This window comes from Nuphar pumila, chromosome 7 (genome assembly GCF_984573655.1).
Source record: "Nuphar pumila chromosome 7, dmNupPumi1.hap1.1, whole genome shotgun sequence".
Taxonomy (NCBI): Eukaryota; Viridiplantae; Streptophyta; class Magnoliopsida; order Nymphaeales; family Nymphaeaceae; genus Nuphar; species Nuphar pumila.
The window spans coordinates 13,056,996-13,129,084 of record NC_143255.1 but is presented as its reverse complement, the minus strand read 5'-3'; the positions used below and the strand labels follow the sequence as shown (position 1 = coordinate 13,129,084).

The 72,089-nt window shown below is 38.4% G+C and overlaps 1 protein-coding gene and 1 long non-coding RNA gene across 2 annotated transcripts; one reads left to right on the top strand and one right to left on the bottom strand.

Annotated features, from left to right (window-relative positions):
* Positions 1–1,653: 1,653 nt before the first annotated feature.
* Positions 1,654–10,219, bottom strand: LOC149831189 (uncharacterized). The gene is made up of 2 exons (XR_016432995.1): positions 9,957–10,219; positions 1,654–2,022 (listed from the first exon to the last, which is right to left on the bottom strand). It is a non-coding gene; the product is annotated as an uncharacterized LOC149831189 (long non-coding RNA).
* A 40,486-nt stretch (positions 10,220–50,705) lies between these two features.
* LOC149831188 (uncharacterized) lies at positions 50,706–51,645 on the top strand. The gene is made up of 2 exons (XM_090011998.1): positions 50,706–50,764; positions 50,888–51,645. Exons 1-2 carry the CDS (start codon positions 50,741–50,743, stop codon positions 51,323–51,325), a joined length of 462 nt encoding a protein of 153 aa, XP_089868124.1. The 5' UTR covers positions 50,706–50,740; the 3' UTR covers positions 51,326–51,645.
* Positions 51,646–72,089: the final 20,444 nt, after the last annotated feature.

The following is a 72,089-nucleotide window of genomic DNA, read 5'->3' as shown; positions in this document are numbered from 1 at the left end:
GACGCTTAGTGTTACGGGCTTAGAAGCAAAAATGTGAAAACGTGCGTTCGGAACACTTAGGAGTTGCCCCTCAATTCTATAAATCAAAGATAAATATTTACTTACGATCACCCGTTAAGGGTAGCATGAGAAAAGTTGAAAAGACTTTCTGTAGATTGACAAGTTAACAGGGTTGGAGTGGGTGGACCATAGGTAGTAAGGTGGCAGCGGACCGGGGGAAAGCGGGGCCCCGCCCCGCCTCGCCCCGTTTGGACCGGGGATGAAGGGTATGAAACGGGGATGGAGGCAGGGACGAAGGTTAAAATCCATCCCCGTCCGGGGGTGGACGTGCACTTTTCCCCGCCCCAACCACTTTTCCCCGCAATACTCCCGCCCCATTCCCGCCCCGACCACTTTTCCCTGCAATATCCCCGCCCCGCCTCATCCCCGTTTGAACCGGGGATGGAGGACATGAAACGGGGATGAAGGCGGGGATGGAGGATAAAATCCATTCCCCGCCGGGGATGGAGGCGGGGGTGGAGGATAAAATCTTGAGGCGGGGCGGGGGTGGAGACCTGTCCCCCGCCCCGCCCCACTGCCATCCCTAATAGGTAGCCTAAAAAACAAAATAAAATTTGTGGGGGGCCACTCAGGGATCTATCATGGCTTTTTCATGTCACGCCTGATTTGAACTGCGTCCAAGAGAGACCACTGAAGAAATTCCAGAGAACCAGAATCGTGGCTAACATCAACTCATTTTCCAACCCCACCAAATCTGTTCAATCATCTTATTTTCTCATCCTTCCACACCTTCAATCTTCTGCGAGGAGCCTTCACTTGGCCTTTTGGATTTTGAATAGATCACATGGTTGAGGATACACATACCATCAATAATTTTGGAGAAGCTTTATATGTTGATATTAGCAGTGCATTTTGCTTCTTCTTCCTTTTCCCCTTAAAGTATGACTTATTTTAGTGTGATGCTTGTATTTCTTTCGGAAAACTTTATCCTCGGTTTGGCTAACCTTGTGATGATCATTTATTATTCTTATTTTTTTTAAATTTAAGATTTCCTATTTCATGGGAAACTTATAATGTTTAATATGGAAAATTAGGATTCAATTAGACCCTTGACTTCTTAGGTTGGATTTGGAGATACTAAAACTTTGAACACATTATAGTCAAGTCATTAAAATCATACATTTTGTTAGTGTTAAACTTAATCTTATCTGACCAACCGGGGCTCTGCCTGGTGGGTGCACGTCACCTTGTGTTGGGACGTTGCAGGTTCAAAACCCAATGGTAGGGTCCGCCTAACCACAGATTGCCTTTGAAAAAAAAAGAAAAACTTAATAACAATATTCTCAAAATAGTACTCTGTTAACATATATATCCTACAAATGCCGTACAAACCGAAATTTTCAGAGTTTTTTTTTTTTTTTTGAGATCTGACCATACAAATGTTTTTGCATGCTTGATTTTATAGGAATCGAATACTGAATCATATAATCAAGATACATGAATAGGTTCATGTAGGGCTTAAAAAAACAACTCGAAATATTTTATAAATATTGAAGCCCTACAAAATCATTTCCAATTGTTGAAAAAAAAACGATCCAGATGTCGATTCCTAACAAATCAACCATGCCAAGCACATTCGATGACGAGATCCGATTTGTGAAAAAAGAAAATGTCAGAAATATGCAGTTCTTAGGTAGTTTGTACGGTTTGTTGGTCCAGGTATCATGCGAGCGTAACCGGATCTGCACTTGTATCAGCCCCGCTGCCGGCAAAGTTGGCAATCGAAGGTGAAGCATTCAGGCAAGCAGGGCCATCACCAACAATCTCATGATCCTGGATGCGGCGGCCATGACTACTGAGGAAGAGCATAACCAGAGAGACAGCACCCCAAACCATTGAGATCGAAAGAACCAGCAGCATCGCCGCTGCGCTTGGGGCATCCTTGACCCATTCGAGTATATCAGTAGAGGTCGTAATCAAGAAGCCTGGTATGAAGACCAGGCTCATGGCAGAAAAGTAGGTCTGACAAAGGAAAGGGAGAATATATATAGTCAGATACTTGATCAAAGAGTGAAGTGGAGATCTACCTGTTGGACATTTTGGGTTTTACGGGTCCAACCCGCAGTCTGACCCGGTTTGACACAGCCATTAGTGGGTCATGTAACTGAAGTAATGGAGATAGTGGGTGGGAGTTACGTGAATGTGGAGAGACCACATTCACGTAACTGCCTAATCTCCCATTACAAATAAGGGGTTAGGGGCTACTGGGATGATGAGTGACTGGTAGCTGTTTCCCTACCCAAATTCTGCTCCGCATTCGGACGCAGCGGAAAGGGTCCGGCTCACCGTCGACATAAGGCCTGGGCTCATTGTGGGCGTCGACCGGCTGAGGAGAACGCCGAATCACCTACACGATCAATGGCGAATCAAGGTACGCTCCCTGTCTATTTGTTTTCACAGGGATTTCGTCCAACAATGGGTTATGGGCCCACAGTGCCGCGCATTCCTGCTGCGCGTGGCCATGTAGGCATTTTCGGCGATTTGGAATCGGTGGAGTCGCCGTGGGGCGACAACCACCGATTAGCAGCAGACTGTCGCCATGGGGCGACAGTCTTCACCGGCAAATGTCACCGGAAAAAGGCGACTTAATATTCCCGGTTCAGGCAAACAAAAAAAAAATCGTTTTATACCTGTGGTCGTTGGGCTGCAGAGAGGGTTTGCCATTGCCGGGTTTCATTTGCCGGAGATATTGCCGGGGTTGAACGCCGGATGGCCGGCGTCAGGGGCTTTTGCCGGAAAACAGCCAAACTGCCACTGCAGTCTTGCCGGCGCCCTGGTTTTCCCACCTCATTGCTGGAGTTACCTGTAAACCGGCGACAATAAAAAAAAAAAAATTATTGAAACCCTTACCTGTCGCCGGGGAGGGGGTGGGTTTTCGCCGGGGCTGTCGCCGGATTGGACCATCTCCGTAGGGCGATATGCCGGCTGAATCTTCCGCCGTTCGCCGGCGATCTTGCCGGCACTGTATTTCCGGTCGTGCCCTTCAGCCATCGATCGGCACCGCCGCAAATCGTCGCCGTGGGGCGACATCTTTTGTCGGGGTGGATGACGCCGGACCGGCGTCACTGTGGAGTGACGTAGGTCGCCGGCAGCTGCGCCGGTCGCCGTGACGGCGACGTGGGTCGCCGTGAAACCGAAAAAGGGGGAAACCGATAACCCCCTTTTCGGTTTCCCTAAAAACTGAAACAGAAACCATCGGGTTTCTGTTTAGGTTTTAAATTTGGACCGGATCGGGTCCGGCGAGGAAACCCGATGACAGACCCGATCCAAACCCTTTTGGGTGGATCGGGGTCTACTTTTTTCTTTTGGATCTGACCCGGACCCATAAAGGTACCGGGTCTGGGTCTGATCCGGAAAGGATCGGGTCCAATCCGGACCCATTTTAGATCGGGTCCGATCCGGACCCATTAAGAACCGGGTCATACCCGGGTCCATATAGGACCGGGTCATACTCGGGTCTATGTTGGACCGGGTCGAACCCGGTATTCGGTTTGAACCGGGTCGTACCCGGGTCCATGTTGGACCGGGTTGAACCCGGTATCCGGTCTGAACCGGGTCGTACCCGGGTCCATGATGGACCGGGTCGAACCTGGTATTCGGTTTGAACCGGGTCGTACCCGGGTCCATGTTGGACCGGGTCGAACCCGGTATCCATTTTGGACCGGGTCGACCCGGTATATGTTTTGGACCGGGTCCGACCCGGGCCTGTTTCGGACCGGGTCTAACCTGGGTTTTTGGTTCGGGCCGGGTCCGACCCGTATTAAGTATGGGTCGGGTCAGACCCGGATCCCATTTGAAACTGGGTTGGATCCATAAAAAACAGGATCCAAACACTATTGAGACTGAATCGGGTCAGGAACCTGATCCGACCCCTTCCGGAACCGGTTCGGAGCCATTTTTGACCGGTTCTTTCCAGTTTTTCACCGGTTCCGGAATGCTAAGACCCTGTTTTCATAAATATAAAGAAATACAGGGATTTTGGCATACGGTTATAGGGTTTTATGAACTTTTGTTCATATTATGTATCGGTTTATAAGATTCAAAACCGGTTCGGACCCTTAGATGACCGGTTCGGGGCGGTTTCAGACCGGTTCAGAGTGTTTTAAGATTGGTTCCTACATGAGGACCCTGGGTTTTACCCATATGAGCATGCTTTTATTATTTTTTATGCTTTATAAAGTATTTATTTTGAATAATACATGACTTATGCATGTTAATTCATGTATTTAGCGTTGGTTAAGTTATGCATGATGATTTTAAGCATGAATTATGACTAAATTTATGATAATTAGTTTATGCATTTTTGTTGTAGTATAAACTAATATTATGTCATGAATATACATGCATTAAAATGTGTGCATGGGTGTGCTCCATAATACGAATAAATTTTTCGGTAAAAGATTTTGATTAACCGATTCATGTAATCACCAAAGTGATCTGAGTCGTGTTAATTGAGGATTCTTTGAACCGTATTAAGATTTGTAATTATGATTGTGTGTGAATTTATGAAACATCGATTCTACCCAAAGGTAGGTCGTTGTGTTCCAAATTTACACAGGGTGTGATAGTAGATATGCATTCCAGCCCATGAAGCATGTTCGTACCCAAAGGTACAGTACTGAATTGCCTCTAGATTCATGATCTACTAGTTTCACCAACTGAAGTCAATTCCTTGGGAATTGAAGAGACGGAGCAATCATGAGTATTATCGTTTTCACTAAAGTGAAACGATAATGGCTCAACTATGCTTGTCTCAGAAAAGGTGAAAATAAAGGGTCTCACTTTTACCTTTTCAACACGAGTCTCGTTTGAGCAATAATAGTAACATCTTTCCGTTTTTCGTTCCTTTTATCAGGTTCCTTCCATATCGACTGTTCTAGTAGTATCCCTATCTTAGACGGATCAAATTTTTCTGATTGGAAAGAAATTGTGTTGTTCACTTTGGGCTATATGGATTTAGATCTGGCCCTTAGAATTGACGAACCTCTCACTCTTACAGAGCAGAGTACAGCTGATCAGAAGGCTGCCTCTGAGAAGTGGGAGCGCTCGAACAGACTTAGCCTGTTGCTTTTGCAATCTCGGGTGGCTAAGAACATTTGAGGCGCAATTCCTCACTGTAGGACTGTGAAGGAATTTCTGGGAGCCATTGAGGCTCAATTCGTCACTTCTAATAAGGCAAGGGCCAGTACCCTTATGTCCAAATTAGTGTCTATGAAATATGCTGGTGACAGTCACATCCGACAGCACATTTTGGAAATAAGGAATATTGCGACTCAACTGAATGACATGAAGTTCGCCATCTCTGACTCATTTTTAGTCCATTTGATCTTAACCTCGTTACCTTCTGAGTATGGACCCTTTAAAATCTCCTACAACACACATAATGATGAGTGGTCTTTTAATGACCTCTTGAGTAAGTGTGTTGAGGAAGAGGAGAGGTTGAAGGGTGAGAGGGTGCCAAGTGCACATATGGCCTCTCATAAGGATAAACAGAGGTCGAGGCCAAAGAAAAGCTCTTTCAAAAAGAAGAATCAGAAGAGAACCACTGGGGAGAGTTCAAACTCTCAGGCGAAAGCCAAATCCCAGTTAGGTGGCCCTTCTATAAAGTGTTTCTTCTGCAAAAAGAAAGGTCATAAGAAGGTGGACTGTTTGAAGTTCAAGAAGTGGCTCGAAAATAAAGGTAATAAGTCATTTGTTTCTCATGAGTGCAATTTAATTCATGTTCTATTGCATAGTTGGTGGATTGATTCTGGTGCCACAGTGCACATTGCCAACTCTTTGCAGGCATTTCTGAACAAAAGGGAACCAACAGAGCATGAAAGAAGCATCTTCTCAGGAAATAAGATGCGTTCGCATGTCAAGAGCGCTGGGACCTGCAGAATTGTGTTGGAGTCGGGATTCATGTTGGATTTGGTTGATACATTTTATGTTCCATCTTATAGTCGGAGCCTAATTTCAATTTCAAAAATTGATAAGTTTGATTTTGTGTTTAAATTTGAAAAATCTGAACTTATTATTATGAAAAATTCAATGAATATAGGTTCTGCATATATGTGTGATGGTTTGTATCGATTAAGAACCAAACTCCAAATTCAGGAATCTCACTTCATTGAGAACACAATGATTGGCAATAAACGTGGTCTAAAGGATGATCAATCCTATTTGCTTTGGCATCGGAGGTTAGGACATATCTCGAAAGAGAGAGTCCAAAGACTCGTAAAAGAGGGAATCCTTGGATCCCTTGATTTTACGAATATAGAGCCATGTGTTGACTGCATAAAGGCTAAGCAGTCTAACACATATAAGAAAGATGCCAAACGCAGCAATGGAAAGTTAGAAATAGTGCATACGGATGTCTGCGGCCCTTTTTCACCGTGTTATACGGGTGAAAAATATTTTGTCACCTTTATAGACGATTACTCACGGTATATGTATCTCTACTTATTATCTGAAAAATCAGAAGTCTTTCAGGTTTTTAAGGACTTCAAGAAAGAAGTAGAGAAACAAACCGGTGAAGTTATTAAGATTGTCAGGTCAGATAGAGGTGGCGAATATTATGGTCGTTTCACTGAGATGGGACAAAAGGAAGGTCCATTAGCGCAGTTTCTAAAAGAGGAAGGCATTGTACCTCAGTATACCATGCCTGGTAGTGCTTATCAGAATGGTGTAGCTAAGAGGAGAAACCGTACGCTTAAAGAAATGGTTCGAGCGATGTTGAATCACTCAAACCTTCCTTTAACCTTGTGTGGTGAAGCTCTTAGGACTGCAGTGCATATTTTGAATAAGGTTCCTACGAAAGCTGTTCAAAAGACTCCTTATGAGTTATGGACAGGTAGAAAACCTTCTTTGTCATATATGCACATATGGGGATGTCCAGCAGAAGCTAAATTGTATAACCCACATATAAAAGCTTTTGATCCTAGGACAACTAGTGGTTTCTTCATTGGTTATCCAGAAAGATCGAAAGGCTTTAGGTTTTATTGTCCATCTCATACACCACAGATAGTGGAAACAGATAAAGCAAGATTTCTTGAAAATGGTTCTGTTGGGATAGATGCATCTCAAAATATTAATTTTAAGGAAATGCAGGATTCAGGTTTCTCACCTGCTAAGGATAATGACCCGACTTTCTCTATCATTGTTCCTTCGAGTAATGTAAGAGAAAGTCCAGTCAATGAACATCAATCCCAACTAGATCCGGTTGTTGATGAGGATATACAACAACAACAGGATACAGAGGTTCATTTTGACCCACCTGTAGCACCTGTATGGAGGTCCACCAGAATTAGGAAATCTGCTATCCATCCGGACTATGTGGTGTATTTACAAGAGTCAAATGATTTCATAGACATTGATGAAGATCCCTTCACATTTGCAGAAGCCATTGAAAGTGAAAGATCAACACATTGGATTAATGCCATGAAAGAAGAGCTTGACTCTATGGCAAAGAACCAAGTGTGGGATCTTGTACCTCGACCTGATGGAGTTAGACCTGTTGGTTGTAAATGGGTTTACAAAACCAAAACAGACTCTAAAGGTCATGTGGAGAGGTACAAGGCTAGGCTTGTTGCAAAAGGTTTCACACAGATAGAGGGCATTGATTATAATGAGACTTTTTCTTTTGTCTCAACTAAAGATTCATTAAGAATAATCATGACCCTCGTAGCTCATTTTGATTTAGAGCTGCATCAGATGGATGTGAAAACCGCCTTCCTAAATGGGGATCTGGATGAGGAGGTATACATGCAACAACCTCCTGGTTTCAGTATAGATGACTCAAATAACTTAGTTTGCAAATTGAATAAGTCAATTTATGGACTTAAACAGGCCTCCCGCCAGTGGTATAAGAAGTTCAATCAGGTTATAATGAACTTTGGATTCACTGAAAACATTGTTGATCAGTGTATTTACATTAAGACTAGTGGGAGTAAGTTCATAATTTTGGTTTTATATGTTGACGACATTCTTCTTGCAACTGATGATTTGAGTCTTTTACATGAAACAAAAGATTTTCTTTCCTCTCATTTCGATATGAAAGACATGGGTGAAGCTACTTATGTCCTTGGAATTGAGATCCGTCGTAATAGAACTAAAGGTGTCCTTGGCCTATCTCAGAAATCCTATATCCTTAAGGTTCTTAAAAGATATGGGATGGAGAATTGTTCTCCTAGTTCGGCACCTATAGTGAAAGGGGATAAATTGAGCTTGAAGGACTGTCCTCAGGATGATATTGCGAAGGCTCAGATGGATGCTGTCCCATATGCTTCAGCAGTTGGGAGTTTACAGTATGCGCAGACCTGCACTCGACCTGATATAGCATTTGCTGTGGGAATGCTTGGTAGATATCAGTCAAATCCAGGCATTGCGCACTGGAAGGCAGCGAAGAAGGTCATGCGCTATTTACAAGGAACGAAAGACTATATGTTGATCTACATGAAAGTTGACCACCTAGAGGTCGTTGGATACTCTGATGCGGACTTAGGAGGATGTATTGACAGTAGAAAATCCACTACTGGATACATTTTCCTTCTAGCAGATGGTGTTGTCTCATGGAGAAGCGGAAAGCAGTCTACCACTGCTGCTCATACCATTGAGGCAGAATTTATTGCTCTATACGAGACTTCGTCACAGGCCATTTGGATAAGGAACTTCATTATGGGTCTTGGTATAGTGGACTCTATTGAGAGACCACTAAAGATCTTTTGTGATAATGAAGCAGCCGTGTCTTTTTCAAATAACAACAAGAGCTCAACATCATGTCGACACATGGAGTTAAAATATTTTGTTGTTAAGGAAAGGACTGAGAATCATCTGGTATGTATTGATACAATTGGGACGAAGGAAATGACTGCATATCCCCTTACTAAAGGGCTAGCACCGGGATTGTATTCCCAACATGTAAAGGGGATGGGTCTTTTTTATTCCTTCTGATGTATGACAATACATTATGTAATCACATTTGTGTTTATGTTTTGATTCTCTAAAGTTTTGTGTTATTGTTGATTTTGCATAAAGAATCTCTTATATGGGTTAGAGAGAATAGCAGAATAACAATATTAAAGGACCAATAGAATAGGTGAGAGACCAACCTATTCATAAAGATAATTTCTTTACATGCCTAAGCACTGAAGGTGAATTATAGTGTAGTACAAGAAAATATGACATTTCATAAAGGGGTGTTCATATCCTTGACTCATACGATTCATCCTTGTGATAAAGGGTGGCATGTGAACCCACATGAAGAATTAAATCGAGATAACGGTATACACCTCGATTTAGTACACTTTTGGTGTCAATGGGTCAAGAGATCTACCTGTTGGACATTTTGGGTTTTACGGGTCCAACCCGCAGTCTGACCCGGTTTGACACAGCCATTAGTGGGTCATGTAACTGGCCAAGTAATGGAGATAGTGGGTGGGAGTTACGTGAATGTGGAGAGACCACATTCACGTAACTGCCTAATCTCCCATTACAAATAAGGGGTTAGGGGCTACTGGGATGATGAGTGACTGGTAGTTGTTTCCCTGCCCAAATTCTGCTCCGCATTCGGACGCAGCGGAAAGGGTCCTGCTCACCGTCGACATAAGGCCTGGGCTCATTGTGGGCGTCGACCGGCTGAGGAGAACGCCGAATCACCTACACGATCAATGGCGAATCAAGGTACACTCCCTGTCTATTTGTTTTCACAGGGATTTCGTCCAACACTACCCACTTCCTCAAGGACCCTCCCCACCCCCCCCACACCCCCCAAAAAAAAAAACGATCAAATACAAGGAAATTAGGGCAGAAGTTGGATCCTAAGAAAGAGTTGAAGTATTCCAAAACCAAAAGCATACATATACAACAGAGAGAGAGAGAGAGAGAGAGAGAGAGAGAGAGAGAGAGAGAGAGGTCACCTTCATCTTCTCTTTGTTCGTGCCCTGTGAAGATGAATAAGCACGGCTAGTCGAGAAGTTTGATGGTAGCAAGGCAGCGTTGTTCTTGGCTGTTTTCCAGGTCAAGTAATAAAAAGCCAGTACAGCAAGAATAGGCAGTATCAAAAGGCAGTAAAAAAGCTCTGTTTCAGCCATGAGAGAGAAACAGAGGAGCAACGAAGGGGAAGAGGGAAAAGTTGGGACGCAGAAATGCTCTGCAACGCCGAATTTTTTACGAAGGAAAGATTTTCTGTGTAAAACTCGAACGCAGCGTTTTATAAAGATTGGACTGCGTTTTTTTTACGCATTGAAACTTCCTAGAAGTTAGTGTTGAATAAACAAAACATGGGGACCATTACAAAGTACGTTGATGACATGGAACGACATGGAATGTTAAAGAGTTTAAAGAAAGGATTAACTATTGTTCCAAACAACAAGGGAGCCAGATGACTTACACACGTGCCCACCTGTCGGGTCGGATCAGGTAATTGGCTCTTTACGGTCATATTCTTTTATAGTTCAATGATCTTTTTGCGTCATTTTTTAAAGGACGTTGAACTTTATTTGCACCCTACCTAAGGATAAGGATGAATCTTTTCTAATTGTTTTTATTATGTTCTATACATCTATTTGGTTGTTTGCATTTTGGTATAATGTAGAAATCGACATGTCTGCTTTTTGTTTATGTTTTGATTGATTGTTAATCATGTTTATCGTGTTGATATCTGCTGTGATTTCTATCATGATGTTGATTGTAAAATAATTTGCTCTAAAAAATGATCCAACAGTTAGGTCTTAGAATAATAAAAAATACCTTAAAAAAAAAAAGGGTTGATTTTAGCTAATCTTCAAGCTTGTGAGATACATCTAAAAGGTCAGCAATCCAACTATGGTGTTTGAGATGGCAGTCATCACATGGATGAACGGCATCAGAAGGATCCATAAATATATCTCTGACCTGATCCGCACACTATTCACATCTTCAGTACTCTCCATTGTTTTACCTGAATGGTGAAAATAAGGACCACGAAGACCTTGTCTTCGTCTTGTTCGACGAGGGGATGCTAATGCTGCCACCACATTCTTGGACATAACCTGTTTACAACTAGGTTCACTCCGAGTGAGACCTACAGCCAGCGGGCTGACTGCCTTTGAACTTCCCATTGAAGTTAATTGCTTGATGATTTATGAAATTGATCGAATCAGCACCTCGGCCATCTATTGAAAGTCGGCCTAATTGTTTTTTCTTTTCAATATTTTGTGGTAGTAATTGTGATATTTGTTTGTTATTAAAATGTAATATTTTAAATCATTACTGTTCTTTTTCTAAAATAACTTTCTTCGAAAGATTTGAAATTTTTTTTTGAGTGTTTAAAAATCAATTTTTAAATAGACGATTCGATTCCATTAGATTCAGGCTGATTTTCTGAAGAAGGGCCAGTTCAGAAAACGATTCTACGAACACTGTTCTGTATTTCTAATCCTCAATACTTTGAAACAAAGGGACTTTTAATGTTTTAGTTTTTTAAAGTTTTTATTTTGAAAGAGTGTTCTAACCTTCTAGAGTGACAAGTTAGGCCAGAGGAAATTAAAATGGTATCTGGGTTTGATGTACCATTTTGGTTGCCAAGCAAAGCTGAGATACATCAGGTCCCGTTTAGGGAGTTGAGATCAAAGAAGCTGCTAAGTGCCATGGCTATGTGACACTAGCCCCACATAAAATGCTGTCATGTGATTCCCTGTATCAAACAGCCATGGCACTTAGCCGCTCTATGAAACCCTATATATATATATATATATATATATATATATATATATATATATATAGAGAGAGAGAGAGAGAGAGAGAGAGAGAGAGAGAGAGAGAGGCATGGATGGGACTCTTTTTCACATTTGTCAAAGAGGCGCACAAAAACCCAATTTACACATGAAAATGAGGGTTTATATATATGAAATCTACCATTTTAGTATATGCAGGTGAAACACAGTCATCAGGGGTTTCTTTTTTTTTCACATTGACCATATATTTGCTATGTAAATCCATAGGGTCAATTTCAACCTTCAAAATCCGTCCCTCCCCAAGATGGGTTCCACAAAAAAATTCAGAGTCGTTCATATTCTAGATGAACGACATCTAGAGCACAAAAAATGAATGGCCGAAAAACAAGGAAAATTGGTGATGTTTTGGGTTACCATTTATCTCATGGTTGAATGGCCAAGGCACCTCAGACTTTGACCTGATATGGTCTCCATAACACACCTCAGGTCTGAAAACAATTCATTATAGTATGATAAAAGAGCCGAGTTTGATGTCAGTGATAATAAGTTGGTTATGCTTGAAATTAAGCTTTAAGTTTTTTTCTTGATACAGACCCCTACCAGATATCTCTTATGCCCTATGTGACAGAGGGATTCGAACCTGGACCTTCAGCTTGGCACAAGACCCGCTCACATGAGATACCACCTCTGTGGTAAATATGCTTCAAGTTGAGATAATGTTTGTGAACAACCAAATTGAGTGAACGTCACCTTTTATTGGGATGTTGCAAGTTCAAATCCCAATGGTATCATTGTATAACTGGTAGGGGTCTGTCTAACCTAGGGGTGGCAATTTCTGACACGACCCGCCAACCCGACCCGCCAACCCGCCTCTTAGGCGGGTTCGGGTTGGGCTTAAGCCAACTCGTTTAATAAACGGGTCGACCCGCGCAACCCGTTTATTAAACAGGTCGGGTTCGGGTTGGGGGTATGCCAACCCGCCAACCCGGCTGACCCGTTTAATAAACGGGTTAGGCGGGTGGGTCAACCCGCCAACCCTTCTGCCCGACCCGCCAACCCGTCAACCCGACCCGTCAACCCGACCCGCCAACCCGCCTACCTGCCAACCTGACCCGCGAACCTGAAAACCCGTTTACCCGACCCAACCCATTTATTAAATGGGTTGGCGGGTCGTGTCGGGTTACCCGTTTATTAAACGGGTCGGGTTCGTGTTTGCCACAGCCGACCCGTTTAATAAACGGGTCGGGTTCGGGTTGAGGTATGCTGACACGCCAACCCGCCAACCCGACCCGATTGCCACCCCTAGTCTAACCCCAGCTTGCCTTAAAAAAAAAAAACAAAAAAACAAGTCGAGTTCGAACATGGTTGTTTTGTTGAGGATCAACCTTGCTCGAGCTTGAACTTGAACGTGGATATTTCTTAAAAAACTAAATATCGTTGAGTTTAAATATCCATAAATGAATCCTTTCCCTACTTTGAATCCTAGGCCTCATTTCTTCCAGCAGTGGGCCTTATCTTGTACCCATTATTGCATGTCCCCAACTTTTCAAGAGCAGATCCAGTGCTCAGGCCTGAATACTTAAAAGAGTACTCTGCTCCGAGTGGGGGTTGCCACGTGCTGAAGGGATGGGCACACTCTCCCACGTGTCCTAGGGGTAGGGGCCCACCCTCCTTAGATGGGTGCCACATGGAGTGAGACTAGTTCCCCACTATTCCCTTATGGGGAGAGGCCGTGATCCACTTGGCTAAGTGCTTGGTCAAGCACTCCACCCGAGTACTGGATCACCCCTCTACCTCATCTGCACTCAAACGCTTTCCTCAACCGATATCGGTCAGTCATTTTTGTCACATCCAAATAAAAAGAACCCCCTTCGTACCCACAAATCATTCAATGAATTCTAATATCACTGATTTTGTAGATCAAGTCATGGATATCATGGGCTAGCAAGTCTACGTAAATTTGTCTGTTTTTACGTTGGTCTTTTAAAGTACTTAAAAGAAAATTAGATTGGAAGAACCAATATGAAGCCTGATCCATTTGAAATGCACCACTTGTGAGATTTATTTATGTTCTCATCAAATCAAACACCATAAATGAATTCAGCATGGTCGTTTTGATAGGTAGTGGCCCTTGAATCATGTTTTTTTCAGGCAAGAAAATATGATCTTTTAATAAAAAAAATGTTGGTGGATTTATGGCTGTTGATTTTTTAATCATTGAAGCACCACTCTTCACTAAATGGAGCATGTAGATCACATTTATGGGGTTAAATTTGTTGAAGACAATCCCACATGGCAGTGCATTGGTAAGGCTACATAGTTCAAAGATTAACTTGTTCGAAAATATGAAAGAACATATTTCTTGTTTATTGGTCTTCAATTGATGCCCCTGGGTCTCGTTATCGCACAGTTAATGGCTCCTAGAGTTTGGCAAGAATGATAGGTAGGACATCCGATAATATTTTTATGATTGCTAACAAGAAGAGAAAACTAGGCAAGTGGATGGTGTTTTAACAGTTGACAGGAAAGCATGTGACAGCAATCAACTAAATGGTAGCTATGATCTTGCTTGAATTAGCACCTCCATGGGAAACTCCTGATAGATTTCAGCTACTAACAAATTGATGTTCTTACTACTTTACATATAACTAGAAAAATTGAAAGCAATTTTGTTGAAAACAAAAAGCCTGGAGCACAATTTGGTCTTTTCTTCAATATCAAATTTTCTGTGTGTGTGTGTGTGTGTGCCAACCACACTGATATGGATTGATGAATCTTAGCTGTTCTTCAATTTGTTAAGAAGGTTGGAGAGCAATGTTGCTGTAGATTTTCATAGAATAGGTTATAAAATAATCAATTGAGATGTTCTATCCAGTCTAATTTTCTTTTGAGGATGTTTCATTATGCTGCCCCTTTCTCTTTACAGGTGGTTCTCATTTGTGGTTCCCACCATCCACCCGGTGCTACTTACATGTCCCATTGAGGATTAATTCCATGATTCTCACTGTAACATGTAGGACAAGGACTTATGTAACATCAGTTGTTTTGAACTGATTATAATTTGACGACCATATCTCAAGTATGGACTGTTATGGTACTGGCTTCCACAGATTGCAGATAGCGGCGCGAAGCCTCTTTCTGCGGTAAGCAAACGTGCCATAAAAGTCAGTCCATCATCCTCTAAAAGTCGTGGACTTCTTTTGTGATATGATCCGCCAAAAGACTTTGATGCTTTTGTGACATGATCCTCTAAAAGTCGTGGACTGCTTTTCTGATGATCCTCTAGAAATTATGATGTTCCAGTAAAGCTGGTAGAAGCGTCCGGGCGTGCACTTCGTTTCCGTCAGTTTGGAAGACTACCTCCACCTCTTTTCTTTTTCTTTTTAAAGGCAAGCAGGGTTTTGGCAAACCCCATCAGTTGCACAACATACCATTGGGTTTGGAATTTGCAACTTTCCAACACATGTTGACGTGCACTAACAGCTCCTACCAAACAAGCTGAACCCCCGTCGGTTCTCCTTCACCTCTTGAGCAGACACGGTTCCAGAATTCTATTCTTTTATTCCTCTGTCACAATCATCAAATTATTTATCCGATGTTTTTTTTTGTTAAAGAAAAAATATTCATTCAAATGGAGCATGATAAAGACATACAGAAAAGTGTGATAGTGATGAGGTATCACCCACCACCGAGCTGAAATCAAAGAATCAAAACAGATCAGACCACATACATAACACAAAAACAAGATTCAGATAAGAAAAAATAGAACGGCTTTTAAAAATCAATCTGAAAATACTCGGCCCTCAGATATGCTTTCCCTGTCATACCCTGTACAACCTCATACATACTTGCGCACTGTAGACCTTTATTCTGCTAGAACCCAACCATCGAATGTCCTTGCGCATCCATTTCTTTTGTACCCTTTAATTTCTAATTTCAGCAGAAATAGGAGTTGGTCTGGACTATGTGCGTCCCCTTGAAGACTGACATTTCACTCTAACCAAGTTAATCTCCATGCTCACAGCCACCAGAATCTCCAAATAAACTTCCATTCAATGCGTCGATGCCTAAGATAATCCACGATTAGTACCCCTCTAAGAAAGATGAGATCCTCCCAAGCATGATTTCTCAAAGAAATAATGAAAGTGCATCCCCAAAAAATATGATGAACATCCTCTTCATGACACTAACAAAAGGGACATATGCTTGCCAATGAAATCCCACTACAAGAAAATCGTGGATTAGCGATGGACGATATCTATCGCTAATCCGTAGCCAATCCGTTGCTAAACAGTTTAGCGACGGATATTGTTCATCGCAAATTTTTGCCCGCTAATTAGCGATAAACCTTATATGTCGTTACTTTCGTCGCTAATTTGCGATAGATTAGCTACGGACATGTTCCGTCGTTACATTTTTGCGATGAAAATTATCCATCGCTAATCCGTCGCTAAATTAAAAAAAAAAATTGCTCCCTGTCGGGCGGTATTTCGGCAGCAATGCCGAACTTGTACCGCACCGGACAGGCGTTGCAAAGGGTCTTAGACTCAAACGGACCGACCCGCCACTGCGGGTCTTCTGCACAGAACCAGCGTGCTCTCCAGCATCGCCGTCCTTCAGCAATCGGACGCTCTGCCTCATCGTCATCTTCCGTGAGCCGACACGCTCTCCGGCATCACCGCTCTCCAGCAACAGGACGCGCTGCCTCGTCGCCATCCTCCGTGAACTGGCGCGCTCTCCAGCATCACCGTCCTCCAGCAATCGGCCAATCTGCCTCGTTGCCGTCCTCCGTGAACCGGCGCGCTCTCCGGTGTCGTTGTCCTTCAGCAATCGACTGCTCTGCCTCATTGTCGTCCTCCGTGAAATGACGCGCTCTCTAGCGTCGCCTTCCTCCAGCAACCGATTGCTTTGCCTCATCGCCGTCCTCTGTGAATCGGCGCACTCTCCGGCATCACCGTCCTCCAACAACCGGTCCTTCTGCCTCGTCACCGTCCTTCGATATCATCCCTTCGGCTTATGAAGTCGGTTTAAATTGCTCGATCGGTTTAAATTTCGAACAGGGAGAGAGGAAAAAATTCGTGCTCTTGATGGGTCGGTTTAAATGGAAAATTAGCGACGGATTTAGCGAGGAAAATTTTTCATCTCTAATCCATCGCTAATTAGCGATGGATTAGAGATGAAAAATTTTCCTTGCCAAATTCGTCGCTAATTAGCGACGGATTAGAGACGAAAAATTTCCCTCACTAAATCTGTCGCTAAATTGTTTTCTTGTATTGAGAACAAGTGACGAAAAATTTTTCGTCGCTAATCCGTCGCTCAATAGCGACGAATTAGCGATAAAAGTTTTTCATCGCTAATCTATCGCTACTTAGTGACGGATTCATGATGAAAGTTTTTTCTAGCTAATGTGTCGCAAATTTGCGACGGAAAAAATCCGTCGCAAATTTGCGACGGAAAAAATCTGTCGCAAATTTCTGTCGCTAATTAACATTTTTCTTGTAGTATCCTCGCTTTTTCAACCAGTCCTCTCTTTGTATTTTATCATTTAGAATGAGCAACTTGTCAAAGAGGCTTGGTAAGGTAAGCCACTCTCCCATAGTGCTCCTTTTGGCATCCAAATGAGAGATGAGAAGTATAGCAAAGCGGTAGAGTATCTTCCCATCATTGGTGAGCTTCCATATCAAACAATCTGAGAGTTGTGACAATGAGATTGAATGGATGCTAGACATAGGGAATTCCATTGTCAAAATACATCCTCCGATAGGTCCTTTCGAAGAGTTAAATCTCATTCATTTGAATGTGCTATATAGACATCTTTTACCATTGCAAAATGTCTTCGGGTAGCTTGATATAACTTTGAAAAATCATCTCAAAAAGAGCGATCACTATACCACGTCTTGCCAAAAGAGAATTTGCTCCCCATCGCCGATGTTCACCTTAAGGAATTGGCAAAAAGTATCGATTATTTCTACCCATCCCTTTCAAATATTTGACCCTTCTTACCACCTATAACTATGACTCCAACCAAAGTCATTCTGAAAGGCCATATTTTTCCTCAAACACGGTAAAGAACGTATTATCTCTCTTGCTTATCATCCATAGCCATTTAGCAAGAAGCGCCAAGTTGAACTTGTGAATGTCCCAAATATCCAATCCCTGAGTCTGACTCCTCTCAATAGAATAGAATGTTTTACATCTAAATTGATAATCTTAGGAAGAGTATCTTCATCCTAAAGCCTTATATGGACAACTCTAACCTATTTATAAACCCACAAGAGGTGTAGGACTCCTCATGCTTGCCCTCCATAAATTCTCAAAAAGAAAATCACAAAAGAAATAAAAAATCAAACCAGGTCTAAAAGACATGAAAGAGAGCTATATTTATCTTGTGCTACCATTGTTTGAAGCTCAATATTCTCTCTCTCTGTTACAAATAAAGTATTTTTTGAACTAGCCTAACCTCGTTCGTCGAGACTCATAACAGTTTTTATATCCCAGTTCCTTACCCTTTTGACACTGACATCGACCTCGTTCGGCAAGATCAATAATGGTATCGACAATTCGGCTATCTTTGCACTGGCACTGACCTCGCTCAACAAGTCTAGCAAATGGTCTTAGCAATCTAGTTCTTCTCAAACTCATCCGGCCTCACTCGATGAAACCACAAAAAATGGTCTAAATTTTCCAGTGACCCAAAAACTGGCTCGGCATCGCTCGGCAAGACCACATATGGTCTTGAAAACCTGGTTCACCTCCTGACACTAGCCCAACTTTGCTACGCGAGATCACAAATGGTCTCAAAAACCCAGTTGTCCCAGCACTGGACTGACCTTGTACGACGGGACCACCAAAAAGTTTTCGACAATTCAGTGGCACAAAAAATTGGCCAGTCTCTATAGGTGTCTACTTCTTTGTCATAAATCAAACTACATTCGATTAATGCCAAAGAGAGGCATTTGTAAACACCTCAATTTGTGCCAAGTTATTATAAAGTTCTTCTACTTAAAACTTTTGGACTCCAAAATGACATCTTATAAACTTTTGTTTAAAATATCAATTAAACTAGATGATCTTAGCTTTCCAAAAAACAAAAAAATCATGTCAATACAATATCAGATTAGGAAGTTATAACGAAAATAATATAACTTGTTAAATGAAAATCCTGTTTTCAGGTAGGGCCTACTTTGAGTGCATTTTTACCACCAAAACGATTGAATTTGGTTTTGTACTTAAAAAAATAATTAAATTTAGCAGTGCCTCAATATGACACCTGGATAAAAAGTTATGGCTAAAACAAGTTACTTTGTCATAACGAATCTAAAGTACGACCTGATTGAAGCGTGAAGATCTAAAATTTCATTGTTCAATCCATAAGAAAATCTAGAAACTCCAACCACATGTGCTATTTGGATAAAAACCACCTAAAAGTCTAACTTTGTCTCCGTAGAATAAATAAAAATAGAATTTTATCCTACCCAAAGTCCTATCTCAAGCAAAATTCTTTTTGGGTGAGTATTATCTTTTCATAAGAATAAAAACAAATTTGTTTGGGTTAGATTCAAACCAAAAAAAAATTGGATCCATATCTCATGCAAAATTCTATAAATAGGGGCTCAGCCCTATAATCAGGTCATGTGAAAATCCCATACCTAAGTACTGACCTTGGAGAAGAAGCCTACCCAAGTCTTACCTGCACTCTCTCTCGATGTCATTGAAGAACACTCATACCTTCATGTTGGTGCTAACAAACAAAAAAGAGCATGAACGATAAAACAGAACCTCGAGTCTGAAAAAAGTATTTTTTTGATCCCTAATCTACTTATTTCAATTTCCTATAATCTTTTGATTTGGTGCTTATACATGTTTTGTATTTGTTTGCATACCTGAATACGTGGTGGTACGATTCAAGCTATGGAGATCAAATTAAAAACCTATTTTGACTTTACCTTTTCTTCAGGCAAAGGACGGTCAGAGTTTGCAAACGACGTCCTCACATTTAAAAAAAAGGATTTTGAGTAATCCGAGTAAGTCAGATATTTCCTAAAGTTCCAAATTCTTATCAATAGTATTGAAAACTCAATAAATCCAAATTTTTTGGAAGTTAAGGATACATTGAAGAATGTAAGGTCTAAATTTTAGACCTAGATTCATCAAGGTTTGGGATACACAATTTTTCGAAGTCAGACTGCTTGATATAGAGAAATTATCTCAGTGCAGAACCTCTCGATCCATTGACACTCGCCCTGCCACCAACAATCCGCCAGCCCTTTTGTTGGAGAGATAAAATAAGAATTTGCAGTTTGGCCGTATCTCCTTCATGAAATCCGGGTCATTTGTAAGGACCTTTGTATATGAGATTGCTACTATGCCAATTTTTTCTTGGTTGATGTAATTTGCAAGAAATTGCTTTTTAGGCCTGCTGCCCAAGCCCCTCAAGTTCCACATCACTAGCTTCATTTTCTTCACTACAGAGCCATCCAAACACCATGCACTCTTATGCCACCATGGGGGTCTTACTCTTCAAATTGGAGATACGTTGACTCTGAAGTTGTGATGTTCCCCCTTGCCTGCCCCGCCAAATGTTTCTAACCTAGATTCTTTGAATCCATTCTTTGTAACTTTATCTTGCAGGTTAGGGACCTTGTTTTGCAAGCTAAGGCTAGTTGGAGTGGTGAAGGTAGAGATCAGCTTTTTTGGACAGGTGCTAATGGTTTTTCCACCAAAATGGCGTGGGATCAAGTGAGAGATCATGGAGATTCTTATCCTATTCACAAGATGATTTGGTTGCCAAAGCATAACCTGCAAGCAGCCATGACACTACGTATAGCACTAGAGGGCCGCCACCTTATTTTAGACAGGCTGCAAAGGATGGGGTACCATCTGGCTAACAGATGCAGCCTTGTGTGAAAGAGGAAGAGACAGGTGACCATATTTTTTTTTTACTGTTCTCGAACTATGAAGATCTGGAGACAGTTTGACATTGACCTGTAATAGCTTGTGGTCTATTAGAATGCCTAACAAGATCATAAGAACATGTTGGTGGGTAGCCTTTCAGCTGGTCATGCGGAAGCGCAAAACAATGTCATTTTTCATGATGAACATTAAGGGGTTATTGCTTGCAGCCTTAAATGGAACTACTTTGTATAGCGTGGTGCTCGTACATTGATTTGGCTGAGCACTCCTTTTGATTCTTCTCAAGTGAAGATGACCATTTGTTTGGTAGGATAAGTTTGTGCTAGTCACCATGTGATGTGATGGGACGTTGCAAGTTCGAACCCCCACTGGTATGGGTGGTTGAATAACTGCCTAGTTATATAGCCACCAGCGGGGCTTGTCGGCTAGAAAGGAGGGGCGCATCATCAAAAAAACAGAAAAAAGAGTTAAGAGGCATGCAATTGATAGTTGGAGATTGAATGGTCACCGGCTTTTCATCTATAGGTTATGTTTTTATAATTTCATATATATGTAAGGTAAGGAGACCATGACAAGGATTTGCTTGCCCATATTCTTAGAACAGTAATGGTCACATTGTATATAACTAATTGTCGGTTATAATCAATCCCAATCACACATTTTACTTGAGAATCACAACAACAAAGCAGTGGATTAGCGACGACCACATTCCGTCGCTAGAAGACTTAGTGACGGATTAGCGACGAGGAGGCGACGGTATGTTTACGTCGCGAATTTTTCGACACTAACTGGCGACGGAATAAATTTGTCGCCAAGTACGTTGCTATTAGCGACGGAACAACGAGAGATGTATTCTGTCGCCAATCCATCGGTACTGAACGACGACCTTGGCTTGGCGACGAATTTTCGTCCGTCGCTAGATTTATATGCATAGCGACAGATGTTTCCGTCGCTAATCAGTCGCAAACATGAAAAAAAATAAAAAAATTTATTTGAAAATTAAATACCGAGAACGGTACAATTTATATTTCCTGTATAATTTATATTTCCTGTAAATAAAAAACAAACTACACAAAAAATTCCATATAAAAGGAATCTACAACAATTAATTGTTCCACCTTAAAATTAACAAGTTTAATTATTTACAATTCAACAATTACAATTAGGAAACAAAAAAAAAATAGAACTTCTTCAACACAGTTCGCTAATCATCCACAAGATTTTGTGTGTCTTCTTGTTCATTGCCTTTATCTGTCACTTCAGCTCCGCTACGCTGATTATCGCTAGCAGCTTACACAAGAAAAGAACAGTCAGTATTGATAAACAAAATATAGTGAAATAAATTATACAGTATATGTGATTCTATCATGTGCTCATATGTGTTATAAGGCAATAAAAAAACTTTATATGTGATTCTATCATGCTCATATGTGCTCTAAGGCAGGCAAAAAACTCTATATGTGATTTCATTATGAATTATATGTGTTTTAAGGCATTAAAAAAAATTTATATGTGATTATATCATGCTCAAATGAGTTCTAAGGCAGCTAGAAAAACTCTATATGTGATTCTACCATGATCATATGTGCTTTAAGGCAGGCAAAAAACTATATATGTGATTTGGTCATGCTCGTATGTGTGCTAAGGCAGTCACAAAATTGAATATGTGATTATAGCATGCTCATATTTGTTCTAAGGCAGACAGAAAAACTTTGTATGTGATTCTATCATGCTCATACGTGTTCTAAGGCAGGCAAAGCAAAAAACTTTGTATGTGATTCTATCATGCTCATACGTGTTCTAAGGCAGGCAAAGCAAAAAACTTTATATGTGATTCTATCATGAATGATATGTGCTCTAAGGCAGGCAAAAAACTCTATATGTGATTCTATCATGAATTATATGTGTTTTAAGGCATTAAAAAAATTTTATATGCGATTATATCATGCTCAGATAAGTTCTAAGGCAGCTAGAAAAACTCTATATGTGATTCTACCATGCTCATATGTGCTTTAAGGTAAGCAAAAAGCTATATATGTGATTCGATCATGCTTGTATGTGTGCTACGGCAGTCAAAAATTGAATATGTGATTATAGCATGCTCATATGTGTTCTAAGGCAGACAGAAAAACTCTATATGTGATTTTATCATGCTCATATGTTCTCTAAGGTAGGCAAAGCAAAAAACTTTATATGTGATTCTATCATAAATGATATATGTTCTAAGGCAGTAAAAAAAATCTATATGTGATTTTGGCATGCTCTTATGTATTTTAAGGTAGTCAAAAAACTGAATATGTGATTATAACATGCTCATATGTGTTCTCAGGCAGTCAAAAAAACTTTATATGTGATTTTATTGTGCTCATATGTGCTCTAAGACAGGCAAAAAACTTTATATGTGATTATAGCATGCTCATATGTGCTCTAAGGCAGGCAAAAATCACTATATGTGATTCTATCATGCTCATATGTGCTCTAAGGTAAGCAAAAAGTTATATATGTGATTCAATTATGCTCATGTGTTCTAAGGCAGACAAAAAACTGAATATATGATTATACCTGAGAGGGACCTACAATCGAAGTTCTCCTGTTCAGCACAAGATTGTTGATCTCATCTCGGAGAAATGGGGTGACGGTGTCATGGAAGTAGTCATTCATTGTGTTCTTAATGATCTGGCGTACATCATCACCGAAAAGAATAGGCTGCTGCTTGGAGCTTATGTCAACGGAAGAAGTCTGTGAGTCGTAACTGGAAGAAGCAATAACTGGTGAAGTGTTTATATTACTCCCAAACCCGAATACGCAACCTTTTTTGGGTTCACCTGCTGCAGTCACTCATGCTGTAGGATCAAATGATGGATGTTGAGTAGCGTCATCGTCATATCGTGCTACCATCTGTTGCTCATATGCCTCCTACAAAATAATGTTTAAAGTATGCATTAATAATTAATGATAATATTATGATAACTTGCATATTGCAATGATTATTAATAGAATAAATACATATCGTTGTCGTTCTCGCCTTTTCTGATACGAAGACTCTCCTGGACTTTCATTTATGTGTTTTCAACAAACACGTCCTTATATGGTACAATGTCTCCTTTTTCTACTTTCTGCGAAGTTAAAGAACAAAAGATTTAGTTCACAAGTTTGCAACAATACTTTTAAAAATAATATTATATATTGATGAGTTATCATTTTCTCCAGGTGGCTCCCAAATGTCTTAGATCCACCTGTGTGTAGATGGGCTTCAGGCATTTTCGCTCGATTTAGTGCAGCCTTCTCAGAGCGATTTCGAAATGCATCTCCCACCCACTTATCGCACATTTCATCCCAATAATCTCTCATGATAGTAATAGGGTCATGGCATTTCCACTATAGTGGATCATCTATTACGCCAGATGCTTTTTTTGCTGCAGTTTTCATATTGTGCAGCATGTCTGCAAATCGATTGGCAGCCACCTTATGCCACACCTTCCTTGCATCATTTTCTTCCTTCGTAGTTGCGAAGCGATTTGAAGCCTACAAATATTTTAAGAAAGTTAGTAGACATTACTTAAAAAAATTAAATATGAAATACATTAACTATGAGGAACAACTGTATATCGTGAAAGAGGACCACAATCTGTCTAACACCTCATTTGGGTACTCTTTCCATTGAGCAACCGGTCCTGGTAGATGTTGAAGAAGTGAATTCCTAATCTCCCGTACTACTTCTTGTTGCTCAAACCTGATGCTGCACATGAATTGCTATACAGTAAATATCAATATAAAATATTTATAAGATATGCAATAATTGAAAATGAAATACTTACGGTTGATTATCGATATACAATATTTAAATGAGTCTTCTTGTGCCAGACTGAGAAGACCCTGCTTCCTGTGTTGGCTCATGACTTGTGTGATCAACTGGTGTAGGTGGGTCGTATAGAGGTGAAACATCATCTGTAAAAAAATACATTAAAAATTCTTAGAATGCGCATTTGAACTAATCAAGCATCCAATTAGTTAAATGATATACCTATCACAGAAGCCCGTGAAGATGAAGGCTAGGCCTGACTACTACTGGATGAGCGACCAATGTAACCTCCATGAACCATATTCTAACAAATAACATATGTCATACAATATATTCAAATAATTCAAATCAAGTATTACAATACATTCAAGTCATTCACATCAAGTATTACAATGCATTCAAATAATTCACATCAAGTATTACAATACATTCAATTAAGTCATTCGCATCAAGTATTACAATAATTCAAATCACTCGCATCAAATATTGCAATACATTCAAATGATTCGCAACAAGTATTACAATACGTTCAAATCATTCATATCAGGTACTACAATGCATTCAAGTCATTCACATCAAGCATTGCAATGCATTCAAATCATTCACATCAAGTATTACAATGCATTCAAATAATTCATATCAGGTACTGCAATGCATTCAAGTCATTCACATCAAGCATTGCAATGCATTCAAATCATTTGCATCAAGTATTACAATGCATTCAAATAATTCAAATAATTCAAATAATTCAAATCATTCAAATCATTCACATCAAGTATTGCAATAATTCAAATCATTCGTTGCATAAATTACAATACATTCAAATAATTCAAATCATTCACATCAAGTATTACAATGCATTTGAATAATTTGTATCAAGTATTACAATACATTCAAATAAAATTTTTAATCATTCACATCAAGTATTGCAATACAACTCATTCATTCGCATGAAGTATTACAATACATTCAAATAATTCAAATCATTCACATCAAGTATTACAATGCATTTAAATAGAGGTTTATATTACAAGATTTTGCTCACTAGCTTGAGAATTCTTCCTCGTGACTTGTTTGACTTTCTTCTTCTTCTTCTTCTTCATTGTTTACTCATCCACTTGGTATATCATTTGGATCACATTCCTCTATGATTGTTTCATCGGCCAATGGAGATATGACATGCATATCATGCGCAACATCGTGACCATAAGAGAAGTCATAGATATCATCTGATTGATAGTAATCGCTGTCTTCAGCTAACTTATCTTCCTGTAACTGATCATACTCAGGGTAGTTTGGACTTCACCTTGCAAACAGCCCACCATTCATTTCTATCTGACTTTTTTATACTCAGATATGAAGTATAATAAACTTGTTGAGCTTGCGAGGCTAATATGAATGGTTCATATGTTCCAAACCTGGATTTATGATTCACCTCCACAATGCCTGAAGCTTTGTCGAGTCTTGTTGCAGTTGAATCAAACCAATGACACTTGAATAAAGTTACTCTGTTATTTATGCCTAAGTAAGTCAACTCCATTATTTTCTCTATAACACCGTAGTAATCGTGTTCATTTTCACCGTAGTTGCTACCCTTGACACACACGCTACTATTCATCGTTGATTTGTTTATACCGTAATCTTTTGTATGGAATCGATAACCATTTACGATGTACCCGTTGTAGCATTGCACAACTTTGGTCGGACCATTTTCTAAATCGCATATTCCTTGATCTTTAACATCACCATGGCGGACCTACGCACAAACATAAACAATGATTGTGATCACGATCAATTAAGTAACTTAGTGTTGTTTATAAGTATAAAATTTATGTTAGCTTCTTTACCAACTATTTGAACCACTCAACAAACTTAATTTCATGTTCTTTTTGTACTTCTGCATCAGTGAGATGTGAAACTTCTCTTTGCAACTCCAGATCAAATCGTCTGCAAACCACAAATACTTATATTACCGAGCCATGTATCCACATATAGAACATAAAATGATTTATAATTGTGTTGCGTCCACATATATTTACTCGATGTATGGGTCGATCACTGAGCAATTAAAAAGAATATAGATGTGTGCTACGTCTTGCTCTCGATCTGTCAAGAGCCTTGATCGACAACTACCAAATGCATGCCCAAGTGGTTGAAATATCGACAGCTTGTCAGCTACAGTTGCTTGTTCTCCATCATTGTTACGGGGTGAGCATGTGTAACGTGTTGGAATATGAGGTTCAAAGTATATAGATGAGAAATTTGAAATCTTTTCTAAAGTGTACGCTTCACAAATAGAGCATTCTACTCTTGCTTTATTACGAACCTTTTTTTTAAGGTCGAACATGCATCTCGAAAAAATATACATTTGAAATTTTAAATATCTGTCATTAAAGAGACAAATATAAAAAAACATATACCTTTCACATGGGTACATCCATCGATATTGCACAGGGCCACCAACGCTTAGTTTATATAGAAAATGTATGATCAAATGTTCCATAACATCGAAAAATTCTCGCGAAAATATCTTTTCTAGCAGACAAACAATTGTGATGACAGAGTCTTCAAAATTCTTTATATCTGATATTACGACCTCCGATGCGCACAATGTTCTGAAAAATCCGCTCAACTCAGACAATACCCCCCATATAGGTTTGTCTAACATATCATGGAATGCTAGGGGTATCAATCATTGCATAAAGATATGACAATCATGGCTCTTCAACCCATATAATTGTTCATCGTCAATCTTCACAGCCCGAGCAATGTTAGAGACATATCCATCTGGAAATCTCAATTGTCTCAACCATTGACATACATGTTTTATTTGATCAGGTTCGAGCACATACTTTGCCTTTGGTTTCAGTACCTTGCCATTAAACTCTTTGAGTTCCAATTCTGGTCTTTTACATATTAATTTTAAATCCATACGGGCCTTCAGATTATCCTTCATTTTTCTTTTAACATTCATTATTGTATTGAATACATTATCAAATACATTTTTCTCCACATGCATCACATCCAAATTATGTTATATCAATAGGGTCGGCCAATAAGGTAGTTCTCAAAAAATAGATTTCTTTGTCCAATTGTGATCCTTCCCAAATCCACGGAAGGGTGTAGGACTGCGGGCATCTGTTAATACATCTGGAAAGTATCGCAATCTTCTTAAAATCTTTATGTCAGACAATCTTGAGGATGGACCTTCCATTTTAATTATGTCTGCTTTAAACGCATTCTTTTGTCGTCGGAACGGATGGTCGCTGGGTAGAAATCGACGATGGCACTCAAACCAGCAAGGCTTCCTTCCATGCCTTAATCTAAAAGCTTTGGAATCTTCTATGCAATACGGACATGCCAACCTCCCATGTGTGTTCCAACCAGATAGCATATCATATGAACGGAAGTCACTGATTGTCCATAGAACAACGACCTTCATGTTGAAATTTTGTTTTTTGTGGGCATCATACGTTGTAACACCGTCATCCCACAGTACTTTTAGTTCATCATTCAATGGCCTTAAATATACATCAAGATTTTGGCCAGGTGAGGTCGGACCAGGGATCAACAGAGACAAGAAAAGATTTGGATATTTCATACACAAGCTTGGTGAAAGGTTATATGGAGTTACAAATACTGGCCAACATGAGTATGGAGTTGATCTACCCCCAAATAGATTAAATCCATCTGTACATAGACCAAGTCTAACATTTTGCACTTCCATTGCAAAGTTCTGATGAGTACGATCAAAGTGCTTCCAAGCTTCAGCGTCAACATGATGCGTGATCTTGTTTTCATCGTGTCAAACTTTATTTGCATGCCATCTCATGTGTTTAGCTGTCCTTGAAGACATATACAATTGTTATAATCTAGGAGTGATAGGAAAGTAGCGGAGCGACTTGTATGAAACTTCCTTTGATCTCGTGCTACCATTGCCTCTTGTCTTTGGCTTGAACCGATGATGCCCACATGACGAGCATGATATGTTGTTTTCATGCTCTTTGAAATACAACATGCAGTGATTTGGACAAGCATCAATCTTTATGTAACTCATACCTAGAGCGTTGACCATAACTTTCGCACGATAGAAATTTTGTGATAATTTCTCATCTTTGGGCAACATACTCTTCACAATCATGCACAAACAGTCAAAACATGATTGACTCAAATTATACTCGAACTTCAAATTCATTAGTTGAAGAACTGCAGACAAGATAGCGTGACTCTCGTAACTGTTCCAAAGTGGCTCATCGGCATCTCTAAGTAAATCATAAAATCTACTAGCTGCATCATTTAGTGATTCTTCATCTATGGCAGTTCTTACATCACTAGAACTCATAGCAGAACCCATTTTGTTCCTATGGCATTAAATATAAAATTCATATATGGATTATCGTGCAACACATTCACCCGTGCATCAAAATCGTTTCTAAATTATTCTCCATGAAACGTTCAGTTCTGACAATTACTCACAAAACCCTTCCTGTTTAGGTGATGTCTAACGCTATAAGGTTGTATAAATCGATTATTCTTACAAATCTTGCAGGGACACCTAATCTGACCTGTGGGATCCACTGTACTGACACTTGCCTTTGCAAATTCAATAAAACTTTCAACACCATTCATATATTCATGCGATAACTCATTGTCCACTATTCTATGGTACATCCATTCACGGTTTGCAGTCATTTTCTTATGATGTTACGAATAATAGCCTAACGAATTAAAAGAGAACAATCAGAATGCTACGATGAAGAAAATATAAAATTTATCATGCAATATATGATGTCATACAATAACAAGAATTTTGATGCATATATTGATAACTTAATATTTTCATGTGCAAACTATTAATGACACGATACAATCATTTGAAGCATGATTTCATTATACAATTTCACATGTAAGTCATAATCAAATTGAAAGTAACTACATGCAAGCATGGATACAATTACATCAAACATTGTAATACATCGTAATCATTCATATCAAACAAATGGCAAACATATACCTACAGCAAACACACTTCAATATCTCACTAACTACTACTATGCCTAGCATGGACTCCGTACTCCAAAAATAAGAATACTTTCATATTCATACATTAAAATCATGCTCAGCATGATCTCCGAACTCCAACAAAGCAACCCTAAATATCAACAACTAAGTGAGCGTGTGAACAATAAAGTGTTACATCTAATAAATTAAATAACATGTGATACACTTGCATCACTTACTCATCACGGGTATTTACCCGATTTGCATTATTTTTATCGCTTACTTACCACAAGTGGCTGAGCAGAAGCTGGTTCCATTGAAAAATCTGCACAAAAATACGTTGTTTTAAAATGCAGTCACCACAAAAAAAAATTTGTTCCGGCAAGGGATCGACTCAGCTGCTATTCTGGCAGAGGGTTAACCCCCTTAAGGAACATAAGGGGTTAACTCCCTTACGGAACATAGGGGGTTAACTCACCCCCTGTTCGGGCAGGGGGTCGACCCCCAGCCTTTTCGCCAGTGAGTCAACCCCCTACCGGAAAGGCAGAGGGTCGACCCCCTGCCGGAAAGGCAAGGGGTTAACCCCCTGCCGAAACAGTAGGGGGTTAACTCCCTGCCTTTCCAGCAAAGGGTCGACCCCCTGCCTTTCCGGCAGGGGGTTAACCCCCTGCCGGAAAATGCAACATTTTTACCTGTCTCTGGGCGGTGGACGACGGGAGTGGAACCAGCAAACGGCGGGAGTGGGCGAACGGCGGGAGCGGCGAACGGCGAGAGCAGCGAAAGAAGAAAATGAAAAGCTGTATAGGATTAGGGTTATTCGAAAATTAGCGACGGAGTAGCGACAGATTAATTCTGTCGCCAATCCAACGTAAATCACATTTACGAAAATAGCGACGACATATAGTCTGTCGCCAAATTCGTCGCTAATTAGCGACGAAAAAGCTTTTGTCGCAAACATCGTCGCTAAATGGTGCAGCCGTAATGACAAAACAATGTGTCGTAAAAGTCGTTGCTAATTAGCGACGGACTTGGTGACAGACTATATTCCATCGTTATTTTCGTAAGTTTCGTTGATTATAGTGACGGATAGTTTTCGCTCGTTAATCCGTCGCTAAGGCGCGACGGAAATATTCCGTCGCTAAAGTCCGTCGCTAACACCGCATTTTCTTGTAGTGAATTGACCGTGAGATATGCCAGAGTGGGGCTTTTGCACACCTCCATCAAATGAGATGCATGGTGGTGATGGAATGCATTTAAAGGGTCAATATTTGGTACTAATGAATGTACAAAACTATTTGACTACAAAACACCCCCTCTTTCACTTATTTTTTTTAGATTTTTTTTTTTTATACTTTCAGACACTATGGATGTTATTTAGAAGGTTTGTTTAGTATAAAATAAATTTTGAATTATGTGATTGTGAGGTATACACAGATTTCTAAATGGCTCAAAAATCAACAGCCAAATGGTATCAAATTAAATTGTAAATTTATATTTTACATTGAAACAGCAAGATCCAAAATTTGATACTTAAATCAGGGGTGAACATATCTATGTGGACAGATTGAGTTGATACAACATGAACATATGATTTTCAGCTCAATAGTTTCATACCTTCATTAGTACCAAATATAAACCCATACTTAAGTGCTCTCAATCCACATTCACGTGGAGATTTACATTTTCAATAAAAAGTAGAAAGATATATTATTTAGATATATAAAAATATTTGTAGGTGTTTCAACGTAGTTCTATCACAATCTCGGTACACATAATGCGCTTCTCTATTGTAATGAAATTAGACCTCATGGAGCTTGGATAGCCCTTCACCAATAGTAGTAACTTTTGTTTACAAAATATCAGAAGTCCATGTCAGTTGGCTGTCAATCCAGACGTTACGTGCCTTTTACTTCTAACAAACGTAGACAAGTTTCTTAGAATTTGGAAATGGATTTAGATTTGCTACAATCGATTGTACCTCCAGTTTGAATATTATAATGCAAGTTGTTTTGACACAATATAACCACATAGATGTATTCAACATGGTTAATTTAGTAGGAATTGACTCTTCAATCATATTTTTTCAACCAAAAAACATGGTTTTATGAGTCTGGAAAATTTGATGCTTTCATAACCATTGATTTTTGAATCGTCGAAAAACCTTTATGCAAAGTCGGATTCCAGTGACCCAAAAGCCAGTTCCCTATCATATCCATTGTATTAGATGAGAGAAAAAACCCAAAAAGAGGGTTCCTCCCCATTTGCTAGTATTAACTAAAATGAAATTAGATAGATGAAGGACACGAGTTACTTGGTTCAGAGCTGCAGCTGCAGAGAGCAACTCCTATGTCCACGGTGAAGGCCACTTCTATTTTTCCTCTCTTATTGTTTTGAGGAGTGGCACACTAGCTTTATTTATACTAGAGATTACACTGATTTTTGCTTCCTACAAAATAGGAAGTCTTTCTACATTTTAAAATATGAAAAGGCGTTGAGAACCCTACCAACGTTTTTATTTAGTTACATTCTTGGATTGGATTTATTTCTTATCTTCAAGAGAAACTGATTGCAACTTTGTTTCCTTCTTGATTTGATCTTTATCTTTGCAAACTTCCTTCTTTGTTGGTGTAGCTTCCTTCTTGTATGAATCTCCTTTTATTTCTTCGTTGCTCTCTTTCTTAACTGATGATGAGGATATCTTTCCTGTTAGTTGACCTTCCTCAAATGATGTCTTCAGATCTTTATCTTCAACGGCCCCCCTCAAGCTAAACGGGTTGCTCAAGACTTGACACATGGTTGTCTGAATTTTGGAGTAGCTAAAGGCTTAGTTAAAATATCTACAATTTGATCTTTAGTTGAGATATACCAAACTTTTAATTCTCATTTTGCCAACTTATCACGAACAAAATGAATGCTTATTTCAATGTGTTTACTTCGATTATGATAAATTGCATGAAAGGCCAAATATAAAGCTCCTGTATTGTTTCACCAGACTAGGGATTTCAGACTGAAAAATCCCAAGTTCTTACATCAAGTATCATAGCCAAGTTAATTCAACAGTGTCATTAACAAGAGCACGATATTCGAATTTAGTGATGGATCTGGATACTGTTGTTTGTTTTCTAGAACTCCAGGAAATTAAGTTGGATCCACAAAAAATTGTGTACACTTCAGTGGACTTATGATGATCAGGGCATCCTGCCCAATCAACATCTAAATAGACTTAAAAAGACAGGTTATGAACTAGGTTTTATCATCAAGCCGTGTTCTAAAGTTTCTTTGAGATATCTTAGAATCCGTTTGACTGCAATCCAATGTCCTTCACAAGGACAATATAGGAATTGGCAAACTATGTTTACAACAAATAAGATGTCAGGTCTTGTGAGAGTAGTGTACTGAAGTGCTCCAACAACACTTTTATACAGAGATGGATCTTCAAATTTGTATCGAGCTTGAGTAGATAAAGGGGAAGTTAATGCCATTGGTGTGGAATATGGTTTTGCTCCAGCCATAGATGTGCACATGAGAATATCGAAAATATATTTCCTCTGAGCTAAAAATAGACGTTTATATCTATTCCCAAAAAGAAGTGAAGACACCCCAGGTCTTTAAGAGCAAACTCTATTCCTAACTGTTTGATGAGTTTTTTAACGTAATCAAAAGAATTTTCCGTGATTATGATATCATCAACATATATAAGAGCATAAACCACATATTTGTTGGTTTTCAATACAAACCATGACATTGAGAAAACCACTGAGTCTAGAAATCCAGGCTCATGGGGATTGTTTGAGACCGTACAAAGCCTTCTTTAATTTACAAACATATTGAGGCATTTTTGGATCTTCGAACCTTGGGAGCTTATCTATATGAACTTATTTAGATAGAGTCCCATGAAGGAATGCATTGTAGACATCCGATTGCCTAATATCCCATCTGTTACTTGTGGCTATAGTTAGAACAAGTTTGATGCTAATTGATTTAATATGAGGGCTAAAAGTTTCAAAATAGTCTAACCCTTCGTGCTGATTATAACCCTTAGCAACTAGTTGAGACCTGTATCATTCTAAAGAGTTATTAGCATTTCTTTTAATATTAAAGATCCATTTGCAACCAACAATGTGCTTGGCTTGATGAGGAGGAACAAGATCTCAAGTTTGATTCTTTGTAAAGGCATTAATTTCATCTCTCATGGTTTTTGATATCTTTCTTGTTAGTTGACCTTCCTCAAATGATGTCTCCATATCTTTATCTTCAATATTAACTAACTACAAGGAACAAAGTTAATAGTGTAGACTATTTAATGGTGACCAAAAAAAGTCACAACTATTGACTAACAATAATGGCAACTTTACATATCCCCGTGAATGCTTTGGCCCTGCACAAATGTCATCGTTAACGACATGTCTATAATGATGTCTTTAGATATCGCCATTATAGATAATGACAACATTATATAGCCATTACATGTCATTGTTATAAACATACGTATAACGGTTATATCTAAAGTCATCGTTATAGGTATGTTTATAACAACAACATTATATGGCTATTAATTATTGCCGTTAAAAACTTATACGGTAATATTTAACCGGCATATAATATCATCGCTATTGATATGTAATGGCGACCTATAAATCTCATTGTTATTGCCTTTCTCTATAAAAGTGACATTATGTGGCTGTTAACTATTGCCATGAAAAAACTTTTATGGAAATATTTTATGAGCATATAATATTGTTGCTATTAGTATATAATGCCAAGATAAAAATCTTATTGTTATAGGTTTACTCTATAACGGTGACATTTTGATCACCTTTATCATCTTTCTATATAATGGCGATATTTTTGTCATAGTTATAGCCTAGTATTTTAAAAGGGCTTGACAGGCCTTTTTTTCCTCTCTCTTTTTCTCTCTATAATATTTTTGCACTATCTCCATACCATCGTTGAAGTGTTTTCTCCCTTCTCTCTCTTTGCAATCTTTCTACACTCTCATCAGACTGTTGTTGGAGTGCCTTCTCTCTCTCTCTCTCTCTCTCTCTCTCTCTCTCTCTCTCTCTCTCTCTCTCTCTCTCTCTCTCTCTCTCTCTCTTCTATTTCTTCTTCTTCCTTCTTCCTCCTTCCCATGTTGCCCTATTGGATGGGTTGGGCTCTTCTTGGAGCATTTGACACCACTACAAGAAAAATGTTAATTAGCGACGAAAATTTGTGATGGATTTTTTTCGTCACAAATTTGCGACAGATTAGCTAGCGAAAACTTTCATCATGAATCTGTCGCTAAGTAGCGACAGATTAGCGATGAAAAAACTTTCATCGCTAATCCGTCGCTACTGAGCAACGGATTAGCGACACCATTTTTTCGTCGCTAATTCTCAATACAAGAAAAACATTTTAGCGACGAATTTAGCGAGGGGATTTTTTCATCGCTAATCTGTCGCTAATTAGCAACGAAAAAATTCTATCGCTAAATCCGTCGCTAATTTTCTATTTAAACCGACCCATCATGAGCGTGAAATTTTCCCTCTCTCCCCGTTCAAAATTTAAACCGATCTCGCTCGATTTAAACTGACTTCTTCGTGGAGGGCGACAAAGTTTAGACGACTTCTTCGTGGAGGGCGCAAAGCAGTTCGCTGCGGTCGGGTTGACGCCATCGTCGATGAGGTCATTAACGCTGCAGAGGTTCTTCCAGTGACCATTTCCTCAACCGTCGTCGGTGAATCATATCAAGGCATTCCTGGCCAAGTGGCAGGGAAAAGGGAAGCAAAAGCAGAAGGTATGATATTGGAGGATGGCGATGAGACAGAGCGGTCGCTGGAGGATGGCGATGCTGGAGAGCACGTCGATTCACGGAGGACAACGATGAGGCAGAGTGATCGCTGAAGGACGGCAACGCCGGAGAGCACGCCGGTTCACGGAGGACGGCAAGGCTGATATCGGAGGACGGCGACATCGAAGAGCGCACCGGAGAGCACGCCGGTTCTATGCAGAAGACCCCGCAGTGGTGGGTCGGTCCGCTCGGGTCTAAGACCTTATGCAACGCCTGTCGGGTGCGATACAAGTCCAGCTTATTGCTGTCGGAATACCGCCCGATTGGGAGCAATTGTTTTTTATTTATTTTTAAATTTAGCGACGAATAATGTTCGTCACTAATATGTCATAAATTAGCGACGAAAGTAATGACAGATAAGTTTTGTCGCTAATTAACAAGCAAAAATTTGCGATGGACGCTATCCATCGCCAATCCATCACTAAACTGTTTAGTGACGGATTAGTGATGGATATCGTCCATCGCTAATCCACAATTTTCTTGTAGTGCACACAAGTGTGTCCATAGCTTTCAGAGATAGCCCACCCTTCTTACAACCTAACCTTCCTTCCCACCCTAAAGTACCTTATCGGATCCTTCATGTGTGACACTTGTTTGCAAAGCTCCAATGGGTTCTCATACAACTGCACTGACTGCTCCAACGACCTACACGCCCACTGCGCCTCCCTCACCATCAACCACATCCATCACCCACATCCGCTCTCTCTGTTTTGCCTGCCCTTATTCAGAAAAGGCCTTCACCTGCAATCGTTGTTTCATAATTGGACTAAATGTCTGGCTCTACTGTCATGCAGTCCGTGGGTTAGATTTACACCTCAACTGTGCCCGTGCCCAGACCTACTCAATTGAACCTACAAACACTGCCAATAGAATCTTCTTATGTTCCCCACCAGTGTTAGAGAAAATGATCTCAGCAAGTCTCAAATGCAAGGAACCACATATCTTGTATAATTGATGAGCCACCCTAAGCTTCCTAAGTCGTAGTCGCATGGCAATGAATATTGCATTTTTTCCACATATTATGATAAAAATGTTATTTTTTACATGCAATCATCACTTAAGTAGGCAACAAACTAAAAAAAAAATCATGAATTTACCAGTAGAAAATGAATATGCCACAATATCAAGGCATATTTAATTACAATCAATATCCTAGGAGATAAAATTCATGTTTTATATATTCACATATTTAATTAATTAATTAATTTATTATACTTTTAACATGTCAGATTTGTTTAGCTTTCTCACAATTCTAGGTAAAACTCAACAAAATTTAAATGGGACACCAAGGAATAAAACTCTTCCAAAATTATGTAAAAGCAGAAGTTGACAAATGTCAACAAAGTTTTCTAAATCGTTCAATTTTTATCTTGGATTTTGATTTTGTTCTTAACCTAGAGAAATCCTCATCAATGTTGGAAAGCCATGAATGCCTATGTTCATAGCCATCTATGTTGAAAGCCCGTGAATGCCTCCGATCATAGGCATCTTAAATCTGCAAGAGGGTTTGATGTTTGGTTCATGCAAGGACCATAAAAAATAGCCCCCTAAAGACTGAGGTCCAAATTAGAGATAAGATCAAGAAAGTTGTTACCATTTACAATTTTGTTCTTTATGGATTTTTATTTCCGCATTGTTGTTATAATGACATATCATGATCAATGATGAAATAGTTTATGAGGAAGACAACTTAAACTTTGTTAAGATTCTGACATGTATGACATGAACAAGTGGCAATGTTTCATAATTGAAAGTGTACACACTACAAAAAATAAAGAGATAATAGATATAGAGTATTAACTATGATTGTTGAAAACCATACTTAAAAGTAGTTATTAACTGCCGTTTAAATCAATAGATGTAGTTAATAATGAGTCATGTGACTTTTAACTATGATCCTTTGACTTTTAACTACGACTTCAAGCCGTAGTTAATACTCTTGACAAACTTTTGGCAGAGTGGATAAAAATGAGGTATTAACTACAGCTGCTTGCAGTTGCAGTGGAATCTCAAAGGGTCATAGTTAATACACCTGCTAAACTTTTAACTACGGCCCATCAGTGTCGTAGTTAATACTCCTGCCAAAATTTTTGCAAAGTTTGTAAAAAAATCATGTCGCCTTTAGTGCCTTTTTTTGTCTCTCAGATGTTATATTAGTGTCCTTTCTCCTTTCTTTGCCTCCTTCCCCACAAACTAGAGAAGACTCTCTCTATGATATTTTCGATATTGAAGGCGAGCGATACGATGTTTGGTGGGTTCTTACAGGTAAGAAAGATCCTTCTTTGTTCTTTGTTTTTTTCTTCGATTTCGTTCCTCTTTTGTAGAAATTTTTGTATTTGTCGATTTTTATCTCTCATAGACGAGATATCTTTTGAGTGTGGCTTTTTTTCACGGTTTTTCATCCTAAGAATTAGGGTTTCAACTTCATTTTGCTCATTTTTGTGAGTTTCGCTGGTTTTCTTCTGCGAATTCCAGGGCACGTCGACTGATCAGGACACTCACTTCTCCAATAAGGAAGCAAAGCTTCTTAAGTCACAAAAATTCATGTTGGAGCTCGAGCACCTAGTTTGTAATCATCTCGATTCAACCTAATGCATCGATTAGCAGCTTCCAGTATGCCTTTTTTATTTTTATTGTTAGGATTTGTTGGGAAATTATTGGGTTTTCTATTGGGGTCATGTGTGTTGTGTTTAGGTTGATATGACAAAGGTGAAGATGGACGTCATCAGGCTGTGGATTGTGAATCAAGTGATCGAGCTTCTTGGCTTTGAAGACGAAGTTGTTATCAATTTTATATTTGGAATGCTCGATGGAAAAGTAATTGTGCATACTGCAATCAATGTTTTTGTTTGCACAAATGTGGTTTCTTAATTCACTTTATAATGCTTCCCTGCCATTTGGTTTGTTGCAGTGCTTTTGAAATATTTTGTGCATTTTGAGAGTGTGTGAGTGAAGTATCTAAAAAATGCTTAGATTCTTTCAAACTTGGTGCAATTCGGGGAGTATTCTTTATGTTGTCTATTAGTGAAGTGCATGAAAAATGCTTAATTAAGAAAAAACTATTTCAAAGAGATGGAGTTCTTTGTAGAATTCATTCTCTTTTTATTACTTGACTACGACATGATAAATAATTCCTAGATTAATCTTCAATTGAAAGTTGCCTAGGAACAGACACGACGTTTGCATGCATGTGTGGGTGCACATAAGGGCATCTAGGCGCAATATGGCATTTTGATGACTCACTTTGCACTTACATATTCTCGCAGTAGCACAAGGTGCATGACAAGCGTGAGGCTCATTTTTCAATGTGATAGGGAACTTAGTGAGCAAAACTAAGTGAAGCTCATACTTGGGAGTAACTCAAATGCAATATTTTTTTACAAGCCATACCTGAATTCAAGCTTGGGCTTACTCTCCCTTTTATACCTCTAGTGGTAATTAACTTCCACCATATGAGTTCAACATAACCTGAATGCTAATGAGTAAGAGCATCAATTGTCACTTCTTTTTCTTTAGTGTGTGTAGCTAGGCCAAGCCATCATTATTGACCACACATTGACATGCTTCCACCTTTGAGGTTCTCTCCCATCTAGTAGAGAATACACTCAGTTTCAACTTTGCTACAAGGGATGCCCTGGGCGGGTTTTTAACTGTGGTTGTCTCATGCCATATGACAAATTGAAGTGTATGTTTATATTTGAATGAATGTTTGAAGTGTATGCTTATATTTGAATGTACATTTGAGCATGTATATTTGAAGTGTATGTTCGAAAATGTTTGAAGTGTATATTTGAATTATATTTGCTATTTTGTTGAATGTAATATGAACAAAAAAAAATTAATTAATATAAAAAAAATGTAAGTGCATGTGCCTTCTACCTTTGTTTTATAACAAGATGTATTTAGTATGAAACTGATTATATATATATATATATATATATATATATATATATATATATATATATATATATATATATATATATATATATATATATATATCTTAAATGTGAAAAGATATTTTGTTAATGTTATCTTTATGTTTTTTAAGATTCTCATGAAAGTGCAAAAAAATGTGAAAGCATTATCGAGCCTTCAATTATAATGTAATTAAAATATTTGTAAGTTATCAAACTGAATTTTTATATTCATATCATCATCATTAACATTGTCATAATTATTTCTTTTTATAATTTTTTTTTAATTCTCAAATTGTACTCACTTTTGAACTGTGTTTATTGCATGTTTGGAGATGATGCATGTTTATTTTTTTGAAGTGTGTTTATTTTTTAAGTATATATTTATATTTAAATGTACGTTTGAAGTTGAATGTTTGAGGGGGTTGAAGAGGATGAATATTTGAGAATGTTAGAAAAGTATATGTTTATATTTGAATGTATGTTTGTGATCATCGCAAAAAAATTTCTCTCTTGCGGTTTCTCTCTCTTCCTTCTCTTTTCCTTTCCAACCTCTATTTTCCTCCTTTTTGAAGGGAGAAGAATAAAAGACAGAAAGAAAGAGAGAAGAGAAAAGAAAGAAGAAAATGAGAGAGATGAACTCTTTTGCGAGGTCTCACTTGACCTTAATTTGAAAATATTTAGAAATTTAACTCGCCTCCGTTTTGAAATATTTACGGGAAAACTGGAAGACGGGATTCGCTCGTCGGTACGAGGTTCGACCGTTCCTGACGCCTTTACCAAAGGTAATCAAACCAAGGGTCGAATTCATGCATTTTGCTTTGCCTTAATATTACCTAAGAATTTATCCTAAGTCTAAATGCACAAAGAATCATGCTTGTGCAATGCAGAGATGTATGTTCTTTTCGAAAAACTGATTTTGAAAATCTCCAAGTATTTTGAGATGAAGAAATGATTTCTAAATGGTAGAATCTAACTTAGAACTTGAGATAAATCAGAGAAATTCTAAGTCTTTTGAAATAATCAGAGTTTGGAAGAATAAATCTTTGAATTTGAAAAGAATAAAGATGAGATAAAAAGAGAGAAGAAAGGAAATCTCAAAGTCATGAATAGACTTTGAGTTTAGAATTTTGAATTAGGATAGAGATGAATAACTCTGGTTTTGAAGTTTTAAAATCATAATGAATTTTGGAAAATCTAAATAAAATTGGGAAATGGAATTGATTTGAAAGTTGGAATTCAAGATGGAATTTGAATCCAAAGTCTGAGATCCAAGATGACATTGGATCTGAAATTTGGAATGGAATTTGGTTCTGAGATCCAAGACGAAATTAGATTCTGGACCCTAGAATGGATTTTGGATCTGAAGTCTGAGATCTAAGATGGAATTGGATTCTGGATCCTAGAATGGATTTTGGATCTGAAATCTGAGATCTAAGATGGAATTGGATTCCGGATCCTAGAACGGATTTTGGATCTGAAATCTGAGACCCAAGACGAGATTGGATTCTGGATCCTAGAATGGATTTGGATCTGAAGTCTGAGATCCAAAGTGAAGTTAGATTCTGGATCCTAAAATAGAATTGGGTCTGAAGTCTGAGATCCAAGGTGGAATCGGATTCTGGATCCTAAATGGAGTTTGGATCTGTAATTTGAGATCCAAAAAAAAAGAGTGGAGATTTGTACTTAGAAATCTGGATCCAAGTTGGATTTAGGTTTTAACTTTGGATTTGGATTCTGAAAAGTCCAAATAGGACCTTTAAAGATGGATCTGGGTTTTGAAAACCCAGATTGAATTTAAAACTTAGGCAGATTTAGATTTTGAGATTTAGAATCAATCTCAACTTTGATTTTGAATTTTGAAGAAAAACTTGATTTTGAATCAGAAGATGAATCAGAAACTTCAAAGTTTAAATTGAACTTTGAAATTGAATTTTGAATTTGAATTGGAATTTTTGGAGTTTGAATATAAAATGGTTTTGAAATTCCAAAGTCAAATTTGACTTTGAAATTGAGATAGAATTAGAATTTGAAATAGAAGTTTGAAGAAAGATGTTCAAAATCACTTGGGCTTTTGAAAAAGAATTTTGAAAATATGATGCAATTCTATCCTAAATTATGAATGAATTTGAATGATTTTGAAATAGGACTTTGAAGAGCTATTTCATTCTTTAAGTGAATTAAGAATGAGGTTGAAGATATAATATATCCCTGACTATGGTCATTGAATATATTATATAATAACCACATTTAAATTCAAGTGAAGAATAAAATACATTTTTGGTGCTTTTATAGAATTTAAAATGAAATTAACTCTCAATATACCCTGACTATGGCCATTGATATATATTGAATTAATTTTAAATCAAAATCTGATAAAAGAGGGAAATATTTGAAAATATGATGATTTTTGAAGAGGATCCAGTGTGGATCTAGTGTTATTTTATAAAAGATAAAAATCTTAAGTTTTGTTTACATCCTGACTATGGCCATTGATGTAAATCATCAACTTAGAACTAATTACCTTTTACGAAATGATGCACGTGTCATTCGTGTTTCACCATTATGAGATTTTGAGAAATAAAGGCAAAATGCATGAAAATAAGCAATTCATGATCTTTATAATACTCATTCATTCTATCTAAAACAAGAAGTGTAAATTCTCATTAAGATTTATCTATTACATTATTTGAATTGAAACCTAAAAATATCAAGGCTTCTAAACCAAAGAAGAAATCCTGCAAAATAAGAGTTAGCCTAAGCTAGGGACAAACATATCACAAGAGATATCATAATGGAAGCTTAAGACAACATGATGGAAAGATAGGAAATGATGTATATATCTATATACATACTTATATCTGTAGGCACATATATATACATATATATATATATTTATATATATATATATGTAGGTATATATATACATATATAATATCTTGCGAAATGAGTGCATGTGATGATGATAAAGGGGTGTTGTTCTGTCTAATATACAATAGTGATGTAAAATGGCCTAATATACAATATGTACAACATGGGCAATGGTGGATTTAGATTGCTAAAAAAAAAATTGTTGTGATGATGTAAATGATATGCATAGTGAAACACACAGTTTAGATGATATAGTATAGATTTCTGAAAACATAAATGATGCATGATGCTAAAGATATGATATGTGGTATAGAGAAATTTTGGAGCAGATTGCCCTGAGATAGAACTTCTTTGTATTTTATTTACACTGCAACAGAAATTTCATGGGGAGCCTTAGATCCAAATCTGTATTTTACTATAGGTCATGCAAAACCTATGTTGGGTTTATGCCTGTGCCTTAATGGAAATGGGTCCTTTGCTAACTTCCAGAACCATGCTATGATGATCAATTGGAGGCAAACTCTGAGCCTTAGGCCTCACCTGGTTTTGTAACATCCTCAAGGTGGTGCTGCCTATGTTATAATGTGCATGAGGAGGAAGGTAGTGAAGAAGGAGGATGACTGATACTTGATGGTGACTAAATGAAACACAACGTAATGAGACATGGTAGAGATGGAAAATGGACACATGATATAAATGTAGATAATGTATCATTCTTAATGATATATTATGCAATTTCTTGACAAAACAGGCATACCAATATGATACATTTACCTTGGCCTGCAGGTATTAACGGTGGCATCATCCAAGGGGAGATCCAATATTTGAAAACAGATATATAGATTGACTACGACTGTTGTAAATTGATTACTAATTTGAATCCTGAAAATGACCAAAACAATGAATTAGCTTTATCGATAGACCTTACTCCACAGACTGGACACACGGAAAACCAGGGAGTTTTCACTTATGGTTGAGCAGTGAATTTCCTTTTGTCAACACTAAAGTGTCAAATCAATTTGTTGTGACTCGATCATCCACGGCCACCACTCTGTTGATCCTTGCTAGAGTGCCTCCAGAGGGCAAATGCTTATGGGGGTTTTGCAATATAAACACAGACATACATACCCAGAATTTAATTAACAGACGCATTCTTGGCAACTGATATGCATATGGTACAGTAAAGAGCAACTAATGGCAAGAAAAAAAATGAGAAATGATGAAAGTAGATATAAAGATGAAATTTGTTATAACCACAGAGATGGCTATAGGCGCATATGTAAGGATTCCAATCATAAAGTAAGCCAATAAAACAGTTACAATCTTTAGGAAGATGAAGAGAAATTAACGTAATCAATAAAAAAAACTATGCAAAAAGGGGTACTTGACCTGGTAAGGATGTGGTTAATGCTAAAAATTGTGCAGGTAACCAGTAGGTGAAATGCAGGAAGTGGACGCATAGGAAGATGCTCTTCAGAACTTTTCAGAGAGTTGAACCTCCTTTTAAACCAGTAAATGTTATGCTGAAGGCTGTAAATGAGAGCTTTCAAGGCAATCGTTATAACTGCATCACACTCAAAATGATTGAGGGTTCCTGGATGTCCCCCAATAATGAAACCTCTTTTGCTATCAAAACGTTAGAAAGTATACTATATAAAAAAAAAGACGTTTTTGTTAGAGGTAAAAGCAGAACACAACGATAAGCTTTTGAGATTTCTCAATTTCAATGAGCAGAATTAAAACTATATCAGGGGATCATAATAAAATTCTACAATCAATCCAGAACAAGGATCTAAACCCAACGAACAATTCACAGTAAAATGTACATGTTGGGAAAGGAGATGCTATAAGGAGTCCAATGGCCTGTCATAGATCAAAGCTTTTTCATAAGACATTAAAACGACCATTCATCTTTCCTCCCCATTCAAAAATTATGAGAGAAGTAAATCTGCTACAGTAAATCTAAATAACAGGACCTGAAGACATCACATCTAATAGCTTATGATCTCTCAATCCCAACGTTATCAGTTGGAAGGTAAATGAAAATTTTAAAATACTACAGGAAATTAAGCACAGCTAAGGAAATTCATGATAAATTAAATTTCAGTTTAGAAATAAAGAGGAATCTAATGGCAGTGAAAATATATCATATGAATCTATAGACCATCAACTGAAAGAATGATGATACAGAGCCAAACAGCCACTTACGCAGAACATGCGAAAACACAAAAAAAAAAAACAAATATATGCTATGGAAACAATGAAATAAAAACATGACTTAAAATGAATGAAACCTAGAGGATGATATGAACAAAGATGCATTCAAAAAGATGACCGAACACCATCACAAACCAGAATCAAACATAAATTGGGATAAAAAAAAGAGAAATAACCTATGATACGCAGGTGGGCGATGGAACGGGCAAATATGTTGGGTGAAATGCAAAAGGTTCAATTGCAACTAATACGTAATAAAATGAAGATATAAAATGAGAATATGATGAATCAAGAGCGTATAAACCGACAAGGAAAGGCTTGTAACCTCGAAGAGGGTAGAATTTCTATAGCAAAATGCAAGTCGATACTGCCATAGGTAGATCAACGTTGCATATATTGCTCCAATAAGCAGAGAGTCAAAAAAAAAAAGAGAAATATAAACTTATAGAAAATGGAACAGAGGAAGAAGAAACAGGGATTTTCTTACCGTAAATCTGCTTCAATTGGGAGAAGTAAGATTTGTCTTCTTATCTGCTGCTATAGGATGAGATCCACCATCTTCTTGACCTTTGTGGCAGGATTAGCATAGGTTATTGGAACCGAATGAAGATACACTGAAGAAGAGAAGGATGCGAGAGAAAAAGGGAGAGGAAAAAGGAAGAAGATAAAAACAAGGAAACAATCGATCAGATCAGAAGGGTGTGGGATGAAGGCGAGTTCTGCTACGATGTATGCTTCTGCTAAAAACCGTAGGTAGCCTCTTGTTAAGATTCCGATGAGGATGGCTCGTGATGGGTGTTGCTCAAAGAAGGTGGGCGCCCGATTGTGGATGCAGGAGAAAAAGATGTCCCTCAAATGAAAACCGATGATATGAATAGCGGGTGAGGGATGATGGAGTCATGGAGAGCCGATTGGGAAAGGGGGTACCAGAGAGAAGGGGATTGAGAGAACGAGGAAAATTGAGAAGAAGAAGAAGAAGAAGTGCTATGGAGAGGTGGTAACGGATCGAGAGGAAGGAAGAAAGAGGATGCTGCATGAAGAAGGGTGCGGGGGTGAGAGGTGATGAGCGAATGGGGCTTCCTGCATGCCCTTTTAAGGAGGAAGAGAAGGTTCGAGAGGTATTCGGTTGGCAATGGAGGAGAGAGAGAGAGAGAGGGAGAGAGAGGCGAGAGTGGAGGGAGGCGCCAACCAGCCGACCCCTTGCGAAAACTCTCAAAACCCTAAAAAGAAGTTCGTAACGGGGTCCCTCGGGTTTTTTATGAATTTTTCAAAAAGGTTCTCTTTTAAGAAAATTTTGCTAAAAGAGGTTTTTTATAAGAAATGATTTTTATAAAAGGCTTATTTCTAAATTTTTTTTTTTCATATTTTTCTCTTCTTTTTGAATTTTTTTGTTCTTTTTCTTCATTTTAGTATATAAAGCTATGAAGCTTAAGAAAAATAGGGGATTTAAAGGTCATTTTATAATTTTCCAGAAATATTTACAAAGAAAAGGGTTTTCTGAGAATTTTGGGTTTGATTTCTTCAAAAAATGGGTTTGAACCCGATGTTTTGAGAAAAATATTCAAGTTTTAAACCTCGAATCGAGGAATATAATCATGATGGACCCAAACGGATACTGAACGGACTGTTTGAGCTTTTCAAAAGGTTACTTTTGGTATTTTAAAATTTTATTTTGAAAATTTGGATAATGAAGCTCAGATTTGGATTTTGAACACTGGGTTCGGATCTGGAGTTGAATTTGAATATATCAATATAGATTTTAATCCAGAAAATCTGAAGAATGACTAAAATTTAGCTTTGAAATTGCTTTGATTTTCTCAGAAAATGGGGTCAGGGGCAAAAAGGTCATTTTTGCAAATCTTTGAAAATTTTGGGGTGTCCACAATGTTTGAAATTAAATGTTTGAGGGGATTGAAGAGGATGAATATTTGATAATGTTAGAAAAGTGTATTTTATATTTGAATGTACGTTTTAGAATATATCAATACTAGTGTATGTTTATATTTGAATTGATGTTTAAAGTATATGTTGATATTTGAATGGATGTATGTTTGGAAGAATAAAGATGATGAATGTTTGAGGAGGTTTATGAAGCTTATGTTTATATTTGAATGTATATTTCAGTATGTATAAACACCAATATATGTATATATTTGAATTGATGATTGAAGTGTAAGTTTATATTTGAATGGATGTAATTAATTTGAAGATGTTTGAAGTATATATTTGAATTGTATTTATTGTTTTGTTTAGTGTAATTTAGAAAAAAATAAAACTAATATAAAATTTTTATTTTTTAAGTTTAAAACCTATAATAGTAACATTCCTCTGTCACCGTTATCGACCCTAACCTTATGTCGTGGTTACAACCTATAATAGCAACTTAATTGTCATCATCATAGCCTATAACTATGACTTATCATCATTATCAACTATAATGAGGAGTTAATTCTTCCTGTTACAGGCTATAACGATGACATAAATATTATTATTATAGGGTAGGTCGCTGCTATTGGTGTTTCTAGTTTCAGCGAGATTCTTCGCTGGCATTGGGTCACACATTAACAACAACCTATAAATATCATTGTTTTTACCAAACTAAGGCAAAAATTTGGTGACCATTTTTTATCGCCATTATAAACAGATAGTAGCGATAAAATGGGCAATAGTGTTGAGAAAAGTCACTGCTACTTAGTGACCCTTTAGAAACATAGCCTGTTTATCTTTTGACAAAAGGGGAATGTGATTGCACCTGAACCAGCCTCTCCATGTGGGAGGGGCTGCAATCTTCTCCTCAGGTAATTAAAGACTCTTTCATATAGGTTTGAGGCCATTCCAACAGAGCTTGGTGGCCCAACCGATGTTCCCAATAGCTCTGATAAAGCAATTCGGTTCTACTTATCCCCTATGTCATCCATATCCTCATACCCTTGAGAATTCATAAATGTGATTTCATTAATTTAGTGAATACTAGAATTTAAATCGCCGAAATCAGACATGTATGCAGCATTTTTTGGTGATTCAAAAATCAACGGTTGACAAAACACAAAATTTTGTGATTTAAAAAATTATATTTTTCAACCAAAAAATATGATCCAAAGGTTGATTCTTATTAAATCAGCCATGCTGAATCCATCTATAAGGTCACTCGATCAAAACAACTTTTATCATAGGATTAAGAGGGGTTAAAAGATGGGGAATGACGGGATGAGTGGAACCGGACTCCTAAACAGAAACCTCTCTGTGTTTCTTTGCCTTGAATCAAGTTGGTGCCTGGGGATCGAAGAAACAGCATTAGACATGAGAGGAAAGAAGTAGAGATGATACCTGATGATGCTTAGTGAACTCATTTAGCACTCATGTGAACATGAGAATTGTATGGCTACCAAGGACAATTTTCAAAATCCATTCTTGTACAGGCGCAGTTTCTGATGTTGTTAGGGTGATTGTTTACCCTTTGTATTCACCATGTTTTAATTGGTATTCTTTAGGTTTTGTTTGGGAGCCCGACAGGGTTGGTGGGAGATAAGAGGCCAATGAGGCTTGCCCTGGGCTCAAAAAGATTTTAGGGGCCCATTGTTTGGGTAGTTTATATAAATATTTTATATATTTTTATTTAATATAATATAAATATTTGGAATATTATATTTGTTTAATGTGAATGCAAATTTTATTGTTATTTTGATTCTTTAAAAAAAATTTGGAGGCGCTGCCCCCCGAACTCCTACTATTAACAGGGAGCCCATTTTTTCCCTCTGCCTCAGGCCCCATAAAACACAGGTACGGCTCTGGAGATGAGGACTAAATGAGTGTCACATACCCCACTTATCCCCATTGGTATTTGGAAGCCAGGATTTGAGAGATGGGAATGGTGCTCAGAGTATAAAAGGGAGTGGAGAGGGGAACTTTTCAACATCTTCATAAAGAAATAGTTGACAACTCCAGTCACATCACCCATTCTCCTCAACACTTGCATCACCCTCTCATATTCTCTCAATGGTAGCTCTCAAACAGAGTTTGATTGAACTTTTATTTCCTTAAAAAAAAAAACAAATCCCCTCTTCTGAAGAAGTTTACTTAGCAACAGAGCCTAGATTTGATTGAATCCAATTTTATTTGATGTGTTTGATCCAGTGAAAATTAGTTGGTTCGAATAACATCTGGATTTGATGAACATAGCATATACCAAGAACTAGATAACAAATTAAGAGCTTTTTTTGGATAATCAAAGGAAAACCCCCATCACTGATGGCACCTTGGCCTGCTTATCAGACACTTTCCATGAATCTTTAATTAACAATAAAACTTTCCAATCGCTTCTCAGTAGTTGCAGCACGAGTAGCTCCAATTTAGAGCTAGCTAGCTGCACCTCCTGTTAGTTCATTAGGGTGCATTTAATTAGATGACAAAGGTTAAATCCTTGGTATAAAGAATACGGGTTTTGCCAAAAACTAAGGTTGTAACCTTGGTTTTCAAAGACTAAGCTCTCGTATAGATGACAAAAACCCATCTTTGGAATTTGTTTCCCTACCATTTTTTTGGATAATAGATGGCTAGAAAATGGTCATGTTGAAGTAGCGTCAGCCATTTGCCAACCACTTTCAACTGACGGTGACCAGAAAATGGCCAAGAAAAACTGAAAGGTACATGGAGAGAAAAAAAAAAGAAACTTCTAGCAATGGGATGCAGCCATATTTAACTGTTTTTTAGTCCACCCGTGGCTGAAAAAAGAGGCAGATTAGGTGCAATCACATTGCATACTTTAAGTGTGCGATGCACCTGGCTGCCCTCCATCTGCTGTTGGGCCCCACAACTGATAGCTGTCAGCTAACGATGGAGGGTAACCAGCGCACTCAAAGTGTGCAATGAGATTGCACCTGATCCGCCCTCCTGAAAAAAAGCAAGTGAACAGAAAAAAAAAAATGAGCTAGAAATGGTGATGGGCACTATCTTGACTATTTTAAAGCTGTGGGCAGTGGGAAAATATATAGCTATAAACACTAAATTTAACAAAAAAAAGAAGAATATAAATTCCATCAATATAAACACTAGCAGGTAGTCAAAAAATGGCAAAGGACAATACCATCTGACTGATTTTCCAATACACTTCAGCAGAATCTGGCCCAACACTCATGGGTTCAAGGATTGAGTCGGTGAGGATGGGTTGACCGAGGGGAGTCGGTTTTTAACATGGGGTTTAGAAAGAAAAAAAAAACAAGTTTGTAAAACTTGGTTTTCTGTCATCCAAGCAGTGCTGACCACTAGATGAGGTGGTAGTTGTCCAATACTACACCAGTTCCCACACCGGTGACTACCTTCCCAATGTTTTTTTAGTATTAATTTCAGCTTTTCAACAGCTGCACAAGTGAAGGTGGTAAATCTCCTGCTGAGCTGTTTCAATCATCCCAAACAACCATGTGGATTTGCCAAAGGAACAAATTTTGAAGATTCCCTGACTGAATCCTTAGCTACCACCGCCTGACAGTTTCCAAGGATTTCTTTCACAAGGGAGAATTCTTACGACCATCAATCATTTTTCACGAATATATATTAAAGGAGACAGGTTTAGCATTCTTAACGAATGCCATCATTTTCTCTCAGTTGTTCCACGTCGATCTTGTGTCGTTTTGCATTGAATGGTCGTCGGGAATCACATATGGACTTCACGTGTCTGATTTTGAAAGCTACAGGTCATATCAACCGTGATTTTTACAAAGTTTGGACACGGATAGAGTCAATTGAGTCCAATTTCAATCCAAAAAGCGTTAAAGGACAAATTCCTCCTTATGAAAAAGATTCCATAAGGTTTGGTTTCAATGGGGATGCATTAAACGCTTTGTCTTGAAGCTCTTGTAATTGAATTTCCTGAGAACTACAACGAAGCACGACAGAAAACACACGTGAAAAGATTAACGGACTCAATTTTTTGCGGAACAAAACTTATCATAGTAAATCAAACTTTAATAAGCCCAAATGTCTCACTAAACAAGCTCACATTGAGCCACAAAAAAATGATGTTGATAAGATAAATTTCGCTACTACTGGAATAAGCCTTCCAGCAGCATAAAATTCTTAGAAAAGCAACACTGAATCGCCATTTTAAACAAGTCATTTATAACCTGAAATCTTTAAGATACGGCCTGTGTGAATTCAAGAATAAGAAAAGTGAGGGGTTGGCCCATCAAGCCGTGTCTTGTTCTTACTACCCAGTCAGAGACATGACCCTACCGAGCTGAATGACATCAGGCATGACGTGGACCTGACAACCTCAGCATTATGATTGGATCGGAATCTGCATTCCAACTGGATCTGGCCCAGAGTTGAACGCCCCTTTAAGGAACTCCCTCCAGTGCTCTATTTAATGCTCGGTTGGCTGCATGGATTCTTTCTTAAGCTTCCTTTTCTCGTTTTTGATTACTTGAACCGATTTCCTGGCAACATGGACTCTCCTCGCTACACCCAGGTATAAAGGAAATTGTTTCCTAGGAATTCTTCTTCTTCTTCTTCTATTACTACTACTAGTACTTTTTTCTCTCCTTTCCACCCTTTCATTCTTAATCTTCATCCTACCTTTTGCTTCTTGCAGGATGGTATGGAATCAAGGGGAAGGAAAGAGCTCATCTTTTTCTCTGTTGAAGAGAATTGGAATGAAACCATGGCTAGCGAAGCCGCGAAAAAAATGGCAAAGATGGTCATCAACAATGGTCTCGTACTAATCACCACCATCATCCTTGATCCATCCCCAGTAGTAGACCTGTTGGAAGCTCAAAGAATCCCGGAGTTTGTTTTCTATATCGCCTTTGTAATGTTGATGCATGTTTCTCTCCTCCTGGGTTTCCTTCTGTGGGATCTCTCCATGAAGGAGCCCAAGGCCAATCTGATGGTGTGCCTTCAGAACAAGCTCAGAGTGGCTACTGCGTCCGCCTTTCTTCTTGGCTTGGCGTTCGGTCTGTTTGCAGTTGCACCGGGAGGCCCGATTGTTTTCTCGAGCGCACTCTGTTTCCCAGCTCGTATTTTCTTCTGATAATTTTTCCGACCACAAACTTTGCCGTCCGGAGTACGCTTCCATGAGAAAAGATGGCTTTGATCATCCTTCTGGTGGCTGTGTTTTCAGGACATATGGTAAACGGGATAAGGCAAGGGTGTATCTATGTTTTGTGAAGTCTGGAATGCTCTGTTGTTCTCAGTAATGATATGTATTAATTGTAAAATGACCATGGCACATTATGATGATGTTGAAGTATGTACACATTATGATGATATGTATTATGTATGTTGAGATGATCTAATATCTCGCCATCCCTGCAAAGATATTGAACAAATGAACTTCGTTACTGCTGTAAATTCTACAGTACTCTCTCTCTCTCTCTCTCTCTAACGATGCTCATTTTCGTCATATTCGAGTTAACATTCAAAACCTGGTGTTTATGCGATCTTGCGTATGCATCTTAGTGATCTTCCACTCCCTCCTGCTGATGCTACCTATCCTTTGTCACAATCTGGGCACGCGGCTATGGCGTGAGCCCATTTTATCTGTCTAATGTTCTTTTCTCTTGTGCTTTCTTTATTTGTTTTGGCTTTTGTTCTTGTTCAGTTCATGGGTTCAACATTTTGTTGATCTTCATGAGTGGTAATGTTGAATTACTTTCGGCTCTCTCTCTCTCTCTCTCTCTCTCTATATATATATATATATATATATATATATATATATATAAGATTTAAATATTTTATAATACAATAAAAGTATATTAGTAATTTCATTAACAGGAATCAGCGATGGGACAGGGCGGGATGAGGGTAAAAGTAAGTCCATCTATGCCTTCATCCCTTCACGGGTTTAGATTTTCACCTCCATCCCGGGTCATTCTTTGTTTTATGTCCTCCATTCTCGCTCCAAATGAGGCAGGTTTGATCATATTCTTATTTTTTCTTTGTCCACTGCCATGATGCCATCCCTATCAAGAATATTGATCCTAGGTGATGAAGCAACAAATATATATATATATATATATATAGAGAGAGAGAGAGAGAGATGGAATTCCCTCAAACCAGCATGTGGCACCTGATCAGTTAAACACTAACCTACCCAGATGACCAAGTACGATCTTAACACCACCAATGTGATGAACCCTAACCTCCAACTTATTTACATTTAAATATTAAAACAGTCAAAAATGATCAAATTCAGTTCATCACCAATTTTTGTTTTTGTTATTTTTTTCTTTTCTTTTCTTTTTTCTGCTTAGCTTTGTTACAAAGATACGTGGATATGAAGATGTATGATGCTGGTTCAACTTGCAGGTTTAGTTTTATTTGAAAAATAAGACATGAAAACACTACATTTTTTTAATTTCTTAATCACTAAAGGTTATCTGTTGATATTTTAATACTGGTAGTTTTTATTGAAATGATATTAAAAATATTAAAAACTATTACAAATTTTAAAATAACGGTTGTACATGTAGATGTCTTATGCAATCGCGTCAACAGAGACACACGACAAAAATAGCTTACATAAGAAGGCCACTAATGTACAGCTGCCCACAGAGCACATCAACATAGATACCTTGATATTTACCTAAAAAAATATTATTTAAAAAGAGCATGTGTGCATACTGAAAAAAGAAAAGACTTAGTTATGGGGCGGCTTGACCTGCTCAACCTTGGTCATGTGAGAAATATCAACTTGCTTTTAAAAATAAAAACTATTACAATTTTTTTAATTAAAAAATTTTTGGGGGAGTATTTGGATTTATAGAATTGGGCACAATTGAAACTTAATTCCGTCAAAATTCATTCGTCAACAGCAAGAGAAGACAAACATTTTTTAAAGAACTGGACTCCTGTTCCACACAATACTATATATATATATATATATATATATATATATATATATATATATATATATATATATATATATATATATATATATATATATAACCAACGACAGGGAGCCCCGGTTGATTTCATATTAGTTGATATTACTCAAATAACAGCAGCACACTAAATTAAACTAAAGGGGCGGTTTTATTGTGGTACTGAGGTACCATAAGTTATGGTGGTACGTAGGGGTGTCAACTGGTCAGGTTTGGTTTGGACTCAGGTGATACCAGACTTGGACCCAGTTTTCGGGCATGGTATCAGGTCTGGAGCTAGGTCTAATCAGATCTACTATAAAAAATTCATACTCGAACCCGATAAGAATCACATGAACTAGACCCAGACCATACCCGATAAAATCATATTTTTTTATCATTTTTACATTGAAAATTTATGGGTCTTAATCGAAACTCTGGTCGGGTTTGGGTCTGGTATAAAATTTCACAAACTATATTCGGGTTGATATATTAATTGGAATTTTGAGTCTAGACTCGGGTCTTATTATTTATCACCATACCCGGACCCTATAGGGTATGTGGTTCGGATCGAGTCCGAGTAATCTAGCATCTTTCAACCCCCTGGTGGTACGCACTTGATTTTAACGTAACACAATAATTAGCCTTTTGATTATGTTTAATATGTTTTATTTATTATTTTTATGTGTTAAAATGAAACATAATGTTTTTATACCATTTGTACCCATCCTTGTTTTGATGAATTGTGAGCCATCAATTTTTCACCGTCCCAAAGTTTGAATCTTGTTGTAATAAACCTCTAATTATAGTAAAATAAACTACGTCAAACACATTTGTGCTGTTAAATGTGACATTCAGTGTCTAGATTCCATGAATATAAAAGTGACTACCACTGAATAGAATCATGGTTGGGAAGACCCATATCCTTTCTCTAGAATTAATATGCTTGGTTTTGTGGTATTGGATAGTAAACAATTCATTTATATGGGCAAATCAGACAAACAAAGATTGCAATCATGACTTCTTCTCTGGATGGTATAGGGCTAACGACATGATTAAATATTATTTATAATTTAAATATGTGTTTTCTGCTCATTATAATAATTCATTCAGCTTTCATTTTGGGGATTAGGAATTGAAAACTTAGCCTCCCCATTTTAGGAGCTAAGCAATCATGCGAATATCACTCAGAAGATAAAAACAGGTAAGTAGCGAACCTTTTTTATGATTCAGTTCTTAAAATATCTTGCAATAACTGGAAAAGGCCAAAAACTTTTTGATTGTAAAGATCATGTGGGAGACATCTCTCTTGCAGGTGGACCACTCAACTAAAATAAATCTATGATCTCTCACTCTCTGTCGGAGTATGTCCGAGACATTTCTCTTGCACGTGGACCCCTCAACAAAAAAGTTTTTCAATTGTTTGTATAGTATGACAAAAACATACTAAGAAAATTTTGAAAAAAAATGAGAGAAAAAGAAGAGGGTGGTCGTTGATGGGCGGTGGTGAGATGGATGACGGTGGTGGTGGTGGTGGTGGTGGTGAGATGGGTGGTGGGAGTGTAAAACAAAAATTTTTTTTTGGTAGGAAACATTCCTGGAATGTTTTCTATCAAAAAGTGTACTTTTTTAAAAAAACTCTCTCAACGAAAAAGTCTCTCTCGCTTGGTAGGATTGGAAAATCAGTACCAATTTTTTTTCATTTTGCATCACTTTTCCTACATCTTTCTCGCTTCCAAACGTGCATTCATAAAAATCAACACAGACTCACAATAGAGCATCTTCACTAAATAGTTAAGAGTTTTTTTTTTTTTTTGAGAACTAAATAGTTGAGAGTTAAGACAACTATAAATGGCCTTTTACATTTGGAAGAGAGAATCTCCCAAAGAAAGTTTTTCACTTGTTTTTGTAATATGAGAATAATAAACTCAAAAAATATAAAAAAAAAATGAGAGGAGGAAGGTGGTGGTGAGATGAATGATGGTGGTGATGGTGAGATGGTGGGTGGTGGTGGTGAGATGCGTGGTAGGTGTAAAAATAAATTCTCTTGGTAGGTAACATTCTTCCATGAAGGAATGTTTTCTATCAAAAAGTGTACCTCTCTTGTTTAGAAGGGTCAAAAATTCTTTTACTAATTTTTCATTTTGCATCACTTTTTCTACATCTTTCTCTTCAAAACGTAAAGAAAGCAAGTGCTAGGATGACTGTGAGCAGTCATCGGTCAGACTTAATGTCCTATATCGATTCTGTTTATGTTCAACTTGCATCAATGCAGTGGAACGTGAAGAAGCTAACAAAGTACCTTTCATCTACGCAGTGGAACATGAAGAAGCCAACAAAGTACCTTTCATCTGAGACATGCTCGTTACTCTGTAGGGTCGGCCAGGGGTTTCCACTGCCAGTCTAGTGCGCCGACGTCTCAGCCACCAGCCAGTATACAGCCTCTGCAAAGAAGAAACACACAGCGTACCTGAGGCGGCCATTGACGAGTTGTTGTGCTTGCCGGAGAGGGGTTTCCTTCAACTCAGCCGGTCTGCAGCCACCACAAGTGCAGGCCTCCGAATGCTACCGGTGAGTTGACCTCTTCCCTCTTAAAATTTCTGTATATTTGCACTCTTCTAAAGGGTCGCTCATGAAACCCTTTTATAAGCTCAAAAATTGATAACGGTTGAGTAACCATTCCCTCTGGATTAATTCAGGTTTAACTGGAGGAGCAATTTATGTGGGGAAGTGTTACCCACATCGTGGGTAACCACCACCAATGTGGTGGTTTAACCCAACATTCTCCCACTTGTTCTGACGATAAACCCTTTAACCAGAAAACCTTATGGGAATAACTTGATGAATAAAATGGCCTTTTTATTCTATTCTAAAGGTCCTTAGTTGAATCTCTAATCCTTAGGAGATTGACAACAACCATAATGAGAATCAAAAACTGAAAGTGATCACTTTATATATATGCATATGTCAAAAAAAGTTTAACAATCACATCCTCATTACATGTTCGGAATATAATCTCAGTGCTAGCCCTTTAGTAAGAGGATCAGTGATCATCTCTTTGGTACCAATATTGACAATATGCACTAAATTATTCTCTGTCATTTTTTTAACAACATAATACTTCAATTTCATATGCTTGCATGACGTAGTACTTTTGTTGTTGTTCGAAAAGGACACTGCAGCTTCATTATCACAGTAGACATTCAGTGGCTTCCCAATGGAATCAACCACATTTAACTGTGATATGAAGTTCTTTAACCATATAGCCTGCGAAGTAGTCTCGTACAATGCTATGAATTCTGCCTCCATGGTGTGGGCAGCAGTGGTCGTCTGCTTTCCACTCCTCCAAGAGATCGCGTCCCCAGCAAGTAAGAAGACGTACCCAGTAGTAGACTTTCTACTATCAAGGCATCCTCCTAAATCCGCATCTAAGTAGCCAATGACCTCGAGGTGATCAACTTTATGATACGTTAATATATAGTCTTTTGTCCCTTGCAAGTACCGCAAGACTTTCTTGGCAGCCTTCCAATGAGGTAAACTTGGGTTAGACTAAAATCTGCCAAGTACCCCGACTACAAAAGAAACATTTGGACGAGAACATGTATGTGTGTACTGTAAGCTACCAACAACTGATTCATCTGTGCTTTGTCAATATCGTTCTGTGGACAATCCTTTAGGCTCAGCTTGTCACCTTTTGATATGGGTGTAGAACTAGGAGAACAATTCTCCATCCCATATCGCTTTAACACTTTTTCTATATAGGATCTTTGGGAGAGGCCTAGAAAACCTTTTGCTCAGTCTCGACGAATCTGGATGCCAAGAACATAAGCAGCCTCACCCATATCTTTCATATCAAAATGTGATGCAAGAAACTGCTTTGACTCTGAAAGCAACTTTATATCATTGGTTGCAAGTAAAATGTCATCCACATACAACATCAATATAATGAACTTACTCCCACTTTGCTTAAGGTATATACATTGATCAATAATGTTTTCTGTAAACCCAAAAGTCATAATGACTTGGGAAAATTTAATATACCACTGTTGGGAGGCCTGTTTAAGTCCATATATTGATTTGTTAAGCTTGCAAACCAAACGATCATTTTCAGAGAAACCAAGAGGTTGTTCCATGTATACCTCTTCATTCAGATCCCTGTTGAGAAACGTTGTTTTCACATCCATCTGATGTAGCTCTAAGTCATAATGAGCTACGAGGGCCAAAATTATCCTCATTGACTCCTTAGTTGAGACAGGGGAAAATGTCTCATTATAGTCAATGCCCTCCATTTAGGTGAATCTTTTAGCAACCAATCTTACCTTATGTCTTTCTATGTTACCTTTGGAGTCTTTCTTGGTCTTAAAGACTCATTTACACCCTACGGGCTTTACTCCTTTAGGTAACGTGACAAGATCACACACTTGATTTTTAGCCATAGAGTCTAACTCTTCTTTCATGGCTTCTATCGAGTGCGAAGATTGTTTGCTTTCAACAGCTTTCATAAAAGTCAACGGGTCATCATCCATATCTATGAAATCACCAGGCTTCTGAAGGTACACCAAATAATCAGAATGTATGGCAGATCTCATAATCCTTGTGGATCTCCAAACAGGTCGTTCATCAGGCTCAGATTGAACCTAATCATCATGTTCATGCTCTTCTGCATTGTCCACAATAGGTTCACTTTGGATTTGTGCATTAACTATCGAATGATCAACCACACCATCATTAGGAATAACAATGTGGTATATTTCGATGTTTTCCTTAACAGGTGACGAAACTGGATCTTGTACTTCCTCAAAACCTAGGCTTTGAAGTGCACTTAATCCTACTGAACCATCTTCTAAGAATTTTGCCTTATCCGTTTCAACAATCTGTGGTGAGTGAGATGGGCAATAAAACTTATACCCTTTTGATTTTTTTGGATAATCAATGAAATATCCACTGGTTGTTCTTGGATTAAAGGCTTTAATGTAAGGGTTATACAGTTTAGCCTCTGCAGGACATCCCCATATGTGTATATAAGACAGTGATGGTTTTCTATCTGTCCACAGCTCGTAAGGAGTTTTAGTCAAAGATTTCGTAGGAACCTTATTCAAAATGTGCACAACAGTCCTTAAGGCTTCACCCCACAACTTTATGGGAAGTGTTGAATAATTCAACATAGCTCTGACAATTTCTTTAAGCGTACGATTTCTTCTTTCAGCTACACCATTCTGATAAGCACTACCAGACATGGTATATTGAGGCACAATGCCTACTTCTTTGAGAAATCGCGCTAATGGTCTTTACCTTTGCCCCATCTTAGTAAACCTACCATAATATTCGCCACCTCTATCAGACCTGACTATCTTAATAACCTTATTGGTTTGTTTTTCTACTTCTTTCTTAAATTCCTTAAACATCTGAAAAACATCAGATTCTTCAAAGATCAAGTAGAGATACATATACCGTGAATAGTCATCAATAAAGGTGACAAAATATTTTTCACCTGTGTAACAGAGGGAAAACGGTCCACATACATCCGTATGGACTATTTTTAATATCTCACTACTGTGTTTGACACCCTCTTTATATATGTTTGTATGCTTAGCCTTTATGCAATCAACACATGGGTCATTGTCAGTAAAATCTAGAGATTGCAAGATCCCTTCATTTACCAGTCTCTTTATTCTCTTTTCAGAGATATGACCCAACCTTAGATGCCAAAGCATGTAAGATTTATCATCTGTCATGCTACGTTTATTTCCAACCAATACGCATTCAGAAGTCAAAGACTCTTGAGTTTGGATCTTCACATTCAATCTATATAAACCATCATAAACTGATGCAGAACCAATTTCAATTGAATTTATGAATATGAACAATTTGGAATTTTCAAACTTAAAACAATATCCAAATTTATCCAACTTTGAAATTGAAATTAAGTTTCTACTATACGATGGAATATAAAAGACATCATGAAGATCTAAAACTACGCCTGTATCCAGAGTAATCCTGCAGGTTCCAACACCCTTCACATGTGAACGCATCTTGTTTCCCGAATAGATGTTTTTCTCATGCATTGTTGGTTCCCTTCTGCTCAAGAACATTTGGAAATATGAATAGTAGTACGAGAATCAATCCACCAGCTATTTTCAAGAATTTGTAATAAATTACATTCATGAGAAACAAATGACAAATTACCTCTCTTTTCCAACCACTTCTTATACTTTATGCAATCTACCTTTATGTGTCCCTTCTTCTTGCAAAAGAAGCACTTTATGGGAGCAAAGTTGGATTGCTTGTCTTGGGATGACTTATCCTCAGTTGGCTTCTTCCTAGCATTTTTCTTAAATGCATTCTTTCTTGGTCCTATATTAGACGTATGAGAAGCCATATGTGCACTCTGCACCTTCTCACCTTTCATCCTCTCTTCTTCTTCAACACACTTGGACATGAGTTCATTAAATGACCATTCATCATTATGTGTGTTGTACGAGATTTTGAAAGGTCTGTATTCTAAGGGTAAAGATGTTAGAACTAAATGCACTAGGAAAAAATCAGAGATGGTGAGCTTCATGTCATTTAGCCGAGACGCTATGTTCCTCATCTCCAAAATATGCTGACAAATGTTTTTCCCTCCAGTATATTTCATAGATATGAGTTTTGACATCAGGGTACTGGCTCTGGCCTTGTTTGAACTCACAAACTGTGCCTCAATGCCATTCATGAATTTCATCACTGTTCTGCATTGTGGGATAGCACTACGAATATACTTAACTACTTTAGATTGCAAAAGCAACAAGTTAAGCCTATTTGAGCGCTCTCACTTCTCAAAAGCAATCTTTTGATCAGCAGTGCTCTGATTAGTGAGGGCAGCGGGTTCATCTATCCTTATGGCCAGATCTAAATCTATATACCCTAATGTAAAAAGAACAGTTTCTTTCCCATCACTAAAGTTAGATCCATCTAGAAAATGTATAGAACTAGAGTCATCTAAAATCACAGAACTAGAAACTACATGACAGAAGACACGTATCAGGAAGCATTCGTATGAGACTAAAACTTTAGTGGAAAAAGCAAAACAATAAAAGCCCTTGATATGCTTCTTTCCAAGCGAGTGAAGGGGGTCATCAGAGTCCTACTTTGGTAAGAGCTCTGACACGCGAAACCACTTCGCCTATCGACCATATTCGGTAAAACTAAGGTTCTTGTGAAGTTAGATCATCAACACAAGGTACCTTTGGATATTCATGTGTGATGTATTTCAACACATTTACCTTATTCTACCCTACTTAAATTCCAAACATGATAAAACTACCTTTGGGTCGTTTATCATTTCATGAATATAAGTACAACAATAATATTGGCTAAAACCATATGATAGTACAACATTTTTGACAACACATGTGTATTCAGTCACTTTGGTGACATGAATATACTAAGTTATCTAACTATCCTTAATGTCAATATGCAAAACAGTATCTTAAAATGGTCCGTAAACGGAATGGACCAGTCATATGACCTTCAAAATGGTTCGAAAATTGAATGAACCTGTCATATGTATCACGAACTGGTCTTAAAGCACTCTAAACCGGTCTGAAACAGCCCCGAACCGGTCATCCAAGGCTCTGAACCTTATGAACCGGGTCAAGTATGGACAAAAGTTCATAAAAACCCTATAATTGTATGCCAAAATCCTTGTATTTTCTTACATTTAAGAAAATAGGCTCTTAGCATCTCGGAACCGGTGAGAAACTAGAAGGAACCGGTCAAAAATGACTCTGAACCGGTCCCGAAAGGGGGTCAAATCAGTCCCTGATCCAGTTCAGGCCAAATAGTGCCTAGACCCTACTGGATCCGGGTCAAACCCGACTGTAACCGGATTCGGGTCTGACTCGATCGAATCCGGGTCAGACCCGGTAAGAACCGGGTCGGGCCCGATAATATCTGGATCCGGGTCGAACCCGGTAAGAACTGGATCTGAGTCGAACCCGGTAATATCTGGATCCGGGTCAGACCCGGTAACAGCTGCATCCGGGTCGGACCCGGTATTTACCGGATCCGGGCCAGACCAGAGAGGGTCCCCACCCGAATCTCAGATCCGATTTAGAGGAGCCTTATGGATCGGTTCGGGTGGGGTTGGTTCGGATCCAAAAATCCAAAACAGGTTTGATATAACCTGAAACACGAATTGGGGTTTCTGAAACCCCATTTTGCACTATCTTCTCCAGATGTAGAGAGAGACCGTCGCCTGTCGGCGACCCACGCCGCCTGCCGGCGATGCCCCCTGCCGACGACCAACGCCGCCGCTCATGATGGTGTTTCTTCTCCGGCAAAAGCAGCCATCCGCCGACGAAAATGGGAAAACCGCAGAAGCCTTTTCAGAAATCTGGCGACTCAATAGTCGCTAGCGACGGTTCTGATGGCTTCAACGGCAACCCCGACGGTGGAAAGACTCGAAAAACCCCATCGACACTAGTAAGTTTTTTTTTTATATACATATGCATGTTTGTCGCCCAATGGCTACAGTCGCCGGCTTCCGGCAACTAGCAGCAGCGTCACCCCACGGTGACCTGCTTTGCTAGACGGCCAAAGGCACACCCCGCAGCGGAAGCAGGGTGTGGGCCCATAACCCAATGTAGGGTCGGTCGGGGGTTTCCACCGCCGATCTGGTGCGCCGGCGTCTCAGCCACCAGCCAGTATACAGCCCCTGCAAAGAAGAAACACACAGCTTACCTGAGGCGGCCATTGACGAGTTGTTGTGCTTGCCGGAGAGGGGTTTCCTTCAACTCAGCCGGTCTGCAGCCACCACAAGCGCAAGCCTCCGAATGTTACCGGTGAGTCGACCTCTTCCCTCTTAAAATTTATGTATATTTGCGCTCTTCTAAAGGGTCGCTCATGAAACCCTTTTATAATCTCAAAAATTGATAACGGTTGAGTAATTGTTCCCTCTAGATTAATTTAGGTTTAACGAAAGGAGCAATTTATGTGGGGAAGCGTTACCCACATCGTGGGTAACCACCACCAACATGGTGGTTTAACCCAACATACTCTTCCCCATGTAGGTAAGGGGCAGGACTGCACACGAGCCAAGCTTGGGACTCGGTTAGGAACAAACTCATGCAAGCTTGAGCAAGACTCAGCTGACCTAAGACAAGCCACAGCTAAAGCTTTTATTAAAAAGAAAAGCTTGCGCATCAACTTTGAGGGGGGATTCAAACCAGCCACCTCTTGATAGACGCTGATTAAGCTTGGCTCCTTTATGATGATGAGCCTTGGCTTGGACCTTTAATTGGCACTTTTACCTTCTCGAATGAGCCCCGACCAGGATTGATCAAGCTGAGCTTGACCCAAGCTTCATGCAGACCTAGGAAGGAGGGAGTCCATGAAAAGGCTAGTGGGGATAGGGGTCGGCACCAGGCCAGCTCTTTTTTGGAAAATGCAGGACCACAGCCTGCTCGTTAGGCCGGTGGGCTTAATCGGGTGGGGGTGGGGGTGGGGGTGGGGGTGGGGGTGGGTGGGGTCGGGCCTATTATATTATATTCTATTATATATACAGGAAAAGTGGTAGCTGCCTATGACTTTTTTGGGCGCAGATCAGGTCATGCTGAACATGAGTGTTTTTGCTATGTGGACATCGTGGCCGTCTGTTTGCATTTTGGATGAATGCCACGTGGTTTTGTTGACTTTTGAACTTTTTAAAATGCAAATCGGACGGCCATGATGTCAGCATGAGCAAAAACGCTCATGTTCAGCATGACCTGATACGACTTTTTTAGCCTGCCACTAATGAATAAGCGTTTTCAAATTGATTTTAGCAAATCTGACCTTGCAGATGTGTTTGATACGATTTATTTGCTAGGAAATGGCACTTGAATAATGCTTTTTTGCTAAATTATAAGATTTTTTGAAGCATTGAATATTTATGAAAATTGTAAACTGTTGATTTTTAAATCTTATAAAAACTTACCTGCATGTCAGAATCGAGATCTATTAAAAAAAAACTCTTCAAAAGCCTGATAAGATGATGATAAGCTAGAAAAGTGGTAGCCAGCTACTAAGTGCTCATATTTTTTTGGTATTTTTTCTCACATCTAACATCATAGATGTGATCTATAGGTTTTGTTTAGTGAGAACTGGCTTTTGGATCACCGAAATCTGACCTGTATACATGTTTTTTCGGTGATCCAAAATCAATGGCCATGAAGGTACCAATTTTTCCTGGCTCATAAAAACATATTTTTCCGTCAAAAAAATATGCTAAACATATCTAATGGTTCAGATCTATCATAAAACACTTCAAAGCAATGGGGCAGAATGTGCAAAACGAGAAATTGGGCAGAATATGTTCAGTACTCATATATATATATATATATATGCCTCATTAGAGCGAGTTTGGACCAGTGGCGAAGCCAGAAGTTTTTCATTGGGTGGGCATACTTCGAGTCTCGAAGACAATGCTATGGTCTTGAAGGACGATCCATTTATTTAGACCAGTGCTTGCAAGGGTGCCAGGGGCAGGGGCCTCACCCTTGCCTGGCAAAGAGCAGCAGGGGCACGGAGCAAGGGCTCCCTGCTTGCCAGGACAAAGAAGGCAGGGAAGGGAGCAGGGACTCCCTACCGAGCTTGCCACAACAGAACAGGGGGGCGCAACAGTGGACACAATTATCAGACTCTTCTCCACCGCAGATCCTGCATGGATCATCAACTACCTTTTCTTAATATGTTAAGAGAATTAGCAGCGGTACTGCTAATTCCCGTTTTTACGCCCAAGTCATTAGTGGTGGTTGTGACCACGTTAAAGACCCTAATTCGTTGAAAATCAAAGAACGAGCATAGTTCAATGAGAAGCCTGTCCACTGTTATATATATATATATATATATATATATATATATATATATGGGGGCATAATAGTGAATGCCCCAACAGTAGACACTCATGTTAAACAAAGGAGCACCGCTGATCTCGTGCACGAATAGGAGCACACACAAAAAAAAAATATGAAACTAACTTTGTATGAGGCTGCGGGCTACCCATAGTGTGTGTATATATATATATATATATTTTTTTTATGAAAACTTTATGCAAATGCCCATACAAAATTTTAATTACATCCTCAACTCACATAACAAGAATGTCATTTAAAAAAAAGTTATAAAGCATTTTATTTTTTGCAAACCTTGGATTCTACTTTTATAATATTCAAGAAATGCCCCTCTTTTTTTAATTTTCTTTTATTATTTTTCATGAAACTAACCTTACAGATGTGGGAATTGACTCTTGAATCATCAGATTACGACAGGTAGGCAGGATTTTATAAGGCTTAAAAGTTGATGGCCTACAATGTGCGATACTTTCTAGGGTCATAAAATTGTGTTTCTTCATAAAAAAACATGTTCCAAAAGTGAGTTCTCATTATTTTGAACATGATGAATCCATCCATGAGGTTAGATTGAATCAAAACAACCCGCACATTGAAGATCCGGACGTATTTGTATGTATTGGTTACATTACTAATACATTACCCCTATATGGACCTTTATATGTTACTATCGTCATTACCAAAAAATGCCTCCCTTTCTAAAAAAAAAATCGTTTTTTTGGTTGTTTGTCATGAAACTAACCTTACAGATGTGATCTACATATTTCACTTAGTGAAAATTGGTATATATATATATATACACACACACATTGCAATGGTGTGTATATTATTTATTTGCTTATTTACGTATATTTATCATAGTCACAAATATCGGTATCGATTATATCTCTGCAAGGCTATTTCTCATGATATTATAGGTTTGGTGATAAAATCTTAGAAAAATCTCGGGGCTTAAAAAATAAAAAATATATAAAAATAACAAAAATAAGTAAAAAATATCATGTTTAGATAATAAAATACATATATAATAAAAAATAAGTAAAAAATATATAATTAAAAATACATTTAAGATATAAAAACTAAATAAAAATAATAACAATAATTGATAATATCATGATATTATTAATAGAATATCATGATATCATTGTAATAATATTACAATTTATCAAATTGGTGATATTTTCAAAATATCACCATATTTTACCTATAATTTTGTGATATTTTGAAAAATATCATTGATATCTATGACTATGATTTTCATATAAAATTATTGCATATATGTTATTGTTGTATATTTGTTTATATATGTATATAGATTATTTATTTTTATTTTGAAAAATATATATATATTTATATTTATATAAATATTTCTTTATTTATCAATGTACACATTGCAATGGTGTGTGCATATTATTTATTTATCTATTTGTGTAGATATTTTTGTATAAAATTATTGCATACATATTATTGTTGTATATTTGTTTATGTATATATATGTATATATACAATTCAATTTTATTTTGATAAAAAGTATATATATATATATATATATATATATTGATACTTATATAAATATTTATTTATTTATCTATTTTGTGCAATACAATTATATATAGAGAGAGAGAGATTTAGTGAAAGTTCTAGACCATCCCAGGCCCCTTCAAAAAAAGATTTACTGGCCAGCATGGTGAGGTCAGACTAGGGATCAACAGAGACAAGAAAAGATTTGGACGTTTCATACACAAGCTTGGTGGAAGGTTGTATGGAGTTACAAATACTGGCCAACATGAGTATGGAGTTGATCTACCCCCAAATGGATTAAATCCATCTGTACATAGACCGAGTCTAACATTTCGCGCTTTCATTGCAAAGTTTTGATGAGTACGATCAAAGTGCTTCCAAGCTTTACCGTCAACAGGATGTGTGATCTTGTTTTCATCATGTCGAACTTTATTTGTATGCTATCTCATGTGTTTAGTTGTCCTTGAAGGCATATATAATCACTGCAATCTAGAAGTGATAGGAAAGTAGCGAAGCGACTTGTATGAAACTTCTTTTGATCTTGTGCTACCATTGCCTCTTGTCTTTGGCTTGAACCGAGGATGCCCACATGACGGGCATGATATATTGTTTTTCTGCTCCTTGAAATACAACATGCAGTGATTTGGACAAGCATCAATCTTTTTGTACCCCATACCTAGAGCGTTGACCATAACTTTCGCACGATAGAAATTTTGTAGCAATTTCTCATCTTTGGGCAACATACTCTTCACAATCATGCACAAACGGTTAACACATGATTCACTCAAATTATACTCGGACTTCAAATTCATTAGTTGAAGAACTGCAGACAAGATAGTGTGACTCTCGCAACCGTTCTAAAGTGGCTCATCAGCATCTCTAAGTAAATCATAAAATCTACTAGCTGCATCGTTTGGTGATTCTTCATCTACGGCAGTTCTTACATCACTAAAACTCATAGCAGAACCCAGTTTTGTTCCTGCGGCATCAAATATCAAATTCATATATGAATTATCGTGCGCCACATTCACCCGTGCATCAAAATTGTTTTTAAATTCTTCTTCATGAAACATTCAGTTCTGATAATCACTCACAAAACCCTTCCTGTATAAGTGATGTTTAACGTCATGAGGTTCTACAAATCAATTATTCTTACAAATCTTTCAGGAACACCTGATCTGACCTGTGGGATCCACTGTACAGACACTTGCTGTTGCAAATTCAATAAAACTTTCAACATCATCTATATATTCATGCGATAACTCATTGTCCACTATCCTACGGTACATCCATTCACGGTTTGCAGTCATTTTCTTATGATATATCGAATAATAACCTAACCAATTAAAAGAGAATCATCAGAATGCTATAATGAAAAAAATATCGAATTTATCATGCAATATATGATGTCATACAATAACAAGAATTATTATGCATGCATTGATAACTTAATATTTTTATGTGCAAATTATTAATGACATGATGCAACCATTTGAAGCATGCATTTATTATACAGTTTCACATGAAAGTCATAATCAAATTGAAAGTAACTATATGCAAGCATGAATACAATTACATCAAATATTATAATACATCTTAATCATTCATATCAAACAAATGATAAACATGTACCTGCAGCAAACACACTTCAATATTCCACTAACTACTATCATGCCTAGCATGGACTCCGTACTCCAAAAATAAGAACACTTTTATATTCATATATTAAAATCATGCTCAGCATGATCTCCGAAATCCAACAAAGCAACTCTAAATATCAACAACTAAGTGAGTGTGAAAAATAAAGTGTTACATCTAATAAATTAAATAACATGTGATACGCTTGCATCACTTACTCACCACGGGTATTTACTCGATTTGCATTATTTTTTTCACTTACTTACCACGGGTGGCTGAGCACAAGCAGGTTCCGTTGAGAAATCTATAAAAAACAATGTTTTAAAATGAAGTCACCGCAAAAAAAAAAAACTAAGGCAAATGAAAACATTTTGCATAGGCCTTGAGAAGCCTAGTACCCAATGACCTACCGAAACCGCAGGGGGTCGACCCCCTACAGGAACACAGGGGGTCGACCCCCTGACGAAAACCGTAGGGGGTTGACCCCCTGCATTTCGGCAGGGGACTCGACCCCCTGTTGTTTTGGCAGGGGGTCGACCTCCTTCCGGAACATAGGGGGTTAACCCTTTGCCTTTCCGGCAGGGGGTCGCGGTCGACCCCCTCCATTTCCGGCAAGGGGTTAACACCTTGCCGGAAAGGCAGGGAGTCGACCCCCTGCCTGTTCCGGTAGGGGGGGTTAACCCCCTGCCTTTCCGGCAACCCCCTGTCGGAATGGGGGTCGACCCCCTTCCTGTTCCGGCAGGGGGTTAATTAACCCCTTGCATGTTCATGGGGTTAACCCCTTGCCGGAAAGGCAGGGGCTTAACCCCCCTGCCTGTACATGCAGGGGGTTAACCTCCCTTTCTGGCAGGGGGGTTAACCCCCTGCCAGAAAATGCGACCCCTACCTTCCTCTGGGCGAGCGGCGAGAGCGGGCGAACTGCGGGAGCGGCGAGACAGGGCGAACGACGAATGGCGGGAGCGGGCGAACGGCGGGAGCGGGAGCAGCGAAAGAAGAAAAGGAAAAGAGGCATGGATTAGGTTTATCGACAATTAGTGACGAATTAATTCCGTTGCTACGCCGTCGTAAATAAAATTTACGAACATAGCGACGGAATATATTCCTTCGCCAAATAGCGATAGACAATTGTCCGTCGCAAAATCCGTCGCTACATGGTGTGTCCATTACGACAAAATGTTCTGTCGCCAAATCCGTCCCTAATTAGCGAGGGGGTATATTCTATCGCTATTTTCGTAAATTTTATTGATTATAGCGATGGTTGTGTTTCTCTCGTTAATCCGTCGCTAACTAACGACGAAATTATTCCGTCGCTAAAGTCCGTCGCTAATCACCTATTTTCTTGTAGTGTATAACTGAGCCAGCTTTGGACTGGGTCTTGGCAGACCCGTTTCAAAATCAGGTTTAAAATTTGATTTGAATTGGATTTGACTTGATTCAGGTACAAGTTCAAGCTCGACCAAACATGTGGAGCCATATAGGTTAATAGGTTCGGGTATAAATTGCGTCCAGTATGAACAAATCAGGACTTCGATAGACCTGTTTTAAATAGAATCTAAATATTAGACCCACAGTCGATCCAGTTTGATTTAACTTTGTGCTTGGGTTTGTGTACGATTGAGATTGCAATCCACTTGAGTTAATGGGTTCTGGTATAAATTAGCTTGGGTATAAATGGGTTTCAACCAAATTTGAGTAGGGCTTGGCGAATTATGAACTATATGCATCAATGGGTTTAGACACAAACGGTTCAAGTTATAAATTGATCCATTTTTTATTTAGATATATATTGTGTTCTAACAAATTATATATTAACAAATTAACTTGAGTAAAAAACATTAGCAATTTGAAAAGCCTATAAGAATCACTTTGCTAACACCTGCAAAAATTTAGAGATGAAAATATTTGAGTTTTATTTGGATTTTTTTAATTTCTTGGTTAAAAAGCTTATTTATCATAAAGGAAATGGTTGTTGTAATAATTGATCATGATGTGGCGATTTGGGTACAAGTTACGTTCAGAAGTAAGTAAAATTGGCTAGAGCCATCGGTTCAAAGATGAAACAAGTTTGGATTCAAAGTGCCTTCGAGTTGGAGTAAGCTTACAAATTAGATAAAAACATATGGACCGGGTATAAAAATGGTTGGCCAAAATCAGAACCAATAATATGAGATGAGGTCATCAAATTGAATCTGGATCTTCAATACAAGTGAATGTATATATTGCAATCATCATTTCAAAAACAAAATTGGATCAGACCGTACTCAAGATCTAAACTAGATCCAACCTAAAACACTGATTCAAACTCATTCAAATTCAAAGAATAATATGATTACGTATCTAATCTAAATCCGAATGAAGTGCAAAAGTGTCTAATTTGGATCAAATATACCCAACCGGTATGCACCCTTATTAGCACCATGACCGCTTTGCTTTGGGTCTCACAAAAAGCAGTTGATGATGTAGATTGGTTTCTAAGGCATTCAGAATGGACGGCTTAAAAAACGAAACCACAACATAGGTGTCTCTGACACCGTTCATCACAAGGATGCATCACAACAAAGGGATATTTGACAGATTACCTTGAAGGGGTACCCCAAACGAGATCAGCTCTCTTATTTGGTTGATGTCTTGACAAGTCCTACCTTTTATCTGAAATTTCATATTTCTGAAATATTTTTGACAATTGTCAAATAAGGATAGGTTAGCTTGAGTTAAGTATATCTATCTTGGATCAGACTCCTAAATGCCCTTACTATGCAGAAACCATGACTCATTTAGGTCTATATTCTAACTTAGCCTAGGTTAACCCACACCTTATCAAAGCTAGCCTTTTAGAGCCTCAGCCTAGCCAAAGCTAAAGCTTTGCGGTAATTGTGTCACGATTCGTTAGTCGTCATAGAATGGCTACCTAAGCCCGTGGTGAGCACCTTCTCTTCTTTCATTTATTGCTTTATTTTATATCTTTATTTTGAAATTAATTTTTTTAACGTGTCATATTTTGTCCTTGTGTTTCCTGTTTTTAAACGAGCTTTGGTGGTGCCTACCAACCATCAAAAGCGCGTTTTCTATTTTGGGAGTTCAAGAAGCGGTTGAAAGCACCAGATATTATGCAAAGAAACAAATGAATGAAGCCGAGGTCATGTTGGAGCTGATCCCTGGCCATTTGAGAAGTTAGTTCTTGTGGCATGACTCACTTCAATCTCACAAGCTTTAACATGGAAGCATGTCTGCAAGCCAATACAGTAAGGTGATTTAGGCACTCAAGATTTTAATTTGGCTATTCAAGCCAAACTTGCCTAGATGGTAGCTTCCAAACAAAGCAACCCATGGGAGTAGTTGGTTAATGCAAAATATGAGAAGCAGGGCCCTATTGGGTCTCATTGGTCAAATGCTCGGCCTTATTGGGGATGGCAGTGGACCGGGGGAAACGGGGCCCGTCCTGCCTCACCTCATTTGGACCGGTGATGAAGGACATGAAATGGGGGATGGAGGCAGGGATGAAGGTTAAAAGCAAAACCCATGCGAGGATGGAGGCAGGGTTCCCACCCCATCCCCATCCTCGATCCCCGCCTTGCCCCACCCCACCTCGTCCCTGATCCTTCTTTAGAAATGGCAGTGGGCCGAGGGAAAACGGGGACCCACTCCGCCTTGTCCTGTTTGGACCGTGAATGGAAGACATGAGATGAGGATGGAGGCGGGAATGGAGGTTAAAATCAAAATGCGTACAGAGGTGGAGGCGGGTGTGGAGGGTAGGATTTTGAGATGGAGCGGAGGTGGAGACCTTGTCCCCTGCCCCCGTCCACTGCCATCCCTAGGGATGGAAAGTGCTATGCAAAGTATTAGCCTCATTGGAAAAGGAGCTCAATAGAGAATTGGGACTGGCCAAAGGGTAGACTTTTTGTTTGATCCGTGGGCTGGTTTTTACCTTTAGTTAATTACCTTATTCAAAGCCACTTTACTTGCAAAGATTTCAAGGGATTGAGATATGTTAAAGTGGCCAACATGATAGATAGTTCATATGGTAATTGTGTCTTAACCGTTCAAAACTAGCAGGATCTTGTTATACCCTCGTTCGTGCACAAATTAGACAAGCTGGTACTCCTGATCAATTATTTTGGTCTCTTTTTGGTGTGTTCTCAACTTTCCATTTATGGGGAATCTCTCGTTCGAAAGGAAGTATTTTTTTTTTCTTATATAAATTAATTTGGTTTCCCCGCATGTAAAAGTAATTTACACAAATGCACAAAGATTTAACGTGATTCGATTAATATGATCTACGTCCACTATGTAAGCACTCTCTAACTCTCTTGACAAATTTTCAAGAGAGCATAGGAGGGGCCTTTATATAGAATCCATATGAATTACACGGTTTTGAGGTTTCTCAAGGAAACCTTGTTTTAAACATCAGACTCATCAACAGTGATTGAAAGACAAACGGACGCGATGCTAAACTCGGTTTTTTCTCTCTTGTCCACCGAGAGGTCGAGTATATGTATTTATAGACATGATAAAGTTTTACAATGTACACAATATCGACTTACATAGTTAGATAACAAAATAGAACAACTAAAAGATAGAACAAAAGCAGTGATTATCATTTTTTATAACTCTATCAAAAACGATAATCCCAAATTCTTGGATATTTAGTTGGCCTATGTTATTCCTGATTGAGTTTGTCTTCTTGAACCCTCTTTTGAGTTATCCAAAACGTATTTTGCAAACTTGGTTTCTGAGAGCCCATTACCAGTGGGAGTCATAACTGTATGGACGTTATCAACGTTATTCTTATCATGCCCATGCGAGCCCAATGTGGGGTTGACAGTGTTGAGCTTGTCGCGAATGAAAGCAAACCTTTAAACAAGAAGAGGCTTAATGAAACCGTCAACTAGCTGGTCAAAGGAGATGA

What these genes read in the sequence shown, in the direction of transcription:
- LOC149831188 (XM_090011998.1), top strand. Translation starts at nt 50,741, where the DNA reads ATGGACTCTCCTCGCTACACCCAG. An exon ending in ACTCTCCTCGCTACACCCAG is followed by an intron (nt 50,765 to 50,887) that starts GTATAAAGGAAA and finishes TGCTTCTTGCAG; the next exon opens with GATGGTATGGAATCAAGGGG.